A 52,972-nucleotide genomic window follows, 5' to 3' on the forward strand; every position below is an offset into this window, starting at 1 on the left:
GCAGGTTAATTACAGGCGAGGGCGGGGGTGCCTGCGGGCCGGGTCTATCGGGCTGGACGCGTCCCCTCCCCTCAGGGAGCCGGGGGTGGGGGGTGGGGGGTGGGGGGTGGGGGGTGGGGGGGGATGGCAGAGGGGGGGGCGGGCAGGAGGCCTGAGAGGCTCCCGGATACTGAGGGTCTTGTGGACATGCCAATCTTTTATTTTATTATTTTAATATATATTTTATTGATTTTACACAGAGAGGAATTGAGAGGGACAGAGAGTTAGAAACATCGATGAGAGAGAAACACCGACCAGCTGCCTCCTGCACACCCCCCACTGGGGATGTGCCCACAACCAAGGTACATTCCCTTGATCAGAATCAAACCCGGGACCTTTCAGTCCGCAGGCCGACGCTCTATCCACTGAGCCAAGCCGGAGACATGCCAATCTTGATAGTAATGAGCTGGTATAGATTTATACATAAGTACAGCATACACATAAGGATAACCACCGTGGGTAAAGTTAATTGAGTGGGCTAACCGCTTCATTAATTCATCCCTCGAATATCTATTGAATGCCTATTCGGTGACAAGAATCTTGCATACATGATGGTATTCATGACCCCAAATGGTCCTGTAAGTTAGTCACTGTTGTTCCCATTTTGCGGTTGGGGAAATCCAAGCAAGAAGCGATGAAGTAACCGGTTTGGCTCAGTGGACAGAGCGTTGGTCTGTGGACTGAAAGGTCCCGGGTTTGATTCCGGTGCCCATATACCTTGGTTGCGGGCACATCCCCAGTCGGGGGTGTGCAGGAGGCAGCTGGTCGATGAATCTCTCTCATCGATGTTTCTAGCTCTCTAGCTCTCTCCCTTTCTCTTTGTGAAAAATCAATAAAATACATTAAAAAAAAGAAAAGAAAAAAAAAAAGAAGCGATGAAGTGACTTGTCCGAGTTCCCTGGGCTCCTGGGTGGGGGGTCCAGGACTCAGATCCCTGCTCTGTCCCTGGAGCTTAAACTCTGGTGTAGCTCCTCCTAGCTCCTGGCCATCACACGCCTCATGTCTCCTGCTCCCCCGGAGCTGTGTGATCCGGGCAGGTGTCTTTACCTTGCTGAATCTCAGGCCCCATTTGCAACAGAGTTCCTCCGCCCTACCACCTCTCCAGGAGTTAGGACTGTGGTCGGCAAACTGCGGCTCTTGAGCCACACGCGGCTCTTTGGCCCCTTGAGGGTGGCTCTTCCACAGAATACCACGGCCTGGGTGAGTCTATTTGGAAGAAGTGGCGTTAGGAGAAGTTTACGTTTAAAAAATGTGGCTCTCCAAAGAAATTTCAATCGTTGTACTGTTGATATTTATTTGGCTCTGTGGATGAATGAGTTTGCCGACCACTGAGTTAGGAGGATCAAATCAAATCGAAGCTTATGGAAGTGTTGTTTGCAACTACATGCAGAATAAAGCCGAAGTGAGAGCAGGTGTGAAGGAGACAGCGCGGACGTCTTGTCCCCTGTGTGATTGGAGGCCCAGACGAAAGGAAAGCAGGAGTTCGACAGAAGCAATGTGTGGAAAGATAAAAGCGAGGGACCTGATCAATCTGAAGCAACCAAATATTCGAGAAGCCCAACAAATCCTAAAAGGTAAGCTGTTTAAACTCATCATAGTGAAAACTCAAAAGCCAAAAACAATGAAGTGTTTTCCAAACAAATCTGGGGGGAAAAGTAATTTGAAAGGAGCAATGGTTATTGAAGCTGGCATCTCACCAACAGCGGTGATGTTGTCTTCAAAGCTTCCGAAGACAACATCATAACTTCAAAGAGATTAAGAATCATAACCACCGACCAAGACGTGTACGAGAGAGGTAAGGGCGAGAGAGTCACCAGAGGAAATTCTCAAGGACAGAACTCGGGCAGAAAAAGACGATCCCAGATGGAATGCCTGAGATGCAGGGGGTAACACAGAGCAGAGAAATTGGTAACTGCATGAGCAGATTTAAAGAAATACTGACTAATAAAAAGTTATTTGTAAAGCAACGTATGAAAGACAGTTCAGGCAATGTCAGGTGCTGTAGGTAAGTCTTCAAATCTCAGTGCTTTAAGTAGGCCTTTACCTCTCACGAACAGTTCTTCATTGTGGGTGTTCCTGGTCGGGCCGCTCTCCCGGGCAGCTCTCCTCCAGGCATGGGAAGGGCCCACCGTCTTTAGCTGGCGGCTCCTCGGCTGTCCTCGGTGTTCAGCGGGGAGGAGGGGGGAGGAGAACCGAGGCCCCACGTGCTGAGTTATTATGGGCCTGGAGCCGCAGGCATCACTCCTGCTCACATTCCCGGGAGAACTCAACCAATTACAAGGAAGGCTGGGAAATGGTATAACTGCTGTGACCTGTTGCTGTGTAACAAATGACCTCAAAACGTATTGGCTTAAGCCAAAACCGGTTTGGCTCAGTGGATGGAGTGACAGCCTGCAGTCTGAAAGGTCCCAGGTTCGATTCCGGTTAAGGGCATGTACCCTTGGTTGCGGGCGCATCCCCAGGGGGTGTGCAGGAGGCAGTTGATCGATGTTTCTCTCTCATCAATGTTTCTAACTCTATCTCTTTCCCTTCCTCCCTGTAAAAAAAAAAAAAAAAATCAATAAAATATATTTAAAAAAAAAACACGTATTGGCTTAAAACAACAATGGACATTTACAGTTTCTCTGAGTCAGGGTTCAGAAGCGGCCCACCTGGGCATTCTGTCCCCAGTCATGTATTGGCGATAGAATAAGCCATTCACCAAATGGAGTTGGGAAAATTGGCACCTGGGCTTCAATAATAAAAATATCTAATAATAATGAAAGCAATAACTACAATAACAATTGCTACCATTTACTGACATCTGCAAAGTGCTAGAAATTTGCATTTGATCGATCTCACTCTGTCCTCACACCAACCTGAGAAGGCATTCTCGTTTATTATTTATTACGCACTGGACCCCTGCAGCCATGCTGCACCCTGGGAAGGAAACATACACGGACACGGCAGGAAAGGATCACAGAAGGATAATGACAAGGAGGGGGAACAAAACAAAGGGATTCTGAATTGCCATAGAAGTGTAAAAGGCCAAGAGCGTCCAAAGACAATTCCGAAATGAATGAGGAGGCCGAGGGATTAAACAAGCACTCGACAGAGACACCTGGAAGGGGCGTCATGTCATTATGATGTCATAGAAATGATGTAGCATTGCATCATCATCGGCGACAGAATAAGCCATTCAACAAATGGAGTTAGGAAAATTGGTACCTGGACTCCAATAATAAAAACAAAAAAATCTAATAATAATGAAAGCAGTAGCTACAATAACAATGGCTACCATTTACTGACATCGGCAAAGTGCTAGAAATTTACATTTGATCGATCTCACTCTGTCCTCACACCACCTCACAAGGCATTCTCGTTTATTATTCCCACTTGACAGACGAGGGCGGAAACGGGTGTCTCGGACCACACGTGGCTCAGCCTCCTGCCCCTGCTCACGGGGCCCTGTTCCCCCTCCTCACAGTAGCTGGGGCATCTCCTGGGACATGGAGCCCTCTGTCTACAGCAGGCCAGGCCCTGGACCCAGAATGCCTCCCTGGCCCCTGACTGACCCCGGGGCAGATCTATGGCTGACGAGACCCTGGCTGACAGCACAGGCCTTTGTCCTTGTTTTAACGAGAAGCCAATCACCAGTCATTAGCGGGTGCAGGTGATTAGGAGAGTGGTCCTGGGGGGGGAGAGTGTGGTTGCCTGGATGATTGACAGCTGCAGTGGCCAGGCTGGCCGGGGAAGGGCTCCAAGAGGCAGGAGGAGGACAAAATGTGCGTAGAGCATCTTAGAGGAGCCAGGCCCTGTTCTGTTTTATGTAACCCTCACAGAAATCTGAAAAAGCAGTGCTATCCATATGTCCAATGACAGACAAGGAAACTGAGGTGAGAGAGAGGTTAACTCAGCATCTTGCCCCGGGCTGTACAGCTAATAAATAGAGGTCTAATTCCAGAGCCCAGACAACCCCGCGGCTGCTCAGCATTATGGGCACGGCAGCGGGGAGTGTAGGTGAAGGGCTAGAAACATCCTAGCTTCCGATCAAAACGGAACCATCTGACAGGAGGAGCTTGGTGGAGGGATGCTGCTCTGAGGGCCGGGAGCAGGGGCAGGGAGAGGGCCATTTGCCTACATGAGCTTAAGAGAGAACCCTGGGGTGCTGGGTAAAGCTGCTAGAACCATGGTCTGCAAACTGTGGCTCTCGAGCCACATGCGGCTCTTTGGCCCCTTGAGTGTGGCTCTTCCACAAAATACCACACAGCCTGGGCGAGTCTATTTTGAAGAAGTGGCGTTAGAAGAAGTTTAAGTGTAAAAAATTTGGCTCTCAAAAGAAATATCAGCCCTGACCAGTTTGGCTCAGTGGACAGAGCGTCGGCTTGTGGACTCCGGGGTCCCAGGTTCTATTGTCAAGGGTCCCTGGTTTGCGGGCACATCCCCAGTAGGGGGTGTGCAAGAGGCAGGTGATCGGTGTTTCTCTCTCATCGATGTTTCTAACTCTCTATCCCTCTCCCTTCCTCTTTCTAAAAAGTCAATAAAATATATATTTTTTTTAAAAAAAAGAAAGAAATTTCAATCATTGTACTGTTGATATTTGGCTCTGCTGACTAATGAGTTTGCCGACCACTGAACAACTATCACTGAGGGCCTTCTACGTGCCAGGCACGGTGCTAAGGGCCTCCTGTGTCAGTTGATCCTCACCGCTCCCGTAGGACGATTACCGATCCACCTCACCATGAGGACACCGGACCCAGAAGAGCTGGCAGGCGGCAGGGACAAGGACTGGCTTGGGAGTGAGAGAGGAGGCCCAGGCCGGCCGTGTAAGCTCTGCTCTGTGCTGTCCGAGTTCTTGGCTGTAAACAACAAAACCTAACTAGGTTCACGGGAGCGAGAGAGGAAGCGATGGGGCAGCTCTGAGGTGTCTCACAAGACCTGTTGGGCCGAGACCGGTTTGGCTCAATGGATAGAGCCTCGGCTTGGGGACTGAAGGGTCCCAGGTTCGATTCCGGTCAAGGGCATGTACCTTGGTTGCGGGCATATCCCCAGTAGGGGTTGTGCAAGAGGCAGCTGATCGATGACTCTCTCTCATCGATGTTTCTAACTCTCTATCTCTCTCCCTTCCTCTCTGTACAAAATCAATTAAAAAAAATTTAAAAAAAAAAAAGACCTGTTGGGAAGAAAGGCTGGGAATGAAGTTAGGAAAAACTCACAGGAATCACAGGAAACTGGGTGGCTGGACCCACCCCCTAGCCAGTCACCTCCTGGGGCTGCTCCCACAGGAAGTCGCTGGAGACCGCCGGCCCTGGCACTGGGAGGGCAAGTTCCCTCCTGTTGCTTGGCTCTTTGGGACACCTGCTCCGTAGTCTAGGACAGTGGTCGGCAAACTGTGGCTCTTCCACGAAATACCACGTGCGGGTGCGCACGTACAGTGCGATGGAAACTCCGTGGCCCATGCACAGAAGTCGGTTTTCGGCCTGGACGAGTCCATTTTGAAGAAGTGGCCTTAGAACACTCAAGGGGCCAAAGAGCCGCATGTGGCTTGCAAGCAGCGGTTTGGTGACCACTGGGCTAGGAGATACCTAGACTCCTGTCTGTCCTGGCCGGAAATCTCTCCCTCCCAGAGCCCCGCCATGGAGGGGCCTTCTCTCCAGAATGCACGATTATTCAGCTGCTGCACAGCAAACGACAATGACACACACACACACACACACACACACACTCACTCACCACAAGCCCCAGGGGCCGTAAGCATTGTCCATCAGCTCTCATCATCTATCATCTCAGCCTTCCTGGGCCTTCTCCCATGTCCAGAGTGAACCCTACTTAGGAGGGCTGCTCAGAAATCTCAGGCTTCCGTTTGTTTTGTTTTTCAAGGGAGAGTGGAGGGAGGGGGAGAGACACAGAGAGAGAAACGTCCATGTGAGAGACACATGGATTGGTTGCCTCTCGCATGCGCCTCAACCAGGATTGGGCCCCTCGACCAGGATTGGGAATTGGGCCTGCAGCCGAGGTACATACATGCCCTTGACCGGGAATCAAACCCGGGACCCTTCAGTCCTCAGGCGGACACTACCCACATGCTCTGCCCTCTGCCTGGCAGCTTTTCCCCCAGATGCCACCAGCCTGGTCTCCTCTCCGAGGTGGCGCTCTCCCTCCCCGGGGAGCGAGAAGGAATTTCAGAGGATGCACAGGAATTCCTGACATCCTGGCGGAGCCGGCGGTAATAGGCACCTTCGCAGCGGCAGCGGAACCGCCTGGCTCTAAATCACAGGGGCCTTTCCCTCTCCTCCCTCCCCTCCTCCCCCGCCCGCCCCCTCCGGCCGGCGCGAGGAGCTGCGCTCCGGGGCGGGGGCGGGCTCCGTCCTCCATCCTCCGTCCTCCAGCGCGGGGACCCCCGCTGCAGGTGCCGCGGAAATACCTGCCCCGCTGCCCGCCTTTGAAGTTGGCCTGTGCCCCCTTCCCATCGCGGAGCCCCCCAAGGGGGATCATTACAGCCAGCGACCGCAGGGAATCCCCTCGGATTCTCGGGAGCCCCTCCCTCTGGGAACCCCTCCTCCTGGGAGCCCCCCCCTTCTGGGTGCCCCTCCCCCTCTGGGTGCCCCTCTCTCTGGGAGCCCCTCCCTCTGGGAGTCCCGCCCCCTCTGGGTGCCCCTCTCTCTGGGAGCCCCTCCCCCTGGGAGCCCCTCTCTCTGGGAGCCCCCCCCTCTCTCTCTCAAAAGAAAAAATAATTAATATATAAAAAAGCACACAGTACCATGCTTGGCCCATAGTAAGCCCTTAACAGAAGTCAGCACCAAAATCACAACCAGGCAGTGCTTCCAAGGCCTCTCTTCACGGCGTCCCACTTCCTGAGTCTCTGCTGCTGGTGTCACTCCCATTTTGCAGGTGGAACATGAAGGATCGAAGCTTTCCCCAGGGAGCATATGAAAACGTCAAAACGCAGGTGCGTGCCGGGACCGGTTTAGCTCAATGGATAGAGCGTCGGCTTGAAGGGACTGAAGGGACCCGGGTTCGATTCCGGTCAAGGGCATGTACCTTGGTTGTGGGCACATCCCCAGTAGGAGGTGTGCAAGAGGCAACTGATCGATGACTCTCTCTCATTGATGTTTCTAACTCTCTATCTCTCTCCCTTCCTCTCTGTACAAAATCAATAAAATATATTAAAAAACAAACAAAAAAACGCAGGTGCGTTTACATCCCAAGCCTGAGCTCTGCTGTGGCCACCTTCAAATTCCTACTAATTCTGATCATTGGGCCCCACCGTCTCTTTTGCACTGGGCCCTGCAGATGATGTTGCTGGTCCCGCCTGTCTTCTCTTGCAGAGAAGATGTCTTCCTGGCGAAGAAAAGCAAGCTGAGGTGCAGAGAGGGGGATGTGACGTGCACAAGGTCACGTAGCAAGTTGGTGGCAGAACTAAAGCAGGCCTCCCTCCTGACCACCTGCCCAGCAGAGTTCTCTGGGAGCACTCCCGTGTCCAACTATGCCCTAGAGGGGGAGGTTGTGAGGGGCCACTGGCTTCGAGGGGCGGGGCAGGGGCGTGAGAAGGGAGGGGGAGGAAGAGGAGTGTTAAAAAAAAAAAAAAAAAGCACTTAAAAGATCTGATTCCCTGCCTCGAATTCTGAGACCCACCAAGATTGACATATTGCCCTAGCCCGTTTGGCTTGGTACATAGAGTGTTGGCCTGTGGACTGAAGGGTCCTGGGTTCAATTCCAGTCAAGGGCGCATGCCCAGGTTTTGGGCTTGATCCCCAGTGGGGGGCGTGCAGGAGGCAGCAGATCAATGATTCTCTCTCATCATTAATGTCTCTCTCCCTCTCCCTTCCTCGCTGAAATCAGTAAAAAATTATTTTAAAAATAGATTGATATTTGGATGGATGGACATGAGTGCTCAGACATCTAGTGCCTGTGCCCTGTTTAAGATTCTGTTTGAGGCAGGCACTTCTGTGTGCTTGTGTGCTCCTGCATGTGTACCTCTGTGTGTGTACGTGTGTGTGTGTGTGTGTGTGTGTGTGTTGTGAGGATGGTGGGAAACAGACTAAGTATGGAGGAGAAAACATCCAATTTTTTGCTGCTTTCATTCACTTTTTAAAAATATATATATTTTATTGATTTTGTACAGCGAGGAAGGGAGAGAGAGAGTTATAATAGAAACATTGATGAGAGAGAGTCATCAATCAGCTGCCTCTTGCACACCCCCTACTGGGGATATGCCCGCAACTAAGGCACATGCCCTTGACCAGAATCGAACCCGGGACCGTTCAGTCCCTAAGCTGACGCTCTATCCATTGAGCCAAACCGGTTTTGGCTCATTCACTTTTTAATTCCCCAGATATTTCTGGGATAAAACCCAGAAATACAGACATCCCTAGGATGCTGACACCAGCAGCAGAAACTCAAGGGAGTGGACGCAGTGAAGAGCAGGCCTTGGGAAGCACTGTGTCTGGTGGTCTGGGGGGTCGCCTCAGCCTGCCTGTGGTGTCCCCAGGGCGCCCACGGCCAGGGGCAAGCAAGGCGGACAATAACACTAATAATCACACAAATCAATACATGTATTTGTTTCCTGTGCCCAGACTTTTCCTCCGTTGAGTAATTCACAGTTTGACATAAGGGGGTTAATGGTATATCCGCAGATGGAGGGGAACCCCGTGCCCATCCCAGCTGACTCCACAGCTGGCCGTGGCATTTGGCGGCATTCGGTCATGGCTGGGGATGAGACTTACCGTGGGGCTCCACATACCTCTCTGGGGCTGCCTGGAATCCCACTGGGGGCCGTATCTAGGATTGAGCGCTTCTCTTTTTCTGAGATCCTGTTTAAAATCCAATCCCCGGGGGGGGGGGGGGGCAGGTGGGTTCACCGAGTCCATAGCTCAGTGCTGGGCCATGAGACGAGGCTGCCCAAAAGATGCCCCGGGTGGGTGAGTGCCACAGGGGATGAGAGGGGCCCAGGACAGTCTCCTCCATCCTCCCTGCTGGTGACTCAGCCTGGCTCTGCCTGCAGAAGGGAGAGCTAGGGAGGAGTGGTGGGGGTGGGGGAGTGGTAAGGCCTAATCAAAACCCAAACCCAGAATCCCACAGCCTGGCTGCCAGCTGGAAAAAGCCAGGAATTCCGGGCGCATCCTACCTGCAGGGCCGCTGTATCAGATTCCCCCTCCCGTACTGTTCCATCTGGGACAGTCCTGCTTCCCCCACATCCACTCTGTGGTTGCCCACAGGACTTGATAAGAACTTTAAAGGTTTTTGAAACACATTTAAGTACCCTACCTGCTCTCCTGCCCAGAGGCCAAATTTGGCATTCTATGGGGTGGGAGAGGGTGGGTGGAGGAAGAAATGGAGCCCTGCTACCCCAGAAGGCCCTGGACAGAGGCAGGGGAAGTCCTCTCTGGCGGCTGCAGCACTGTCCCAGGCGGGCGGGCGGGCGGCTGGTCCCCTCATACAAGCATCTGCATGCTTCCTTCCTTGCTTGCTTCCTTCCTCTCGGCCCCTCCCTCACCAGCCTACCTGGAGGCAGGTAATAAAGCAGAAGGAGGGAGAAGGATGGATGGGGAGGGCGGAGAGCCACGTGGTGCCATAAAGCCCAGCTAACGAGCCCCCGTCCTGGGAGTGTCCAGCCTGCGGGAGGGGAGCCAAGGCTCGGAGGGGGACCGCCAGCCTTGGGAGCCGGAGCCGGAGCAGCTGGGCCTGGAGGAGGCCATGCACCGAGGCGCGCCAGGACCAGGCCTCCGGGGCCTCCAGGGGGCCGAGGGCTCCGTCAAGGACTCGGGGGGCTCTGGCCCGGAGGCCGGGAAGGATTTTGGGGTGCTGAGGGAGAACGGCGCCCCCCGCGGCCTGGGCGAGGCGGAGGAGGTGGCCGGCGGCAAGAAGCGCGCGCGGCCGGTGCGGTCCAAGGCGCGGCGCGTGGCGGCCAACGTGCGGGAGCGCAGGCGCATCCTGGACTACAACGAGGCCTTCAACGCGCTGCGCCGGGCCCTGCGGCACGACCCGGGCGGCAAGCGGCTCTCCAAGATCGCCACGCTGCGCCGCGCCATCCACCGCATCGCCGCGCTCTCCCTGGTGCTGCGCGCCGGCCCCGCGCCCCGCGGGCCCTGCGGGCACCCCGAGTGCCGCCGCCAGGCCGCGCCCCCGGCCCCGGGCTCCGGCCCGCAGCCCGCCCCGCGCTGCGCCTCCTGCTCCCCGCACCCGCCCCCGGGGCGGCCGGGGCCCGGGGCGCAGGGCTTGGCGCAGGCTTCCTCCGCGGGGAGCTGGCGCTGGTGCCCCCGGGCGCCCTTGGCTTGGCCGCTGGGCCACCAGCACCCCTGACCGACCTGCCCGCGCGGCACAGGGGCCGGTGCAGGGAGGAGCCAAAGCCGGGAGGACTGCGAAAGAGAAGACGGCAGAAAACAAAACCCAAACCCGGGGAGACCGCGCCGAGGCCCCAGGGGAGAGGAGGCTTGGCCCGCGGGGAGGAACCGAGCCTGGGGCTGCGTACCCCGCCGGCTCTGGCTCTGGCTCTGGCTCTGGCTCTGGCTCTGGCTCTGGCTGGCGTTCGGACTCGATGCGCTCCTGCAAGGAAGTGACTTTGTGTTCCTGTGCCTCTAATTGACTCCCGCTGTCCCAACCCAGCTGCGTTTTGGAGAATGGGTGCTTTGGGACGGGGGACTGGTGTGTGTGAGTGTGGGCGCACTGGTGTGGTCTGATAGCGCAGTGTGGGGCCCCCCGCCCCTGCCTGAGCGGATGTCCCAAGTCTGTGCTCTGGGAGGGGTGACCAGCAGCAGCCAAATAAAACGGAAGCTAGCATCTCTGTCTGCTACCAGCACGCCATGGGGCCGGAGGCTCAGCGTGGCCCTGGGTGGGTGGCAGAGGGCCTGAGGGACCTGAGAGGCCTGGGGGCTGCCCCTGGAATGTTGGGGCCCTCCCCCATGAAGGCCCAGGTGGGTACTTGGAGGCATTGAGTCATTCATTGCAAGACCCCAGGTGAGGGGCACCGTGGGAAAGGACATCCTTGGGAACAGGGAGGCCAGGCCTGGAACGGGGAGGATGTGATCAGCCCCCCTCTGGACCCTGTGCCTCTACCAGCTGCAGCCGGCCACAGTGAGGACAGCAGTGGAACAGTGTGGGCCAGCCCCCCAGAAGGAAGCTGAAGGTAGGGCCCAGGAGCGGGGTCAGTGACTCCTGCCTGTCCCCCAGTGAGGAGCTGGAGCTCCCAGGGAACCGGCGCAGCCGGGGCTGCTGTGTTGAGAGGGGGCCTTAGAACCCAGGAAGGATTACAAGGAGGAGGTTAAGGGAAGTGGGGCCTCAGGCCAAGGGTCCAGAGGAAGTGAGGGGCACAGCCAACCCCCTGCCCCCAGAGAGGTCTGGAGAGCCGGTGTCATCTAAGACCCAGACGCTCCTGTGCTAGCGTCTGGCCTCACTGGGGCGGGCCTGGCTGCTGGGGGAGGACCCGGATGTGCCAGGGGCAGGCTGAGCCTTCTCTGGTCTCCTCGGAGAGCTGGGCTCTTGCCAGCTGGGGGAAGAGTGGCACCACTCAGAATGGGGGGGCCCCACAGGAGCCCGAGAGACGCTCTTAGCCCTGGAGGAGGGAGGGCTCCCCAGAACAGCTGGGGTGAGGCTCACTGCCATCATTCAAGATGCCTTTGCTTGCTGGCTGGTGCACTTGGTTCACAGACTCCCAAGTTCACAGGGCAGGGGGCTGGGGCACAGATCACAGGAGGGCTGTGACTCTGGGTCATGGATGGTGTCCAGCCAGGAGCAAACTGTGGGACTCCAGCCCCAGGCCTGCCCGCCGAGCCAGCCCTGTCACGAGAGGCAGCACCGCAGTCTGAGGGCGCACAGACAGGAGACAGGAGCCTGGCCGCCCATCTCTGCGTGTCCACGGACTGCCTGTGTGACCCCTGGCATCGCTTAACCTCTCTCCGCCTCTCCTCGCTCACCTCCGTCCCAGGCAACTGCCTCCGGGTAGTCGTGGGGACCAACATTCCTTCAAAACGCACCATTTCTGGCAATTAGAAGGTGTCCCATAAATTGTTACTAATTCTATATCATTACACTCTTACGACAGACCAGCCTGGACAGCGCTTCCACCTTGCTTCAGCCTGAGGCTTTTATCCTCCGCTTCCCTAAATTCCAGGACCGAGAGAGCCCAGTGCGGCACCAGCGGGTGAGGGTGCCCCTGAGGGTGGGGGAGTGAGTGTCCGGCAGAAGTGTGAGGTCCGCAGAGGCTGGGAAAGTGCCATCGACCCTCAACCCTGGGGGAGGGTTAGGGGCTCGGGCCACACCCACAACGAAATATCCGCCCGTAATTTAAGTCAGTCCTCCGCGTATTGTGGATTCCTGTCGGAAGACTGAAAATACACCCTCGAACACCACAGGTTCAAACGGTGGGGGGCCACGTAAACACAAGATTAAAAAAAAAAATCCTTGAATAAGAGAACGCACGAGGTTCAAATCCAGTTTTCAAGGGTATTTCTCAGCCTCCTCACTTATCCGCTGAGTCATCCTGGCACGTGGCCTCAGGATGGTGAGCCTCGGTGTTCCCATCTGTATAATGGACTTACATAATGAGACTGACATCATAGGCTGCTGTGCAGACTAAATGGGCTAATGCACTTACTTAAAGCACTTAGCGTAGTGCCTGGCCCAGGCAGTGCTCACTGACTGGAAGCCATTAAGACATATTCTATTCACAAAGGCTGGAATAAGGGGAGGACGCATGGGAAGGTAAGTTTGTAAACTAGAGTCTACACAGCATAGCGGTTACTATTGTCTTATCGGGGCTATGTGTTTGTATGCACACACCTGTATATTTGCCTGCTGACATGCGTTTGCCTAGCATCCTGGGATCCTGGTTGTTTTTCTTTACATGCACAGATTATGGTCATGCTTATATAGATGTGTGGATGTGCATTGGTGTGTGCATATGTATATGTATTGACCTAGCAGGCACCCCCTTCTCTCCCAGAGGCTTTTAGGGGATCCCAGGCCAGAACACCCTTAATGGTGTGCCTCCTAGGCTTTTTGGATCCCTGGCTTGATTTTTTAAAAAAATACATTTTTATTGATTCCAGAGAGGAAGAGAGAGAGAGGAACATCAGTGATGAGACAGAATCATTGATTCGGCTGCCTCCTTACACCCCTCCCTGGGTCTGGAGCCCAAAACCCTGACTGGGACTCACTGTGCCTTCCTGGTTCATAGGTTGATGTTCAACCACTGAACCACGCTGCTGCTTGATTGTTGTTGTTTTTTTATCTGCTTCCAAGACCATACCATTCTTCAAGATGACGGATTTGCTGTGGAGAGAAGATAAATCTGTGAGTGTTCAAGAAATGGAAGTTATCAACTGAGACCAGATAGGTTTGTCCAAATACAGAGGAAAACAGTACAAGATAGGTATGAAGGGAACATAAAATGGCAAGTCCTGGAGAGAGAAAACATATGTAAGACAGAGCTGCTACAGGCATGCCCCACAGATATGAACGTGCACACAGACAGACATGATGCACGTATGCGGTGAGCACCAGCGGCCCACTCAGATGTGCTCCGCGGAGAGGGAGCGGTGACCTTGCAAGGGCGGAGGGCGATAAATGACAGCACTCCCAGCAACGCCGCACTCACAAAGGGCCAGCCCTCAGTCTCCTGGCTTCTCCTGAAGTCTGTGCCTCCCAACCCCTCCCTCACACTCCCTGCCTCTCTCACGGGGAAGAGCACCTCACCTCTCTAGCCACGAACAAGACATACCAGCAGGAAGAAATAACAATGATCAGCCCTATCCGGTTTGGCTCAGTGGATAGAGCATTGGCCTGTGGACTGAAAGGTCCCAGGTTCGATTCCGGTCAAGGGCATGTACCTTGGTTGCGGGCACATCCGCAGTAGGGGGTGTGCAGGAGGCAGCTGATCGGTGTTTCTCTCTCATCGATGTTTCTAACTCTCTATCCCTCTCCCTTCCTCTCTGTAAAAAAATCAATAAAATATATAAAACAAACAAACAAAAAACAAAAAATGATCAGACCCAGTGTCATCAGGGATGTGGAGAAAAGGGCACATGTACAGATTTCTAGTCATGTGCATCTGTTCCTTTTTGGTCAAGAGCAATTTTGCAAAATCAAAGTCAAAATACTTCAAAGGGCCTGGCCAGTGTGGCTGAGTGTTGACCACTGCTCACTGCTTAGCACCTCGGTGCTCAGGGGAGCGAGGCTGGGGCGGGCGGAGGTGGAATGAGTGGGGTGTGGACATGCCTCGGGTGCCTGGTTAGAGTTTTCTTCTCCCTCCAGTTCACCCGGCCACCCTTCGCTCTAAGCCAGGCACTGCCCGCCCCTCCACGACCTCCTAGCCCAGTGGGGAAGGGGGCAGAGAAGGCAAGGATTTTCTTCAGTTCCCTGTGCCCACGCCAGGGAGAGGCCTCTGCAGACCAGGAGGGCCACCCATCTGCCTAGCTGGGCAGAGCTCACAGCTCGGCAGACCCCTGAGGCGAAGGTGGCGTTGGAGGAGCTCAACGCTCTCCCTTCTGAAGACACAGCTGCCCTGTGGCTCTGCAGAGAACGGCCCAGGGCTCTGAGATCCTCCTAAAATGCCAGTTTTGGTGAGAACTCGATTTTAAAAACAAAACAAAGCACGTGCTGAGTCAATATCGTGCAGGCCCAGCTCACTTTGAATGTTGGATATGCCCGTGGACCTCCACCTAAGACTTCATTTGGGGGGTGAGGGAGTGGGAGCTGGAGAGCAGCTCTAGAGTGGAAACTGGATACTCCCTCTCCCTGCCTCTTCCTGCCCCTCACTGTCTCTCCATGCCTCTCCCTGCCTCCTGTCCCTGCCTCTCCCCCTCTCTCTGCCTCTCCCTGCCTCCTGTCCCTGCCTCTCCCCCTCTCTCTGCCTCTCCCTGCCTCTCCCTGCCTCTCCCCCTCTCCTTGGTCTCCACTCCATCTCTCATCATCCGCCTCAGCACCACGAGGCCACTAGATGGCACCATGAGCCCAGCATCTCCTGGAGGCTGAGCAAACCCGAGTTCCCAAATCCTGAAGGCTGACCCACCCTGCAATATCACAGCCATGGCCCACCCTGGGAGTTCCTGGTTTGCCTTTTCTCTCTGAGTTTTCATTAAGTCAAAAAACCCCTTTATGTCAGATTCATTCTATCTCGAGGCCAGCATTGCCCAACAGAAATATAATGCCAGCCAGGTTTCTCATTGTCGAGTAGGCACATTAAAAAAGTAAAAAGACGCAGGTGGCATTAATTTTACTAGTTTTCTTGGGCTCAGTGCATCCAAAATATTATTTTGCTATATAATCAATATACAAAATATGAGTGGGAATATCTTGCATTCTCTCTCCTTTTTCTTTTTTTCCCCTTTTTTGTACTAAGTGTCGGAAATGCGTGTTTTATGTGCACAGCACAGGCCAGCTGGGCCCAGCGCTCAGTAGTCCTGTGGCTAGGGGACCCGGAACTGGGCTGGAGGACCCGAGTTCTGCCACCCAAGGCCCAGCTCCCAGGTTGTCACATGGAATTCGGCCCAAACTGGATGCTGACAGAGGGCCTCGGGGTCTCAGGGACCCAACTTGCCACCCTCTGCAGGAAGCCTCATAGTTAAGAAGGTGTCGGCACATTTGTGGGAGTTCCTGGGCCGGGGGCTCAGCTCGCCCCATCTTCCTGTGCGAACTTGGGTTGGTGAGAGCCCTCGGGAGGGCCCAGGAGAGGGAGAAGCCACGCCCCAGCCCTGTGCCCAGGCAGGGCAGGGGGCCTCTCTCACGGCCCCGGAGGTCTGCATATTCATCCATCCTGAGTATTCATCCGCCCTGGAGGTCTTCATTTTGCAATTAACAGTGGATCTCCAGGATTGAGCAACCATTCCTAACTTAATGTAGTCATATTCATCCATCCTGAGTATCTGCCTCAAAGGCAAAAACAATTTTTTTAAACAATTTTTTTTATTGTTGCTCAATCCTCTCCCCCTCCCCCTGTGCCCAGTTCTTTACGATCCCTGCCCATCACACTCCCTCCTCTGCCTGTGTCGTTCCTGCTGGAAGCGGCACTTCTGAAGCCAGCTAAGCACCCCCCCAAAGCCATTTCTTTCTGCTGAAATGGTTCGTCTGGCTTCACACTGGCCCTCGGACCGGACCTGACCGGAGACTGGTATCTGGTGGGGATGCAGACTGAGATGAGCACCACTCTCCATTCCCAGGCCTTGGTTTCTAGTCTGTGAGAGCGAAGGGTTCAAACACCTCACCTCTGAGCTGCCTTCCATCTCTGACCTCCCCCACCATCATGCATGACCCCAGGGTTTGAAACTGCTACAGCCTCCTGCACACCACACACACACACACACACACACACACACACAGACACTCACACACTCACACACACACACACACACACACTCACACACACATACACACACTCACACTCACACACACACACACACGCTCACACACACTCACACAGACACACACACACACAGAGACACTCTCACACACACACACACACACTCACACACTCTCACACACACACACACACACACTCACACAGACACACACACACACAGAGACACTCTCACACACACACACACACACACTCACACACTCTCACACACATACACTCACACACACTCACACAGACACACACACACACAGAGACACTCACACACTCACACACTCTCACACACACACACACTCACACACACACACACACTCACACACACTCACACAGACACACACACACACTCACTCACACACACATACACACACTCACACACTCTCACACACACACACACACACACTCACACAGACACACACACACACACACACACACACACCCTGGTGTTTCCAGGTCCTCCTTACAAAGGTAAGGAGAGAGACTGGAGACAGAGATGTGGGGACATACAGATGTGGGGACAGAGATGTGGAGAAGAGAGAAGGAAGCAGAAACACAGAAGACAGAAGAGAGAACAGAGACAGTACAAATCCGAGTGGACAGGCAGCCAGAAGCGGGGCCCCTGGAGTTGGCATGGGCCCCAGGAGTCCCGGGGGCCTGATGGGCATGGGATGGGGCTAACACTCCTCCCAACACCCGCTCTCCCACACCTCGGTGAGCTGCTCAGAAACCCATCCAGTGGGCCCCGTTGGTCCAGGCAGGATCCTGCAGGGCCCACACTGGGCTCCCTCTCCCCTTCCCTCCTGGAGCCAGGAGCCAGGAGCCAGGAGCCAGGAGCCAGGCTCTGGCCTCGAAGCCTCTGGAGGTGGAGGTCGCGGTCATGGCCGGGGTGGGATGCAATAGGTTCAGAGCCCCGTGTTTCCGGACAGCTAAGAGGAAGCAGCCCCCTGTCCCAGGGGAGGAAAAGCGGGGGGCTCAGTCCCCAGGACAGCTGGAGAGACCCCACCCCGTGTACCCACTCTCTCTCTTCCCCCACCCAGAGCCCCCCGCCCAGAGGAGCAGGCCCGTGGCTGCGCCGGGCAGAGGAGGTCGGCCGAGTCCCTCCCTGCGGGCCGGGCTGGCAGAGTGGGGCTGGGCCGGGCTGGGCGGTTCCCGGGGGAGAGGAGAACTGAAAGGGAAAAGCTTCTCTGAGGCGGGCAGGGAGAGGGAGGCCGCTGGGACACACACACACACACACACACACACACACACGCACACGCACACACACACACACTCAGCCGCCCTGACTTCGCCAGAGCCTCACTCTGGAGAGGAGCCTCCTCTCTCTGCTCCGCTCGCTGCTCGCTGCCGCACCCCCGCCCATCCGCGCTGCCAGCAGCATCAGCAAAGTTGGCCTCCAACTTGAACGGAAGGGAAGTCTCGCTCCGGCTCCCAGCGGCTCGGCGGGCAGCGGGCCGGCCCCAGACGCCCGACTCCGTGGGCCTGGACAGCCCACCCTCCCACCCTTCTCCCGGGGACACTTAGGCCCTGACCTGCGGCCCCCGCCCCCCGGCTGGGCTGAGGCATGGGGCGCTGAGGTCCCTCTGGAACCCCTTTCTCACGGTGTGGAACCCAAGCGGCCCAACGTCCGAGCCAGCATGGCCACGCCCGTGCAGCCTCAGTCTCCCCCTGCGCGGGGGCAGCCGGGCGCCGCCTCGCCCCTGGACCTGCCTGAGATGGAGATGCTGCTCACCAAGGTGCAGGGCCAGGGGGACAGGCCCCTGAAGCTGCCCAAGTCCCTCTCGGGGGCGCTGGACCTGGAGCAGAACGGCCACGGGCTGCCCTTCAAGGTGGTGTCCTCCGAGGGGCGCCGGGAGGCCTCCCTGCCCCGCTCGCCCTCGCGGGCCAGCTCCCGGCGGGCGTCCTCCACGGCCACCGCCTCCGACGCCCAGGACGGGGAGGCCCCCAAAGATTACCTCATCCTTGCCATCGCCTCCTGCTTCTGCCCGGTCTGGCCCCTCAACCTCATCCCCCTCATCTTTTCCATCATGGTGAGTGCTGCCCTCTGCGCCAGGGCCCGGCGGGCACGGGGGGGGGGGGGTGGTGGCAGGTGTGCTCCCTGGCATGGGTGCAGGGAAGCGAGAGGTGGGACCCAGGGGCTGGGGGAGAGACCCCCTTTCTCAGCTGGCCGACTACCCCCCCTTAGAGGAGGGTGTGGGCCAGGAGAGGGTTTGCTTTCTGTTCTCTGATCTCTGCTCTTCACTTTGCACAGAACCCTGTGGGGGAGGGGGTCCGAGGAGCCCCCTGGAGCTAAATGCCAAAGCACAGAGACGGCCATGTGGGGGTCTTGTCTTTGGGGGTGGCGGGGAGGGCTGTCCCCAGCAGCCACTCCTGAGCAGGGCTGTGCAATCAGCAGAGGTGGCCGCTGGGGTGGAGTCCCGGGGCCAGTGTGCTCAGGAGGAGGGCCAGCCCCCCATACCTCGCCCCCCGGCACCTGGGTGTCCTCAGTGCCAGCTCTGGCTCCCAAGAGCCCCAGGGGCTTCCCTGCCGGGCACCGGGGGGCCGGGGGCCTGGCTCCCCCGGCTGCTCCTCTCGGGACAGTCCTGGCCCAGCCCTCGGAGGTTACAGATTTCAGCCTCTGTCCTCAGGGTGGGGGCGGTCTGGGCCGCGGGAGGAAACCATGTCAGAGGGCGCGCTGGGCTTGCCAAGGAGGAACTGCGGGCGTGTCTCTGCTCCTCACCCACTCCTGTGCTGCAGGGTCGGGAGCACATGGTCTGAGATCGCCCCTGGACCGAGCCATGTGGACAGAGCTCCTTGCAGAGGGTCCACAGACACGGTCCGCAGACGTGATGTTTGAGGTCTAGCCAGGAGACAGACAGACAGACAGATAGTGGCGTCCCGAAGGAAGCTGGGAGCAGGGGGCAGCAGTCTGGGTGGGGAGCGACTGTCCCTCCGTCTGGAGTGACTCCACCGAGGAGCCGTCGGTCACCGAGCCCCTCGGAGCGGTGGTCACTCTCACTGTCCACAGGCTGTCCTCTGAGGAAGCCTCTGCTTCCTCACACGTCTGTCTGCCTCACCCCGCACGGTCTCCGCGGGAAGCCTTCCCAGCCCCATCGGCTCCCGTGCTGCCTAAGGCAGAGGGACTTGGCACAAGGGCCAGGGCTGGCAGCACCCAGGGTGGGGCCTGGAGGGGCTCCCTGAGTGCCTGCTGCACCCGGGGCCCCCGGGGCAGGGCAGGGCCAGCCTCTTGGCGACAGGGAGAAGCCCCAGGAGGGGAGGCGGGTTGGGGGAGGAAAACCACCCCGGGGCCCGGGAGGAAACAGTTGCTAGGCTCCGTCTCCCGGTGGGGGTAGCGGGAGGCAGGCTGGGGTGAGCCGCCTTTGTCCAAGGAAACCCGGGTCCGAGCCTGGGAGGCAGTGAGCCCACGCTCAGCGTGTTTCCATGTCCTTCCCGGGCCCTTGAGTCGGCCTGGTGGGCACGGGGCCAGGGGCAGGGAACCAGGCGCTAAGCCAGACATCAGCCCCGGCTCCCAGGGGCCCCCAGCCCAGTGGGGAGAAACTTGTAAACAGACCCTCGCGGCACGGCGCGGAACCACAAGGTATCGCGTGGCCTTTGCAAGTCACTCAGACCTCTCTTCTCCTCAGTGCACCCGTCTGCGAGATGGGTGGACGCCACCACACCTACCGGATAGCGCTGGGTGAGGGCGAAAGGAGACAGGCCGTACCCGGCGCGCGGTTAAACGCTATCACACAGGATGAGCAGTCTCCCTAGTGAGGCGCGGAATCCATCACAGGTTTGCTGCGGGGCTTTTAGGGGTTAGAAATGTAACCTATCATACAGTTCACCCACCTACAGTGCAGGACAGGGGTGTTTAGGACAGGCACAGTGAGAGGGGCGGCTGTGCCCACACTCCATTTTAGAACATTGCCTGGCCTCCAGGGAAACGCTATACACACACCTACACACACACCTCACTCTCAGTCCCTCCCAAGCCTAAGCGACCGCTCATCTTTCTCTAGGGACCTGCCTCTTCTGGGCGTTTTATGTCCATGGAATCACACGTCACGTGGTCCTTTGGGACCGGCTTCTTCCAGGGGCACCGAGTGTTCAGACCTCACCTGAGCTGTGACATGTCCACTGGAGGGTTTGGCGCCAGAGAGGGGCGTGGTCAGCTTTCCATCTTGCTGGGTCAGTCTTGTGTAGGGTGAAAGGAGGGGCCTTTCGGGAGAGCAGGTGAGAGAGGAAGGGCCTGGGCCAGGGCACGGGGCCGGGGGCAGTGGGAGCTCCATCAGTGGTGGGTGACACAGAGCATTCGCTCCGTCGCCCGTTCGTTCCCTCGAACGGCGCGTTGCCTGTTTGGAGAGAAGTAAGTGGTGGAGGATGTGTCTCTATGCCCCAGGCACCGTGGTAGGCATTTGGGAAGCGGCTGAAGACCTGGTCTATGTGGCGTGAGAGGGAGGGGAGCATGTGGCGGTCAGGGGAGGTGGGCAAGGACCTGCTCTAGGAGTTTAAAGTTTTAAAATATATATATATATATATATATATATATATATATAAATATATATTTTTATTGACTTCAGAGAGGAAGGGAGAGGGAGAGAGAGAGAAAAAAACATCAATGATGAGAGAGAAAATCATTGATCGGCTGCCTCCCGCAGGCCCCTCACTGGGGATCAAGCCCGAAACCCGAGCATGTGCCCTCACCAGGATTGAACCGTGACCTCCTGGTTCATAGGTCAACACTCAACCACTGAGCCACACTGACCCGACTAGGAATTTAACTTCTATCCTGGTGGCTCTGAGGAGCTTCTAAAGATTTAAAGCAGCCCCCGCTGGTCTGGCTCAGTGGACAGAGCGCAGGCCTTCCGACTGAAGGGTCCCAGGTTCCATTCCAGTCAGGGCACATGCCGGGCTGTGGGCTCGATCCCCAGTAGGGGGCGTGCAAGAGGCAGCCAACTGATGATTCTATCTCATCACTGATGTTTCTATCTCCCTTTCTCTCTGAATTTAAAAGAAAAAAAGTATTAAAAAATAAATAAGGATGTTAAGCAGAGGCTTCAAACGGGATGTGGTCAGTTCATATTTTAAAACCAAACCACTGTGGGAAATGAATGAGAGCAGGCCAGATGGGGACAGGGAGGGGCCCCCCCGCAGGAGGCCCCTGAGCCGGTGCAGCAGATGCGAAGGCCCGTGCTAAGCTAAGCTGTGGGCTGAGGAAGGAGGGCGCTGAGGAGGGAGGAGCAGTGCTTGCTTTGGAGCCCCAACAGTCAACTCAAAAACAGCGGCACCTTCGCAGAGAACCTCTGGCACACAGCGCTTCAGGGTGGGCAGAGGGGGTGGGCAGAGGGGGTGGGCAGAGGGGTGGGCAGAAAAGGGGGTCGGGAAGAAGCCTCCAGGAGGGGGGAGGAAAACTGGAAAAGAAGGGGAGACACCAGGGAGGAGCGAGTTTGAAGAAGGAGGGAGTCGTCCAATGCAGTGGCCAGATCGGGTCCACTAAGGATGGTGTCCATGGCTTGGCCACTTATAGATCCCGGTGACCCTGGTGATGGTCAAGCAAAATGAGAGAGGTGGCCCGGCTATGTGGGTCCCTGGTTGAGCGTCGACCTATAGAACCAGGAGGTCGTGGTTCCATTACCGGGTTGCCCGCTCAGTCCCCAGCAGGGGGTGTGCAGGAGGCAGCCGATAGATGATTCTCTCTCATCATTGATGTTTCTCTCTCTCTCTCTCTTCCTCTCTGAAATCAATACAAATTTTTTTTTAAATAAGAGGGAATGGATGAGGCGAAGTCCCTGAGGAGTGGAGAGATGGGGTCAAAACAAAGACCTCCTCCCTGGGAGCTGGGAGGGGAGGAAGCAGATGGAAATATTTGAAGAAAAGGGAGCCGTTCATGCTGTCTGAGGTCCATGCCACCAGGGGCACGGAGGGCGAGCTTGTTTGCTGGGAAATAAGGGCCTGACGGCAGAGGGGAGGGAGGTGACCAGGCACAGACAGGTCAATGGCCCGAGGGCTCTGCTGGGGACCAGGGGTCTGAGTGGTGATTGGCCTGCTGCCTCAGGCCCCTCGGCTTTTCCAGTTCCTTCCCACCCGCCATTGCAGTTGCTCTGACTCTGCCCCTGGAACCCCCTCCGTTCCTCTCCTCTCTTTTTTAAAAATGAGTCTATTGGGGTGACCCTGGCTAAGGAAATGATATTGGTCTCAGGTGCACAGCTGCACAACACACCATCTGTCCATGATCCTGTACGCTCCCCACCCAAGTCAAGTCTCCGTCCATCACCATCTACCCCTCCCCCCCTTCGCCGCTCTGCAGCCACGGGAGGGTCAGCCTGCAGCCAGGGCCTGGCAGAAACAGCTGCACTGCTGAGGGCGAGGGCTGTGTGGGGGGCAGAGCAGAGCACCCCTCTGCTTTATCCGGCGGGGAGATGCTTGGCCTCCGTGGAAGGACCAATAGAGGTCAGCCCTGGCGCATCTTGTCAGCCTCAGAGCTGCTGGGGTTTGGCCTGAGTCTCCCGGAGGGGGGCGGGGGGCTGGGGGCAGAAGCAGCTCTCCCCAGCATCCTCCCCAGCCCCCACCCACTCTCAGACTTTTTTTCAGTCTTCCTTCCCTGATCTATTAACTTGAATTCATTTTCTCCCTCACCATGCCCACAGCCGTTGCAATCATGGATGATCTATTAACTCACAGTCATTATGATCATTACTGAAATGATTAGTGTGCCTTCGACTTAAGCCACTTTTTGTACAAGAAGACGATGCCACTAAGTGGGGATGAGAGAGCAGCTGGTGTTTTCTGGTGAAAATAAATGAAGGGTCTCCTTCCATCCCTGTAGCCAAGGAATGGGTCATTCGCTTGGTAACTGATGGGGGCGGGGAGGGGCTGGCGGCTTCAGAAATGAGTGCCAGCCAGTGGTGAGGAGCTTCTATGTCTAAAAGCAGGGCCCCGCTCTTCGAGGCAGCTATTTCCCTCCGTTGCACAGGTGAGGACACGAAGACGTACAGGACAGTTGTGAGACTTACCCTGGAGGGCGCCGATAGAGTGTCTCACACATCAAAGCCACCGCAGTCAGGTCTGCCCCATTCCCTCTGGCCATTCCCAGTGTCTCAGTGGGGACTCTCCGGCTCTGAGGAGCATGCAGGACTGGGAAGCAAGGACTGATGGTTCTGTGGATTAAAAAGAGAGCGTGGGCTTAGTGGGACTGGGGAAATTCTCCCTGGTGCCTCCCCCTGTCCTAGTCTCAGTCCCAGCCAGCCCAGCGTGCTCCTCTCTCCATGGTCCTGAATCATTGCTGCACTCAACAGCTGCTTCTCTGCAAAGTCAGGGGCAGGACACATCTCAAATGCTGGCTGCTCCCCTTCCACGGCCTGCCAGGCTTACCGCTGGGCATGAGTCCCTTTGTCCTGACTCAAGGAAGCCCTGGAATCCCTAAAGCCAGACTTCCTGGGAGTCCCGGGAGCCTTCTTGTATGTTGGCCTCCCTTCCCCCCTTGGTGGAACTGAGTTTAGTGACCCGGGCTGGCCACGCCGAGAGCTGGAGGGGGCGTGGGCTGGTGCTCATTTCCTTCAAGAACCGGCTCTTAACCCTGAGCATGCCACTCGTAGGTTCAGTAGTTAGAAAACAGGCCCTCCTCGGTTTTTTTTTCTTCTTCTTTTATTCTTGACTTCTCAATGATACCAAAATGGAGGAGGCATGGTCCCTGCCCTTTAGGCTTAAAGAGAGAGACTGACAGAGCCTCCAGGTGCTAACAGAGAGGAAGAGAAAGGTCCAAGATGGGATGGGAGCACCTAGGAGGGGCTGACTCGTTGTTTGTGGGAGTCAAGGGCAGCTTAACGGGAGATGCCTCTTGTCCAGATGGCAGAATGGTGACGAGAAAAGGCGTTCCAGCAGAGACAGTACGTGTAAAGGGTCAGGGAGCATAGGACTGTATCTCTTTAATGAGGAGTCATGTGACCAGGCCTGTATGTCAAAGACGTCCCCGTGGCTGTCACGAAGACATTGGATGAGGGCAAAGGTGGAGCAGAGAGAAGAGATGCCGTATAGCCCGGGAGTGGGCTAGGGCGGTGGCGTGGGGACTAGAGAGGGAGGGACAGACACGAGGGACACGAGGTCAGGAATTCTTACCTGATGGTATTTGAGGTGGGGAGAGACAGAGGGCAAGTCCAGGAGGGAGATGCTAGGATCCTCTCCCGGAAATTAGAGCTACAGAAGACAGCTGTGCAATGAGGCTTTGCTGTTCCCGGTGAACCTGCCAGAGCGAGGACCCTTGCTGAGGCCGGGCACCAGAGATGGGGATGGAAAGAGTACCGTGTTCCCCTGGGGGAGACGGGTACCAGGAGGAGCCTCCCGTATCCCCCCACTCCACTGCCATCACAATCAAGCTGAGGGCGGGCAGGAGAAAGCAGGCGGAGGGAAGAAAGAGGAAACAGAGGAGCGGTAGGTTCCTGGACACAGAGCGATCGTGTGGTTCGCACCCTAACTGGGACATTTCTGAACGCGAAAGGAATGCTGGGTACTTTTCACCGAGACTCCCCAGGTAGCCTTCCCTCCTAGAACAGGCCTGTCCTCCTCTGCTAAGGTTCATGCGTTATGATCCTACTCCCTTCTCAGACTCAAGGAAGGGATAACAACAAACATATGTCATTGCTATATTTATTATTTTTAGTATCTTTTTTTTTATTGATTTCAGAGAGGAAGGGAGAGGGAGAGAGAGATAGAAACATCAATGATGAGAGAGAATCATTGATCTCCTGGTTCATAGGTCGACGCTCAACCACTGAGCCACCTTGGCTGGGCTCGTTATGATACGTATTGAGCACTTACTATTGCCAGGCACTTATAGTATCTCATTTAATCCCCGCCACAACCAGATGAGGTGGGTACCAATTTTGCCTGTTGAGGAAATAAAGCATAGGAAAGGTAAGCCGCTTGTCCGGGGTCACACAGTTAAGGATGGAGCTGGGAAGGCATCCGGGTCTGGCTCCAGAGCCTGTACCCTTGGCCAGACGACCCTTCTAGGGGGCTGGAGGCTACACCGAATCCTGGTGGGGCCCTGCCATGTCCAGGAGGGCTGCTGCCTAAGCCCCACTCCATGCCCCTCCTCATGCCAGACCCATCTTCTCTTCCATCTCTTGCTGGATGACTTTGGTCCATGGTCACTGATACCCCTGAGGCCCAGAGGCACAAACTCTCACAACTTCCTGCGCAGATCCACCTGCAGACCTGTCCAGGCATGAGGTCCCCGCATCCACATTCATCCAGTCTCCAAGGACAGGCTTGCTCTCCATAGTTCACCCTTGTGCTCAGGTCCAGACCTGCCACCCGGGGACATTGGGGTGCCAATCACTGCTTGGTCTTTTCACCCTCACCCTCTTCACTGGATCTTTTTTCTCTCCTGTCTTGAAGAAATCCTCTATATATCACCCAGTTGTACACCCTTCAATGCATATAGGACAAAATCTAGATTCTGTTTTGTAAAAGCCAGGGCCCTTCTGTTTGTTTGTTTTGTTTTGTTTTGTTTTTTGTTAATCCTAACCTGAGGATATTTCCCCATTGATTTTTAGAGAGAGTAGAAGGAAGGAAGAGAAAAGAGAGAGAGAAACATCGATGTGAGAGAGACCCATCAATTGGTTGCCTTCCATTCCTGTCCTGACCAGGGCCAGGGATCAAGCCTGCAACTTAGGTATGTGCCCTTGCCTGGAACTGAACCTGGGACCCTTCTGTCCCAGCACCAATGCTCTGTCCCCTGAGCCAAACCAGAGAGGCTCAGGGCCCTTCTTGCTCTGACCTCACTCCATTTCTCCGGTTGCTTCTCTCAGAATGCCCGCACGCTCCAGCTCCTCACTGTAAATGGCCTAGTAACAGTCCCTAACTCATATGGCAGGGGTGGGGAACTTCTTTCTGCCCAAGGCCACTGGATATTTATAACATCATTCACGGGTCATACAAATTATCAACTTAAAAATTAGCGGCTATATTTGGTCAGACATTTAAATTAACTCACCCCTAATGCCATGGCAGGGCCAGACCAATGGTTTCATGGGCCTTCAAAGGCCCAGGGGCTGGACCTTCCCACCCTTGCTCTAATGCAGGGGTTGGCAAACGCATGAGTCAGCAGAGCCAAATATCAACAGTACAACCATTGACATTTCTTTTGAGAGCCACATTTTTAAAACTTAAACTTCTTTAAAAAAAAAAAAATATATATATATATATATATATATATTATTGATTTTTTTTTACAGAGAGGAAGAGAGAGGGATAGAGAGCTAGAAACATTGATGAGAGAGAATCATGGATCAGCTGCCTCTTGCACACCCCCTACTGGGGACATGCCTGCAACCAGGGTGCATGCCCTTGACCAGAATCAAACCCGAAACCTTTCAGTCCATAGGCCGACACTCTATCCACTGAGCCAAACCAGTTTTGGCAAAACTTAAACTTCTTCTAAAGCCACTTCTTCAAAATAGACTGGCTCAGGCCGTGGTATTTTGTGACTCAAGGGGCCAAAGAGCCACAGGTGGCTTGCGAGCCACAATTTGCCGACCATGGCCCTAACGGATGGCAAGCATTTAACATACTTCCAGAGATGGGTACGTTTTCCAATCATGTAAGGGATCACGATGATTCCGGTGAGGGCGGAGGAACCCTGGTTGCTTCTCAGAGGGGGCGCCATTGGAGCCAGCGCTTGCAGGCTGGGGAGGAGGTGTGGGGGGCAGGAGCGCAGGCAGGAGAAGCAGCACAGGCATGTGGGTGCTGGTGGGCATGCCCCGAGTGGCCCAGGTTGGAGAGGCCCAGAGGGTGTGGAGGCGACGGGAGAGGGTAAAGTCAGAAAAGGCAACGCTGACCTGGGTGTGGTGTTTGGTCTGTGGACAGTGGGGCCACGGGAGAGACTTGGAGGGAGGGAGGAATGCAGCCACCATCATCCTCTGAACTTCTGCACCAGCTCCTGAAGCTCGGCCTCTTCTCTGACCGCACACGGCCAGAGGGGCCTTTGGAAACATTCCTCTGCCTTCGCCTGGCTCCCATCTCCCCTGGCTCCCACTGCTTCTGGGTAAGAGCCAGCCCCCTTCCTGTGTGGGCAGAGCCCTGCCGGGCCCGGCCCCACCCACCGCCTCTTGCTCACTCTCTCCGTTCCATCCACACGGGTGGTTTCCACCGATCCCTCCTGCTTCCTTCAGACAGTGACGCAAGGAACATCTGCACGTTTGCCACGCACGGCTCCCTCCCTCAGGGTCTTTGTGCCTGCTGATCTCTCTGCCTGGAATCCTCTTCTTCCTCTTACCAAAGGTCTAGTTAGTTCTTACTCATCCTTCACATCTCCATCCAAACATCCTTCTCTGGCGCTCCCCTTTTATTTATTCATTTATTTGTCTATTTATTTATTTTAAAAATATATTTTATTGATTTTACACAGAGAGGAATTGAGAGGGACAGAGAGTTAGAAACGTCGATGAGAGAGAAACACCGACCAGCTGCCTCTTGCACACACACACACACACACACACACCCCGCTGGGGATGTGCCCGCAACCAAGGTACATGCCCTTGACCAGAATCGAACCAGGAATCTTTCAGTCCACGGGCCAATGCTCCATCCACTGAGCCAAACCGGTCCCGGCTGGCTCTGCCCTTTTAGAAGGCCTCACAGGACCAGGCCCCTCTCTGTTGTCACACTACCCACCGTTCCAACTTCACCTCTCTTTGTGGGATCCCAATGGGGCCGTGAACTAGGAACGGGGGGGGGGGGGGGGGGGTGCTCTAGCACCCTGCTGCACCCAGGGCCCGCACAGGGCCTGGCGTGGTCTGTGCAGTGGAATGTGGTTTGGGGAACAGGAAGGAGAAGAAGGGGGGGTGCCTGCAGGAGGCTGCATTCGTGGCGGGAACAGAAGTGGTGCCTGGAGCTCAGGCAGCTGCGAAGGACCTGGAGGGGGACATGCACTGACACTGATGAGACGGGGCGGGGGGATGGAGAGCAGGATGAGTCCGGTGGTTTGCCAGTAACTGGGGCATGGGCAGGTGGACGGAGGGGTGAAGGCCAGGAGCAGGTCCCGGAAGCCGGAAGCTATGGCTGTGAGCAAAGCGAGTTTGAGCGAGGCTGTGACCGGAGCGTGGGGCTGGCCTCGGAGGCGCTTGATGCAGGGAAGCCTGGGCTGGGGTGGGGGCGGGCTTGGTTAGAATTCTGAGAGGGAAGAGGACAGGACCCTGGGCAGGGGGTCACCCACACGAAGAGAACAGAGAGGGCGAGGGTTGCATCTCTGAACTTCAGTTTCTTCAAGAGTCCGAAACATCGATACTGACTGAAACGGAATCACTCCTTGCTCTCCTGCGCCTATTGTTTTAGACAGGTTCATAATAAAGAGTTAAAAAAGAAAAGAAAAAAAGAAAGAAAGAAGGCGGGCAACACTGCCAACCGCCAACCACTTAGGGTGATTCTGAGGCTGAATGAGATAATGTAGATCCAGTCCTTAGCCAGCCGCCTGGTACAAAATAAGGGCTGGATAAATCGTCATCATCAAGGTACTTGACCGCATGTCCATTCTGAACCCAGGGGTCTCAGAGAATCAGAAGACAGATAACCAACTAAGTGGCCTGAGGCAGCCACACCCTCAGAAGTCAAACGCCCGGGAGTTCTAGAGCTGGAGGTCACGGGCCAGCCCTTGCCAGCAAGTTGATCAGTGCTCCCGGCAGGGGCACAGGATGGTGGCGAAGCCTGGGACAACCCCCTGCTGGGCCACCCTGCACGCCCTCTGTTCCCGCCCTCACCCGCCCGACCTCACCACGTTCAATGGGGCCGGGCGACACCCAGCTCACAGAGGAGGGCGGCTCCCCGGCCCAGCCCTCCTGCTTCAAACCCAAGACCCTGCCTTTCTGTGTGAGCCGGGACGTGGGCTTGGCGGAACCAGGATGTGGTTCCTGGCTGGGAAGGGAGAGCCGGGGATTTTTTTTTTTTCTTTCGTGGCAAGAGGGAGCTCACAGAGGAACGGAGACAGGCCACAGGCCATGGAGAAAGCCACAGGCACTGCCTTCGCCTCTCGGTGCAGCCGCCGTGGTGGGCCTAGGCCTGGGGTCTGGGGGGGGGGGAGGCGGCTGGTGCACCTGGTCCCACAGCTCCGTGTAGCCTGGACCTCTCAGGCCCTGGGTCTTCACGCCACCACCCTGTGGCTCCGCGGCTCTGCATTGCTTGGCTCTGCATCCAGCTGTCCTCAGCCGGCGAGGGCCAGGCTTGGTGAGGGTCCCGGCCCCTTGAGTCCAGGCCACTTCTCAGGGAGAAGCCCACTTCCTCTCCCCTGGGGGGCAGCTGGAGTGTGGGCTGCAGTGGGACCAGGTGTGTTCCAGAGGCCTAGGCCAGCCCCCCTCCTCCTCACCCCGCCACCCCAGGACTGTGAGGACAGCTTCCCTGAGGCCCCTGCCACCCTCCCTCTGCCCGCAGTCTCGAAGTAGCGTGCAGCAGGGGGACATAGACGGGGCCCGGAGGCTGGGCCGCCTGGCCCGGCTGCTCAGCATCACCTTCATCATCATGGGGATCATCATCATCATCGTGACCGTGAGCATTAACTTTGCAGGTGAGTCCCAGCCGCGTGGCAGCCACGGCTGCGGCCTGGCCTCTGGGGCAGGGACAGGGGGTGGGGGGGTGGAGGGGAGGGAGGTCAGAGCCTGTGGGACCGCAGCCCAGCCTCTCGCTCCCAAAGAGCAGCTCCGTTCCAGGCAGCAGCCCGCGGAGCAGCCTGGCCGCGTGCCCCGTCTTGTTCCTGGAAAGTGGGTTAAACGGAAAGGGAGGGCCAAGAGCGTGACCCAGGAACCAAGAGGTCACCCGTCAGGGCACGTACCCAGGCTGCAGGCTCCATGCCCGGCCTGCAGCCCATCAGCGATGTTTCTCTCTCCTGGGCGTTCCTCTCTCTCTCCCTTCCTCTCTCTCTAAACATCAATAAAAACATATTTTTAAGAAAAGAAAGAGCACAGGCCTAGGAGCCGGAGGCGGGGGTGGCTAGTTGAACCCTAGGGCCTTTCCTGTCGGGAGCCGTGGGCAGAAGCCTCCAGCACGGAGGCTTCTGTGGGCATCGCGGGGATGACGGATGTGTCTGTCTTCGTAAATGGCGCTGAGACAGCCAGGTCAGGCCGGAAGTAAACAACGCACACGGTGGAAGTCAGAGAGGAACACATCTGTGAGCTCCCAGGAAGTTCTCCAAGGAGGGGAGCCATTTCCAAGGCTCACAAGGCCCATGCAGCTCCCCAGACAGAAGGAAGAAGCCAGACAGAAAGAAGACAGACAGACAGACACACACACACACACACACACACACACACACACACAAAGCCGCCAGGGATCTCGGCCCTTTGCGGTGACCAGCCCAGGTTTCCCCTAAAGACCTTGCTCCCCTAGACGGGCCCCACGGAGCAGCGGCCGTGGCTGCTGACCCCGGGAACGTGTCAGAAATGCAGACTCTCAGGCCCCACCCAGACCTCCTGAGTCAGAATCTGCATCTTTACTAAGATTCCCAGCCAATCATTCAGGTTTGGGAGGCACTGGTCTAGACTGTGGGGTGAAAGCCTGGGATTCAGCTGTGGGGTCATGGGCAATTGTGGCCCCTGAGGAGAGGGGAGAGGTCAGGTTTGTAACCACCTGCCGGGTTCGAACCCCACAGGCTCCTCTCTGCCTAGATTGAAGCGTCTTCCGTGACCTCCCCGGGCCTGACGGACACGCAGGCACGGGAGAGGCAGGAGCCCTCCCGCCAAGGCATTCGCCTCAGCATTGCCCACAATGCCTCTGTCCTGCTGCTGCTGGTCCTGCTGGCCACGACTCTTCCTTCTAAAATACATTTTATTGCCGAAACCGGTTTGGCTCAATGGATAGAGCGTCGGTCTGCGGACTGAAAGGTCCCAGGTTCGATTCCGGTCAAGGGCATGTACGTTGGTTGCGGGCACATCCCCGGTAGGGGGTGTGCAGGAGGCAGCTGGTCGATGTTTCTCTCTCGTCGATGTTTCTCTCTCGTCGATGTTTCTAGCTCTCTATCCCTCTCTCTTCCTCTCTGTAAAAAATCAATAAAATATATATTTTTTAAAAATAATAATAAAATACATTTTGTTGATTTTAGAGAGAGGAAAGGAGAGGGATGGGAGTTAGACTCATCGATGAGAGAGGAACACCACTGATCAGATGCCTCCTGCATAACCCCCATTGGGAATTGAGCCCTCCATTGGGCATGTGCCCTGACCGGGAATCGAACCGGCAACCTCTTAGTTTCTGGGTCAACGCTCAACTGCTGAGCAACTCTGGCCGGGCAGCCATGACTCTTTCGATGGCACATGCCAACCACTGAACTCAAAACGGCAGAGGGATTTCCACCAGGAAATCCCAGCAAAGATGCTCTGTGGTTGGGGCCCACAGGCCTCGGTCCTCTCACTGGCAGGTCAGCTCCAACCAACAGCCCCAAACCAGGGGGCCCCTTGTTGCCCTTGCCCACGAGGAAACAAACACCAAGTCCTCGGAACAGGGGCCCCGGGCCCCACGCTCTGAGCTCTGTCCTGCCGTAACTGTCCTTTTCTCTGCAGTCCAGAAGACATAGACGGTCCAGGCTCGGCCGGCAGAGGCAGCCCTGGCCAGCTGGCATTCCCACCCCACCCCCTCGCCCCATGGAGGACAGGACGGGGCTGCCAGGGGCCCACCTGTCCCCAGGCTCCAGAAGCACGAACTCAGAGGGACCCTCTGCCACTCCTCTGGGAAAAGCCAGAGGGAGAAGGAACGAAACGAAATGGACTTGAGCCAGTGGATAGTGTGGTTTAACCTCGTGGACACAGCCTGGCTGGCATGTGCCCCCGTGTTCTGGCTTCTTCCTCATCCCCACACTTTCCTGGCACCTGCCGAGCAGCGCATCCTGCCAGCAGGAGCAGAAACCAGCTGCACCGAAGGAGGAGCCGTGGGGGGAGAGAGCAGCAACGCCCGCAGGGCCAGGCGCAGAGTCGCGGGACTTTCTGGATCTTTCTGGATCTTTGCATTTTTCTTGAGGAGGGATGGAGAGGACTGTTTGCATGCGTGTGCCACATGCCTGCTGCGATCCTGGCCGTGCCCTGGCCTCAGAGGCCAAGTGATGCTCAGCACACGCCCTGCAGCCACACGGACCTCAGCCGCCCTGGATGGAGGCGACAGACAGCCTTCACCTGCACACACACACACACACACACACACACACACCACACACACACAGCCCATTGCAGGGTGGAGGCGCCGAACGGAATGTGGTGAAGACGGGAACAGGGGCAGCGTGACACAGACCTCTTCCCGAACTTCTTCTGCCTAGAACTATGGTCCCAGGAGTCTCCCAGGATGTCCCAGTCCACCTCCCGCCCTCCCTGTGCTCTGCCCGGGGCACCAACCGAGAACTCCCAGGGCCCAAGTGCCAGCTGGGGAGGCCCCCGGGCCTGAGCTTCCTCCTGCCACGGCCCCCAGTGATCTGGGGTACAAACCTGGGGCCCCGTACAGAGCAGCTCAGATGGGGCATGGGCGCCCTGTGCCTCCGCCTCTGCCCCTGGAGGCGGCTTTGGGACCTGGGGGGCACTTCCCAAGGGCGCAGGGAAGTGGGCCAGAGAGTTTTTATGAAGGTTTAGTGTTTCTTGGTCTAGGGCCGTGGTCGGCAAACTGCGGCTCGGAGCCGCGGTTTACCACTCTGTTGACTAATGAGTTTGCCGACCACTGGGATAGGGGCTTCATCACAAGGAACAGCAACAGCCTGTAATTATTGGAATCCAGAGTCTAGGCCAGTGGTCGGCAAACTCATTAGTCAACAGAGCCGCAGTTTGCTGACCACGGGTCTAGAGAATCCCAAGACAGAGGAATAGCTGGGCTGAAGGGCCAGTCGGTGGGAGAGGCGGGCTGGACACCAGGGCCCCTGGGCCGCCTGCCTGGCTTTAGGCCCCAGATTCTCCCCCAAATTCCGTGGCCCCCTTCCGCACGGGCTTTGGCTCCCAGACTCTGGGAGAGGGGTGGACCAGGCCTTCCCGCCTGGGGGTTACGGCGCTCAGTGGAGGGCAGGTTTCTTGCCGCAGCCAGACTGGCCCCCTCCCCTGTTGGCCAAGAATGTTCCCCTGAGCCTGTTCACGATGCTTAGGCTCCTCTTGGGACCCCTGCCAGCCCCCACCCTCCGCGTGGCCCTGGGAGGGCTCTGTTAGCGTGGACTGTCTGCCGGGGCAGTTCCGGGGCCTGGGCCTGGGCCAACCCAAGTGACTGCCAGGAGGGGAGGGTGCAGGCCCCGGGATCCCTCGGGGGAGGCTTTGCTGAGCCCCCCCGCCCCATCCCCCCAGGAAATCAGCTCCAGCTGCTCCCGCCCCAATGGAGAGCTGGTGTGTTTGCTTTATGGGAACTTTGAGGCCCAAAGAGAGACGCCCTGGTTCTGGGGTGGGGGTGGGGCGAGGGGAGGGGAGGGGAGGATGTGGGCTGGTCCAGAGTATTTGTGTCCCTGCAAGGTCAGGCCAGGCCGGGGAGACTGAGGCCTCTGGGAACTGGGGTTCACAGGCCCCTGTTCCCAGCAGGCGCCACGGGTCCTCTGCTCAGCACTTCAGGGAGGAGAGAGACAGGAGTCAGGAGAAGGTGATGGCTGAGGGCGGACGCTCCACTGCTCGCACCCCACGGGCAGCCCGGCACCCCCAGGCCTCGCCGGAGCTGGAAGGACAGTGTCTGCTCCGCGGCGGGCCGGCTGCTGGCCGTATGAACGCAGTGTCCCGGCTCCTGCCGCTGACCAGTCTCTCCCAGCCCCACAGGGAGCGGCGAGCACTCTCCCACCGCCCGCACCACACACCCAGGTCACCTCTGTATGTCTCGGCATGGAAAGAAATAAAGCTGCCTGCACACGCGCCCCGCGGCTGTGTCTGTGCTGCTGGGGCCGAGGGGTCCAGGCGGCTGCTGGAGGCCATGTGAGCTGGCCAGGACCCGGAGGGCAGGCCACGGTGGAGGTGGGCGCAGGGAGGGAGGAATTGCCACATGGCCATGACGGCTGCCAGCACCGGAGGCAAGAGGACGGGGGAAGGGGAGGAAGGCATGGGGTGGGGTGGGGTGGGTGGGGCGGGAACGGAGGGAGAGTCGCCGGACCCAGAGGCGGGGGAGCAGAGGGGGTGGGAGCTGCGGCCTGGGTTCAGGTCCTGCCTGTCCGTCCGTGGGGAAACTCCTTTACCTGCCCAGGGGCCAGGGGAGCACTTCCCGTGGGCGGGGAGCGGGCTCTGTGGTTTGGGGGAATTGTCTCATGGAATCCCACACCTCCTCCTACGCGGCCCCACTGACCTGGGGAGCAAGCGGAGGTGAGAGGCCGGGGCGTGCCCTGGCCATGCAGTCAGGATGGTGCCTCCCGCCTTAAGGGCTGTGAGCTGTTCCCAGGGAGTCGGCCGTTTCGATGGCCTCCCACCGCCCTCCCCGGCAGGTGACAGCCGCATTTCTCCGCAGCTTTCGGCTCGCCCTTTCCAAAGGCACGTGAAGCACCGCCTGGGGGTCTAGCCCCGTGGTCGGCAAACTGCGGCTCGCGGGCCACATGCGGCTCTTCGGCCCCTGGAGTGTGGCTCTTCCACAAAACACCACGGCCTGGGCGAGTCTATGTGGAAGAAGTGGCGTTAGAACAAGTTTAAGTTTAAAAAATGTGGCTCCCCAGAGAAATTCCAGGCGTTGTCCTGCTGACAGCTGGCTCTGTGGGCGAACGAGTTTGCCGACCGCTGGCCTGGATTAGGAGGAACCGTCACCGTGCGATGCTGCCAACTGAAGGCCAGTCGGCATCACGGCGCCTCTACGCCCGGGCACCGCCAGGAACCTGCGGCGGTGACGGCCTGCAGGTCCTTTGGCAACATTTGTCAGACACAACCCACGTCCAGAAACTTTAAAACGGGGGTGGGGGTGGGGAGGAGGATAGGTGTGTCTTAGGATCAGTCAGGGGAAAACCAGGGCTTCCACCCTGCAGGAGGTTTCAAATGACAGACTGCGCCCCGGACAGCAGCCTGTACGCTCTGAACCCTGACCCCCACGGCGAACCCTGACCCCCACGGTGAACCCTGACCCCCCACGGTGAACCCTGACCCCCACGGCGAACCCTGACCCCCACGGTGAACCCTGACCCCCACGGCGAACCCTGACCCCCACGGCGAACCCTGACCCCCACGGCGAACCCTGACCCCCACGGTGAACCCTGACCCCCACGGCGAACCCTGACCCCCACGGCAAACGGGGTGATAATCTGCTCCACACACCCACAGGGCTGCTTCCTGGTGCCCTGGGAGGGCTGGGGACACTGGGGGGACACGCATAACAATTTCCTGGGGCACGGCCTGGACTGTACCCTAGAATCTGGGAGGTTCTGGGCCCTGCAGGTGACCCTGAGCCCGAGTCCCTGCTGCCCCTTCCCGGCCCCTCCGCTCCCGGTGCGGGAGGGAAGACAGGGAGCCCGGCCCAGGCCCACACCTTCCACTCACCGGCCGCGTCGCCTCGGAGCCGGCCTTTCTCGGGGCCTCGGTGGAAGGAGGTGAAGGGTGAGCTGAGGGCCCAGAGCAGCCTCAGTCCCATGGCCGCGGGAATCACCGGGGACTGGAAGACGCTGCCCCCTGGCGGCCACGCCTGCCGCGTCTGGTGGACGTGACCTGGGCGTGGCCGGAGCACGAGGTCTGGAAGGCTTTCCAGGTGACCGCAATGGGCACTGAGGCCGGAGCCGCTGGGCTGGACGCACAGTCCTGATGCTCAGAGTGGGCCCCTGGGCATCGCAGGAGCTGCCAGCACTGCAGACTCTCAGGCCGCAGCCTGGCCCAAGGCAACGCCCCAAGGTCTGCCCTCGGCCGCGTTCTCAGGGGGTCACCCGCCCGGCCGGGCCCAGAGCCGCGGGCCGCTCACCACAGCGCTCTCACCTCCACCTCCCTCTCCAGGGGCCTCGGATCTCCCCTCTGAAACCACCGCGTCCTCTCTTCCTTACTCCCTGCCTGGTCTAGTGTAACAGACTGAGAAAACCTAGGGGCCCCCGTGGTCAGCAAACTGCAGCTCGCGAGCCACATGCAGCTCTTTGGCCCCTGGAGTGTGGCTCTTCCACACAACACCACAGCCCGGGCGAGTCTATGTGGAAGAAGTGGCGATAGAAGAAGTTTATGTTTAAAAAACGTGGCTCTCCGAAGAAATTCCAATCGTTGTCCTGTTGCTATCTGGCTCTGTGGACGAATGGGTTTGCTGACCACTGGCCTAGGCGATGCTGAGAAGCAAAGGACAGAGAGAGGCACCGCACGGTTCAGGGGCTCTCATAGCAGAAAGGGTCTGCCCCCTAAGTCTGAAGTGTTTGCCTGGGAGGTTGCAGCCTGTGTGTGTCCCAAAAGCACAATTCCCAAGGAACCCGGACCCCCTCCCCCAGCCTCTGGCCCCCACTGTGGACCTGCCTACACCTGCTCAGGGATGGAGAGAAGTCAAGCAGGTGCCTTAAAGCTGCTTGGACGGAAACCTCTACTCACAACCAGATTAACACCGAGGTCTCCTGGTCTCCACCTGCCAGACCCCAGGCCTGGGAGGAAGAGTGGAGGGGTTGGGGGGTGGGGGGGGAGAGCTGGTGAAGCTGCAGGGCCTGGCTCTCTTGTCCTGCGGCAGGGATTCTACACTCAGGGTCGGCCCAGGGACATGACTCCTTTGTGCCCAGGACCAGACGGGTCCCGTCAGGCAGAGGCAGTGCTGACACTGTCCAAAGGTCCCCTTCCCAGGTGAGTGCAGCCGGGCACGGAGGACAGGTGGCTCTGGAGGCGGGCACAGGCTGTGGAGAGGGCCTCCTCAGGGCTGGTCAGCGGGAAGCTGGAAGCTGGGCCTGCTGCCCATTCTGCTCCTGCATTATTGATGTGCCCCCTGGCCATGGGCGTGAATAATTCATCAGGGCAGGAAGTGCTGAGGAATGCAAAGCCCAGGCATCCAGGCTCCGCCCCAGCTCAGGGCTTCCTTTCCTTTGCTTAAGGGGCTTCTGGGAGGTCCTGCTGAGCCTCACGTTTCTCCCCTGCCCACAGGGCAGGCCCGGTAAAGGCCTCACGGGGTTGGGGTTGCAATGGGCCTGTCCCAACCCACCCTTGTCATGCTCCGGTCACCTGGGACTCCCGGGTCACCGGGCCTGACCTGCCTGCTGAGCCCGATCGGTGGAGTGCCTTACGTGTGAGAAGGACCTACCATCACGCTGACCGGCAGCACCTGCTCGGCAAACACCACCTGTCATCGCTGACGTCATTTATCACAAATGGTGGCTTCTTTCCTTGTTGCCAATGTCTCCGTGAAGGGCTGAGGGCAGCAGCTGGGAAGGGGGTGCAGCCAGGATTTCACAGGGGTGTGGGTGTGGGTGTGGGTGCGCAGGGTGTGGGACAAGAGGCGGTGATGGTGGTGGGAGGACACAGGAAGAATTACTCAGGATTTCTCCAGTGACTTTTCTTCTTCTACCGAACTTTTTCAAATCACAGTCTCCGGGCTTCCCAGGGGCCTGGCAGGGCAGGGAGCCCAGGTGCAGAGGGAGGGCAGCTGTTGGACTCCACCAGCGCAGCCCCGATGCTGGGCCTGGGCTTAGCTCTGTTCACTGGGCCCATTTAACCCGATTAATTAAGGGGGCTGTGCCACACCCCAACTCAGAGCAAACGCAGGTGAGCGAGAAATGTTTGCTCCTGTTCTTTCTGCCAAGGCCAAGGCGGCCACTCGGCATGGTGGCAGAAACCTCAGCTCCTGGCTCAGATTCCCTCCCTTTCCCGGGGTCAGAGCAGGTGGGGTGTCCAGGACGGGGGGGGGGGGGGGGGCAAGTCTGTCCTCGCTGTCACCGCTGAGACATCCCCATTCCCTCGTCCTGGGCCCCTGCGGGTGGCTGTGGAGTCGGTCTTCAGTCCGTACTGCCATCCCAGCCCTGCTCCACTGCTCCTCTGGGGACGTCTGTGATAGCGCCAACAACAAAAATACAATAGAATAATAAAACAAAGAGTACAAGGTTATCTTTCCTTGCTTTGAAACAGTATTTGGGGCCCAGTTTAGTTGATTAGAGCCGTGGCCGGCAAACCGTGGCTCACGAGCCACATGTGGCTCTTTGGCCCCTTGAGTGTGGCTCAGCGTTAGAACCGTTAGAACCACTTCTTCAAAACAGACTCGCCCAGGCCGAAAACCGGCTTCTGCGCAAGGGCACGAAGTTTCAATCCCACTGCATGTGGGCGCCCGCACGTGGTATTTGGTGGAAGAGCCACACTCAAGGGGCCAAAGAGCCGCATGTGGCTCGTGAGCCGTGGTTTGCTGACCGCTTGATGAGAGCATTGTCCTGATATGCCACGGTTGAGGGTTTGATTCCCCAGTCAGGGCACAGAAAAGAATCAAGCAATGAATGCAAAGGTAAGTCGAACAACAAATCAATGTCTCTCTCCTGAGCGTGCGCGCTCTCTCTCTCTCTCTCTCTCTCTCTCTCTCTCTCTCTCTCGTCAACCAAAAAGAAAAAAGAAAGAGCCCAACCAGCGTGACTCAGTTGTATGAACAAAGAGGTGGTGGGTTCGATTCCTGGGCAGGGCACATGCCCAGGTTGCGGGCTGAATCCCCAATGTGGGCCGTGCAGGAGGCAGCCAATCAATGATTCTCTCTCATCATGGATGTTTCTATTTCTCTCCCTCCCTTCCGCTCTGAAATCAATAAGAATATGTCTAAAAACAAATAAAAGAAAGAAAAAAAATTATTTGCAATACACTGTCAGACCTGACACTTTCCCTGTCCTTGTTGCACAGGGTGAAGAAATCACAGACACTTTTAGGAAATCCTCTAAAGGAGGACCTGGCAGCCTTTCCCTGTCAGAGGCCAGACAGTAAATATTTCAGGCCTTGCTGGCCATGGGGCATCTGTACAAGTGGCCCGGCCCGGCCCCGAAGCCGGAAGGAGCACAGACAATGCGGGCGCACAGCGCTCTGCTGTGCTTTTCCCGCTGGCGAGGACGCCCCAGCCAGCGCTCAGGACGGCCTCCGTGACCGCCCTCGCTGCGCTGCGGCGACTGGAAACCGGGCCTGCAGTCGCTCTGAGCACACCTGAACGTAAATGAACGAGTGCGACTGGTCCGACAAAACTTTATTGGCTAAAACATGGGGTGGACTGGGATTGGCCCATGGGCCATCGTCTCTGACCTCGGCTCTACACCCATTCAGTATGTTCGTTTCTGTGGCAGGAACCAGCTAGCTTGTTTATGTTTATTTTTAAAATTTTGTTGACGTGGGCCCAGGTCCAGGTGAGAAAGCGCTGACCCAGCACACAGCGATGTTGGGAAGGCCAGGTAGTGCACCGGGCAGTGCTCAGGGGCAGATGAATGACAGCTGTGGGGGTAATGAATTGCTCAACTTAGGATAATGTCTGTGATAGACACCATTTAGAGAGGAAGGAAGGAAAAGTCAGATCTTTAGGACGTAAACGGAAAACAAACAGGGACCCTCAGTCCAATCCAAAAGCTCTTTCTGCAAACCCCCAGGCGCCAGGCCCAGGGGTGGGAATCAGGGGCCTCCAGGGGGCTCCTGGGCGCCTCCGGGGTGGGGGGGTGAGGAGCCACCCGCCTGCTGGAGACACGGTGACCCACAGGGAGCCAGACCAGGAGGCGGGAGACGCGCCTGAGCCCTGCGGCCGGGAAGGGGCTCTTTAGAAAAGGCCTCTGTCATCCACTAGCCCAGCGGTCGGCAAACTCATTTGTCCACAGAGCCAAGTATCAACAGGACAACCATTGAAATTTCTTTTGAGAGCCAAATCATTTAAACTTAAACTTCTTCTAACTTCTTCAAAATGGACTCGCCCAGGCCGTGGTGTTTTGTGGAAGAGCCGCATGAAGTTTGCTGACCACTGCACTAGACCAGGAAAGCACGGAATGAAGGCAGGCTCAATGCCGCCATGTGACTGTGAGGCTTCTCGGAGCTCTGATACGCCGGCATGCCACGTGACTCTCCGAGGGAAGGCACAGATGCAGGTTTCTTAAACGTAACTTCTCGGCGAGGAGTCTTTTCCTGCAAACCTGCTTTAGATTTGCTGAGCCACGCATTCCCCAGGCTACGAAAGGCTTTCTGTGCGCATCCTTGTTAGTGGCTGTCCAATATGTATGAGCCATCATCTATTTACGGACTCATCTTTTCTGCCATTGCTGGGCGCGTACGTGTGCCGCTTCCCTCCGATTTGTTTTCTCGCCTGTAATTAAAAAACAGGGCACTTGCTCGGCACACATATTCCAAAGGTGCTCCATGCGCAGCTCTAGCCGCTCCTGGGAGCCAGGAAGAAGAGCCTCGTGTCCCCACAGGTGCAGCTGGCTAGTTGCCAAGGCAACCACTTGGGTCAGGACGAGAGAGGATGCTGGGAGGTGGAGCTACCCAAGGCAGCTCCGGGGCCAGGCGGCTGGGAGCCTGGGATGCAGAGGCAGACCGGGCCTGGCTGCTGGGCCCCCCTCGGGAATGACGGCGGGGCCTCTGAGCTGCCTCTGCTTTCCCCACGGCTCCCGTGGCTCCAGGCTCCCGGACTCTCAGCCAGAAGCCTCTTTCTCGCTGTGAATTTGTCTTTGGGGCAAAGTGGGGGGCAGAGGTCAGAGCAGGAAGGGGAGTCCTGGGGGGCGGATTAGCCTGCATTCTCGCCTCGGTTGGCTCCGGTTCTCCAAAGGTCCTCCTCTTGTTTGCCGCTGGATGGGGCATTTTCTTCACGTGGTTTGAATTCTAGGCTCCTCCAGGCCGTTCTCCCCAGGATCCCCTTGAGCACAGTTGCCTGCCAGACGGCGCAGTTTCTGGGTGAGAGGAGAGCCGGTCTTCCGGGAACTGTCCCAGGATGCAGTGAGCAGGAGTCGTGGTGCAAGGACCAGGGTCCCAGGGGCCTCCGATGGCACCATGCTCACCCTGACTGTCAGGCACACACAGGCGGTTAAGCAACCATCCTCCACAAGGGCTTTCTGTGACCCCGGCCCGCGCAATATTCCTTCCTTAAAAAAAAGAAAAAAAAAAAGGACCAGCTGATGTGGCTTAGGGGTTGAACATCGACCCATAAACGAAGGGGTTACCTTATCGATTCCCGGTCAGGGCACATGTCTGATGGGTGGAGTCTGGAGCCAGCCAGTTCATATTTCTCTCTCTCATCAATGTTTCTATCTCTCTATCCCTCTCCCTTCCCTTCTCTCTATAAATAAAAGCACATCTTAGAAATAATAAATAAATAAAAAGAATACAAATTATATGCACCAAACTGGAACCAGCGGTCAGCCACCATGGGTGGGAGGCGATCCGTATACCTCACACCCACAGGTTCTTAGGACAAGCACTTACTTCTGTGTTACTTTTATAATTTATAATTTCATTTTAAATTTTAATTGTTATTGTTTTTTAAAATGTATTTTTATTGATTTCAGAGAGGAAGGGAGAGGGAGAGAGAGAGAGAGACATCCGTAATAAGAGAGAATCATGGATTGGCTGCCTCCTGCACATCCCCCTACTGGGGACTGAACCCATGACCGGGAATCAAACCGTGACCTCCTGGTTCACAGCTGGATGCTCAATCACTGAGCCACACTGGCTGGGCTGGAATTTAATTTTTAAAAAGTAGGAATATATAAAGAAGAAAAAATATTCCCTGTAATCCATTAACCAAGGCAATCAATAGGAATAATGAGCATTTTTCTCCTAGGCTTTTAAAAAGTGATTTAAAAAAAAATAGCAACAGCAGAAACCGGTTTGGCTCAATGGATAGAGCGTCGGCTTGGGGACTGGAAGGTCCTGGGTTCGATTCCGATCAAGGGCATGTACCTTGGTTGCGGGCATATCCCCAGTAGGGGGTGTGCAAAAGGCAGCTGATGGATGACTCTCATCGATGATTCTAACTCTCTATCTCTCTCCTTTCCTCACTGTACAAAATCAATAAAACATATTTAAAAAATAATAAAAATAAATAAATAAATAAAAATAGCAACAGTCACTTTATAAGAAAAGGGCTCTTTGCATTATAGCTGGACTCTGCAGGGCTCTGAGGTCCCAGTCCCTGTCAGTGCCCCGCTGGCCTGCCCCTTCACACCTGCCAGCCCCCCCTGAGGAGAGGACACCCACCATGGGCCCAGGGTGGGATGGAGCAGGCCTCTCTCCCTTCTCTGGCCGACTTGGCAGGTCTCCAGAAAAGCTCCCTCCCGCGGCATCACCTCCAGGGACTCCTGCTGACCTTGGCTTTTGGTTCAGTTCTTGCTCTTGGCCTTCATCCTAGAACTGGATGCCTGCATCGGGCTCCTGTCCCCACATCTCCTCTCAGCCCCCGCCCCACCATTTCCCACCGCGGCCCTCCCTCCCACCACCCCAGCGGGAGGCCGATGCCTGGGGCACCTCCTCCTTCCCCTGCTCACCTCTCTGAGGGCCCGTGGCTGTAGCAAGATGTCCATGAGGGGCCACTTGGATGCCGGGGAGTCCACAGGATGGTTTTGAACTGGATGGAAGAATAGTCCCGTGTGCCCGGCTGGCGTGGCCCAGGTTGAGTATCGACCTATGAACCAGGAGGTCGTGGTTGGATTCCCAGTCAGGGCACCTGCCTGGGTTCTTGGCTCAATCCCTAAAGTGAGGCGTGTAGGAGGCAGCCGATCAATGATTCTCATCATTGATGTTTCTCTCTCTCTCTCTCCCTCTCCCTTCCTCTCTGAAATCAATAAAAAATATATATTTAAAAAAAGAATAGTCCTGCCAAAACCGGTTTGGCTCAGTGGATAGAGTGTCGGCCTACAGACTGAAGGGTCTCAGGTTCGATTCTGGTCAAGGGCATGTGCCTTGGTTGCGGGCACATCCCCAGTGGGGGGTGTGCAAGAGGCGGCTGACTGATGATTCTCTCTCATCAATGTTTCCAACACTCTATCCCTCTCTCTTCCTCTCTGTGAAAAATCAATAAAATATATTAAAAAAGAAAAGAAAAAGAAAAAGAATAGTCCTGTGTGACTTCCTTTTATCGCTCAAACCAGACCCCTCAGCCCTCCTGCAGCCCATCCATCAGCTGAGGGCTTGGGAAGCAGAGGAGGTCCCAGCTCGGGCTCCCTCTGGCGGCTGGCCGGGGAAGACACCCCCGGACATTCCCTGGGGGGAGGGGATGCGCAGGGCTCCCTGCAGGGCCGGGCTGCCTCCCGGGAGGGCCGAGCTCGATGTTTTGATCGCGGCCCAGGGGAGCTGCGTGGGGCCGGTTAACCAGGCTGGAGGTAAACACGCGCCGAGAGGCCGGGCTCCCTGCGCAGCGGGTCTAATTACAAGTGCGACGTCATGACAACAGGACAGACGTGGGGGAAACAGAGGGCAGCAAACCTCGCACCAGCCGCCGCCCGCCACACGGCACTCCCTGCTGTGCTCACTCTCCTCCGAGGGACTTCCCCCGGAGCGTGGAGGGTGCGCTGCTTCTTACATTTCACCTGGTGACACAATTATTACACCCTGTCGTGGCAAACTCGGCAAATGCACAAAGTAACCAACAAAACAGAAATGTCCCCAGATGGCATACCCCGACACTCTTTCATGTGCCATGGACTTATTTTCTGTTCTCACCTTGTTGGTTTGCTTGTTTACTGTCTGCTGCTCATCCTACACACACACACCCTGCCCCCAAGTCTCATTTTTGTTCATAGCGAATGCCCCAGGGCTCAGGACAGGGCCGGGCACATAGTAGGTACTTTACTGCACGTCTGATGAATTCAGGGGGGCAATGTGTATGTTTTCTCAGTGGTAGTCACCCATTTCATGCTATTTTGATACTGATTTCTTCGTGTCCTTCTTGTGTATGTGTGTGTGGGGGAGGGAATGGCCTTGGTGCCAGGCTAGGCACATGAGGACAGCGGGAGGCACAGAGGAGGCAGCCCAGGAACATGGATGCCCGAATTGCATATCTGCCCAAAAGGAGCACCGAGGCAGGCAGGCAGCGTGAGGGCAGAGGAGCAGCTGAGTCAGGGCCTGTGTGGGACCTCAGCTCATCTTCCGGTGGCTTGTACAGAAAGCTGAGAGGTTCCTTGAATGTGCTCCAGGCCTCACAGATGGCCAGCAATGGAGTCAGACCTGGAATTGCAGGCATCCGAAATAATAAGAGCGTAGTATGCAAATCGTCCCCTGGACCGGAGTTCTTCCAGGCGTTGGACCAGGGGGCGGGCCGACCGAGGGAAGGGAGAGAGGCCCTGAAATCGTGCACTGGGCCTCTAGTAATAACGTAATATAAAAGCCTAAGTGCTTTTTTCATTTGACACTGTTTTACCCGAAGCCTCAGTCTGTGCTGATAGGAAAACAGTTTCACAGGCTGAACTTCACAAAGAGGCTTCGTTAGCTGGTTAACTGAGGCAAAGATCCTGTGGGAACGTGCAATGGGGTGACCCGCTGTTCCTGTCGATGCAGAAGGTCAAGGTCCTCTTGCTGTGAGATTGGTTTGATGCGAGTTCACCCAAATCCATCCAAAATGCACCGCTCGATGTGTATGAAACATATTTTAGATGATTGTGCAAAAATTCAGACAGGAGATGGTACTAGTTCACCAACTGGATACATGCATCACTTCACATGAAATCACATATCAGTCGCACTTTTTAAAAAATATATATTTTATTGATTTCTTACAGAGAGGAAGAGAGAGGGATAGAGAGTTAGAAACATCGATGAGAGAGAAACATCGATCAGCACCTCTAGCACACCCCCCACTGGGGATGTGCCCGCAACCAAGGTTCATGCCCTTGACCGAATCGGTCCGCAGGCTGACGCTCTATCCACTGAGCCAAACCGGTTTCAGCTTGTTGCACTTTTAATTAAAACAAATGAGCTCACCTCTGGGCCTTCGTTATTTCAAAAGTAGAACTTTCTCAGGGCGCTTTTGAGACGACCATTGCAATTCGCTGTCCCCACAAGCGACTGCTTACAAGTGTGAGCCCGCAAAGAGCTCGACAGCTTCTAGTTCAAAATCCGGTGCAAGCTTTTCTCCGAACCCGGGCCCTTTCCCGGTTGTCGGTCGGCTTCTGGGCCCCACAGCCACCAGCATTCACCCAGGAGAGCTGCTGAGCTCCGCAGCCAATCCATCCCTTCTGGGCGGAGCCTCCGGCTCTCATTTCCAGACGCACGCTCACGGGTCTGGGGAGTCTGTTTCTAAGAGTCCCCGGGCCCAGTCCTGGCCCCAGGGAGTGCCTGGCTGGCCCATCCCCAAAGGCAAAGTCCCACCTGCCCGGGAGCCTCCGTGAGGAGCTCTGCCCCAGCAGGCTGTTCTCCCCATGATGCCCCCCCCCCCCCCAAAAAAAGGCAGATCAGGGGTGTGGGGTCGGGGGGAGGTGGTGGGGTCTGAGCCCTGGAGGTTCAGTCTCAGGGTATAAGAGGTCCTGCAGGGGAGGAAAACCAGGAAAACAGCCTCCCTTAAGCCTTCTCCTTGCTCAGGGATTCAATGACGCAGAAATGAAGAAAACCCTCCATCTGGGGACACGGTCATGTGATTAGAGAGAAAAGGCACTCCCTAACAGGGCAGACAGGCAGAGCACAGGTGAATTAAAGACAGTAAATTGTAGATTTTCATTTTCACCAAAAACTTCAGTCTCATTCTTTGTTGTTGTTAATCTTCACCGGAGGATATTTTTTCCATTGATTTTTAGAGAGAGTGGAAGGGAGGGAGGGAAAGAGAGGGAGAGAGAAACATTGATGTGAGAGACACATCCCCACTGGGCAGGGTATATTTGCAATATATCTATTCAATAATGGCAAAATTAATTGACAAAATTTAATTAATACATGTACAAAAACTTGAGGGGTACTATATAAAGAACGTCCTAATAGAGACTGAGCATATAAAACACCCACATAAAGACATCATTCTTCAGGAGAATGCAAAGTCCGGTTGGTAACCCCACGTACTGGTGAAGATGTAGAGGGCTTGAAATGCACTGCTGATCGGAATGGAAATTGGTGCCATTGTTTTGGAAATAATAATGTTGGTCAGTGTCTAGTAAAGCTGAATACATACATAAGCTATAACCCAACAATCCTGCTCCTAGGCATATGGAGCCGACAGAAAAGTATACACGCATGTCCCCCAAACCCATATTCAAGACTGTTCAGAACAGCACCATCGGTAACAGTTCCAAACTTAAAATAACAACTACCCCTCTACAATGGAGTAGCCAAGTGGAATGCAGATATTCACGCAATGGAATGCTCCAGAGCAGGTGTTTCAGATGCTGGTGTTCATCAGAATCACCCCCGGGGCTTGTTCCCCTATGACCGCTGGGCTCCACCGGCCTCTCCCCCGGCACCACACAGAGCACAGCTCACATTCCCCCCTCGCTGCCCTTACCACAGTGGATGCGGCTGCCAGCAACTCCTGGAGTGTTCTCTCCTCCCTCCCATCAGCAAGAGAGAGGACCAGGAGGCATAAGAGGAGGCCTTGTTCCTGACCGTCAGCACAAACACACGATCTCTCCTCTGGCGGTTAGCCGCGCCTCCCTGACTCTGTGGATATATTAGGAGCACTGCTCCACACAACGACAACACAATGAGAGCGTATTATGGTAGCCATCGTTATCCCCGCTTTCGAGAGACGGGATGGACCATTAGGTGGACTGAGGGAAAGCCATGCTGCTAGGCAAAAGCAGGAGTGAGATTCAGACCACATCTTCTGACTCTATGCCCCTTCCTCGCAGCTGGCTGCACCCCCAGACTGCCAGGCCTGCCCCGCCCTCTTCTGCAGAGCTACCTCGTTCCAGGTCCACCGTGAAGCACTCTGCCTCCAAGAGCCAAATGCTGCAACCCAGAGCAAGAGGCTTCTGCGTGATGTGAATGTCCTATTGTGTAGTTACACAATCTTCTTCTTCTTCCTTTAAAAAAAAAAAAAAACTTTATTAATTTTTTTTACAGAGAGGAAAGGAGAGAGATAGAGAGCTAGAAATGTCGATGAGAGAAACATCGACCAGCTGCCTCCTGCACACCCCTCACTGGGGATGTGCCCGCAACCAACGTACATGCCCCTGACCGGAATCCAACCGGGGATCTTTCAGTCCGCAGACCGACGCTCTATCCACTGAGCCAAACCGGTTTCGGCCACAATGTTCTTTTGGGCATTAAAAGCTCAGCCCCCAAAGAGCTCCTGTTTCTGTTGGGCAGCGGCTCCTGTTGCTGCAGCTAATTGGCTGCCTGGGGAGGTGGATGCAGCTGCAGTGACACGCTGACCTTCCAGCCCAGTCGCTCAGCATGAGCGGGCATGTGCTTCCTCCAGGCATCAGCATTTCTGAAACAGCCGCTGGTGTCTTTGGCAGAGCCCAACTGGAAGCAGGGGGAGGGGGGCCTCGCCCTGAAAATATTGTAAACTGGCCTGATGGGATTCAGCACCAAGGCCAGCGACTCAGGCCCCGGGGGAGGGTAGGAAGCCACAAAGCAGAGGTTCTCAGCCTTGACTGCAAGTTGGAATCACCTGAGAATTTTAGAACAAATTCTGGCCCTGGCTGGGTACCGGCTGGGTAGCTCGGTTGTGCACCAAGGTTGTGGGTTCCATCCCCTGCCAGGGCACATACAAGGAGCACCCAATGGTAGATGTTTTTTTTCTTCTCTCTCCCTTTCTCATCAATAAAAACAAATTTTGATGTCTGGGATAAACCGCAGTCCACTTGGATCAAAGCTTCTTGTGGGTAGATACATACATTTTTAAGCCCCTCTTTCCCAGGTGATTCTAATATGCGGCGAGGACTGAGAATGACCATAGTAAGAAGTGAACAAACAGGAGGTGGAGGGTTCTGAAGAGGAGGCGGCACAGGGGACCGTGAGCCTCAGGGTGTGAGAAGGACCTTTCCGGGAGGCATTTAGTTTCCCCCTCATCCCTGCTTCCACGGAAACTATTCCTGGCCCACTCCCCCTGGGAGCTACTCTCTCCACGTTAGCATCATCCTTCTTGGGCTCCCTTCTTATTGCATTTACGAGAAATAGCCTAGACATTCCTCATGGCAAATTCTGGAGCTCAATTGGGCTCAATTAAAACACACACACACACACACACACACACACACATACACACACATGGATGGATAGATGATAGATAGATAGATAGATAGATAGATAGATAGATAGAAAGAGGCTTCAGACATAACAGTAGTCTGGGTATTGGCAGAATCTTTCCTGCTTTGAGGATTTTAAAAAAGGAAAATCACGCTCTAAGCTGTTTGGCTCAGTGGATAGAGCGTTGGCCTGCAGACCCAAGGGTCCCAGGTTCAATTCTGGTCAAGGGTATGTATGTTGGTTGCAGGCACATCCCCAGTAGGGAGTGTGCAGGAAGCAGCTGATCGATGTTTCTAACTCTCTATCCCTCTCCCTTCCTCTTTGTAAAAATTAATAAAACATATATTAAAAATAAAAAAATAATACAAATAAAAAAGGAAGAGTGAGTGTTGCTTATAATGGGATAAAAATTGGAAACCACTTTATAGTTTGAAAACAGGGTGTTATATTTGTATAACGAAACAATCAGGAGCTGTGTGTCTGTGCAGGGAAATGCAATGGAGCCACTGCACAGGGTGCTGCCCAGGAAAACGTGATGGCGTGGGAGCTGTGTGCGGCGCTGCATGAAGAAAACCCTGGTCCGTAAGGATGTGCCACTTTCAACAGAGAGGTTTGGGCTGAAATAAAATACCATAGAACAATCAATGACTACACTATATAGATCTTCCCCTGCAATAAAGAACTTCTCTAAGGCAAATGCCCGCGTTTCCTTGGACTTAAATATTAATGATAGAACCAAGCCCCGTCTAGGGAATAAATTTTAGTTTATGTGAAATTTTTATGAACTGATCAGTGGGTTGGGTCAAAGAGCAGAACCAGAACACAGTCACAAAGAGGTCTTAGTGACTCACCGCGAAAAGGACATGAACTTGGAGGAGGCACTTACCTACTGGCGTCGGCAACACCCCTACAAACCTCAGCCATGTCCCAGTGGGAAGCAGGGCCGGAAGCAGAGAGCAGGCTGAGAGAAGGAAACTTTACTCCATTTTTTAAAATCACAGACAGGGTGGGAGAGCCACTCGTGGGTTCTCTTCCCATAGGCACCTTCAGCAGGGCAGAGGGAGGAAATGAAAGAGCTGGAACCGTGTTCACTGAAATGGAAATACCGGGCCTGTGGGATGGGGTCTTAGGAGAGCCGCAGCCCAGACGCTGACTGCCACTCGTGCACGACCATAAATGATTCAGTGCGATGCGCTGGGAGGGGCTCCCGGGGCCATTAGGGGCCAGCGCTCCCGTTTCCCACCGGCGTGCAGCTGCCCAGAAGAGTCTCCACCCACCCGTGAAAAACGTGTTTCTATGCTGACATTCTTCAGAGCAGCCTGCTTCTCTGAAAAAGTATCATCTAAAACAATGGGAAAATGCAGTCTACGCAGGGTGCGAAATCAAGAGTGCCTTTCGTCTGTAACTTCCAGCTTGCTCATCCCCAGAGGCAAATGCTCCTACCATCTTCTCACTATCCTTCGCTGATATTCCACATGTAAAATAAACAACCCATAAAGTCTCTCTCGCTCTTCCTTCCTCCCTCTCTAAAATCAATGAAAACATTGTCCATCGGTGGGGTGGTGGGAGCACGGAGGAAAATAGGAGATTCTGAGGAGGGGCAGGTCAGGAAGTCTTCCCAGAGGCAAGGCCATTGAAGTAGTCCCCTTTTCTAAAAAACTGAGGTGAAGTTCACACAACACAAAATTAATTATTTAAAGAATACGACTCAGGGGCACTTAGTCCATTCGCATCATTGTGCAACCAACTCCTCCATGTGCATGTCATCACCCCCAAAGGTTGGGGGCCCCGAGTCACATTCAATTGGATTTGGAAAAAGATTTATGTGAGTTTTTGCATAAAGCTCATACACAGGATATAAAGATGAAGAGAACATGCCCGGCTCTCCAGGGCCTTGCAGACTAATGGAAACCCCCTGGCCTCCAGATTACTTGCTGAGAATATTCTGAGGAATAATGTGCCAGTGTAATCACCTATTTGATTTGATTTTTACGACTGCATAAAGTTGCTAGAGTCCATTTTGCAGATGAGAAAACTGAACTCAGAGAATGAGTTAATGATTGTCCATGGTCTAAAAGTATCAAATCCAGGGTCAGAATATAGGACTTTGCACTCCAAGCCTCATTCTTTTCACTGCTGATTATAGTTCACGAGGGATGAAGTTAGGCAAAAGGCAGCTGGTAGCTATCAGGAGCAATTAGTCCTCACAACGTTGATATAGGTTGTGACTTTAACAAATGATGTATAATGAAATCAACTTTACCACAGGCTAATTGATTATATATATATATATATATATATATATATATAGAGAGAGAGAGAGAGAGAGAGAGAGAGAGAGAGAGAGAGAGAGAGAGAGTTAGTTAAGACCCAGCTGGTATGGCTCAGTAGTTGAGTACTGACCCATAAACCAAGAGGTCACAGTTTGATTCCTGGTCAGGGCACATGCCTAGGTTGTGGGCTGGATCCCCAGAATGGGGTATGTGGGAGGTAACCAATCAATGATTCCCTCTCACCATTGATGTTTCTATCTTTCTCTCCCTCTCCCTTTCTTTCTTTGAAATCAATTAAAAATATAATATATATGAGTTAAGTTGCTGTAGCATCTATCGACATTATAACAAAGTGACATTGAAGGAAACTATGTTATTCGAGGACTGCTGTACTCTGGTCTCTTTAGTTCCCATCCGTAAAAGGACAATACCGCCTCCCTGAGTGAACAGGACTTGGTTATTTCTCTGTGTGCTGTATGCATGAATGAAGCAAAATGCCGTACCTTCCAGTTATGAGAACACCCTGGCACAGGTGACAGGGAGCTGCCAAACATTCCTGACAGCAATGGGAGGCCGGAAGTTATTTAGGAAGATAGACGACAGCTGTATGCAGAGCGGGGTGAGAGGGTGAGGTGAGAGGCAGGGCACCCACTCAGAGGGTGGCGGTTACACACAAGTCTGGTGATCCGACACAAGCAACGTCGGACCAGAGAGGGAAATGGAGAGGACCCAGGACTTAGTCCAGCATGAAAGCCACACAATGCCATATTCTCAGCTGTAAGAGTTAAGTGACACATTCGTTTAGAGATAACTTGTCAAATGATGATATTTAATCCACACATTTTAGCACTGAGTTACAAGTAGCTACCGGCTATTTTTTTCCTGCTCCCCCTGATGCTGGAAGCAACTTCGTTGATAAAAGACCAACTAGCTGTTTGAAAGTATCTGAAAGACATATATACTAATTATGAGAAACTGACTTTCCTAAGAGCTTTCTATCTCAAAGGAGGGAAGATGATCAGGGTCGGGAAGAGAAGGTAATGTTACAAGGGCGAGGAGAGAGAACACTGTGACCTCTGGGATTCCTCCAAGCAGAAAGTTGCAGGCTTTCAGCACCCAATCTTCTTAGCTTTTAAGCGCCTACCGAGGAGTAAGTAATAAAGAGCTTTGCGAGCTCAGCAGCTCTGCCAAGGGGTGAAGCTCGGCCGAGTAGAGCAGAAGGCATCAGGCTAAAGTGCCTTCATCCTTCTCTATTCCAACCCAGCCAGCAGATCTGCATCTTCAGGAGGAAAATATTTTTCTCTCGGCTTCTGCCTCAGAGAAACAAGAGAAAATGCTCCAAAAGCAACCACCTCCAGTGATTCTGCAGCCCCCTGCCCACCTGTTTTTGCTTCTAAGCAGCTCTGAGGTCCGATGAGGCGGGCAGAGCCGATGAGTTTTTCCTGCCTAAGGAAAGGCCAGGTTCAGCAGGAGTGGCACCTGTCAAAGCCATTCCACCAGGAAGGGACATGCACCCCACCCCCGTTTGGGGCACTGACTGGGGATCTGTGCTGAGGTGCTTTGTCTGCCACCTCCAGGGAGACCTCCGTGGTTTCTTTTTAAAAAATTGATCTTAGAAAGGAAGGGGAAAGAGACACATCAATTTATTGATTTGTTCCACTTATGTATGTATTCATTGGTTGATTCTTGTATGTGCCCTGACCGGGGATCAAACCACAACCGTGGAGTATGAGGACGACACTCTAACCCAGTGATCGGCAAACTCAGTCCACAGAGCCAAATATCAAGACAACAATTGAAATTTCTTTTGAGAGCCACATTTTTTAAAACTTAAACTTCTTCTAACGCCACTTCTTCAAAATAGACACGCCCAAGCTGTGGTATTTTGTGGGAGAGCCGCACTCAAGGGGCCAGAGAGCTGCATGTGGCTCGAGAGCTGCAGTGTGCCGACCACCGGTCTAACTAACTGAGCTACCTGGCCAGTGCTGACCTGTGTTTCTAAGTGAGAAGGCACAGAGTTGGGTAGGAAGTTTGGTTTAGAGCACATGTGTCAAACACAAGGCCCGAGGGCCAAATCCGTCCCGCCAGGCCTTGCAATGTGGCCCACACCGCGTTTCCATCACAATGACAGTTTATGACTGTTCAGTAAACCATTCGGCCCGCGATTTAGGCTGGATTTTAGATTTTGGCCCCTTCTCTGATTGAGTTCGACACCCCTAGTTTAGAGTAACGCCACTAGAAAAATATCTTCTCCATCAATGCCTTAGTTCTTGTAAAGAAAAAGTGATTTCACAAATGAGACCTTTTTATTAAGCCTTTAGCTGCTAGTTAGCCTTCCTTGAAAATAATCAAGCTGCAGGGCTTTTAATAGAGTCTAAATGCGTTACCTTTAAACAGGCAAAACTGGTGGTTCT

At 55.4% G+C, this 52,972-nt stretch overlaps 2 protein-coding genes across 2 annotated transcripts; both read left to right on the top strand.

The window, feature by feature from the left end:
- Positions 1–9,531: 9,531 nt before the first annotated feature.
- Positions 9,532–10,472, top strand: BHLHA9 (basic helix-loop-helix family member a9). The gene has a single exon (XM_036408400.2). It carries the CDS (start codon positions 9,715–9,717, stop codon positions 10,318–10,320), a length of 606 nt encoding a protein of 201 aa, XP_036264293.1. The 5' UTR covers positions 9,532–9,714; the 3' UTR covers positions 10,321–10,472.
- Positions 10,473–17,624: 7,152 nt separating this feature from the next.
- Positions 17,625–31,895, top strand: TRARG1 (trafficking regulator of GLUT4 (SLC2A4) 1). Its single transcript, XM_045570980.1, has 3 exons — positions 17,625–18,390; positions 29,762–29,954; positions 31,882–31,895. The coding sequence occupies exons 1-3, from the start codon at positions 17,998–18,000 to the stop codon at positions 31,893–31,895; spliced, it is 600 nt and encodes a 199-aa protein (XP_045426936.1). The 5' UTR covers positions 17,625–17,997.
- The last annotated feature ends 21,077 nt before the right edge of the window (positions 31,896–52,972 follow it).

This window comes from Pipistrellus kuhlii, unplaced genomic scaffold (genome assembly GCF_014108245.1).
Source record: "Pipistrellus kuhlii isolate mPipKuh1 unplaced genomic scaffold, mPipKuh1.p scaffold_m20_p_39, whole genome shotgun sequence".
NCBI lineage: Eukaryota > Metazoa > Chordata > Mammalia > Chiroptera > Vespertilionidae > Pipistrellus > Pipistrellus kuhlii.

What these genes read in the sequence shown, in the direction of transcription:
- BHLHA9 (XM_036408400.2), top strand. Translation starts at nt 9,715, where the DNA reads ATGCACCGAGGCGCGCCAGGACCAGGCCTCCGGGGCCTCCAGGGGGCC.
- TRARG1 (XM_045570980.1), top strand. Translation starts at nt 17,998, where the DNA reads ATGGCCACGCCCGTGCAGCCTCAGTCTCCCCCTGCGCGGGGGCAGCCG. An exon ending in CCCTCATCTTTTCCATCATG is followed by an intron (nt 18,391 to 29,761) that starts GTGAGTGCTGCC and finishes CTCTGCCCGCAG; the next exon opens with TCTCGAAGTAGCGTGCAGCA.